General features: G+C 42.2%; 4 protein-coding genes across 12 annotated transcripts in view; 1 reads left to right on the plus strand and 3 right to left on the minus strand.

Annotated features, from left to right (window-relative positions):
• LOC118358522 (A disintegrin and metalloproteinase with thrombospondin motifs 12-like) overlaps positions 1-6814 on the minus strand; it is a 59334-nt gene extending 52520 nt beyond the window's left edge. For 2 of the 3 annotated variants that reach the window (XM_052479106.1, XM_052479107.1), the window contains exons 1-2: positions 6488-6814; positions 5899-6260 (exon numbers count right to left, since the gene is read on the minus strand). In XM_052479106.1, the coding sequence (XP_052335066.1) occupies positions 5899-6260; positions 6488-6605 (480 nt within the window). In that variant the 5' untranslated portion in view covers positions 6606-6814. The remainder of the gene's footprint in view (positions 1-5898; positions 6261-6487) is intronic. The other variant, XM_052479108.1, reaches the window with a different exon arrangement.
• Positions 6815-18769: 11955 nt separating this feature from the next.
• On the plus strand, positions 18770-32008 carry agpat9l (1-acylglycerol-3-phosphate O-acyltransferase 9, like). Of its 6 annotated transcripts, none has more exons than XM_035759348.1 (15): positions 18799-18910; positions 20388-20519; positions 20785-20957; positions 21651-21717; positions 25076-25224; positions 25542-25687; positions 26135-26209; positions 26328-26417; positions 26570-26663; positions 26911-27026; positions 27402-27457; positions 29839-29924; positions 30069-30197; positions 30596-30675; positions 31410-32008. In XM_035759348.1, the coding sequence occupies exons 3-15, from the start codon at positions 20814-20816 to the stop codon at positions 31522-31524; spliced, it is 1347 nt and encodes a 448-aa protein (XP_035615241.1). In that variant the 5' UTR covers positions 18799-18910; positions 20388-20519; positions 20785-20813; the 3' UTR covers positions 31525-32008. The 6 variants fall into 6 exon arrangements, with proteins under 6 accessions (XP_035615240.1, XP_035615241.1, XP_052335069.1 ...); XM_035759349.1 differs by lacking the exon at positions 18799-18910 and adding an exon at positions 19654-19671; XM_035759347.2 differs by lacking the exon at positions 20388-20519 and having other exon boundaries at positions 18770-18910.
• Positions 32009-37282: 5274 nt separating this feature from the next.
• LOC118373263 (myosin regulatory light chain 2, atrial isoform) lies at positions 37283-42374 on the minus strand. The gene is made up of 7 exons (XM_035759359.2): positions 42221-42374; positions 41609-41710; positions 38409-38484; positions 38222-38326; positions 37849-37927; positions 37687-37735; positions 37283-37474 (listed from the first exon to the last, which is right to left on the minus strand). Exons 1-7 carry the CDS (start codon positions 42221-42223, stop codon positions 37370-37372), a joined length of 519 nt encoding a protein of 172 aa, XP_035615252.1. The 5' UTR covers positions 42224-42374; the 3' UTR covers positions 37283-37369.
• An 832-nt stretch (positions 42375-43206) lies between these two features.
• LOC118373264 (hexokinase-4-like) lies at positions 43207-52246 on the minus strand. 2 transcript variants are annotated; one of them, XM_035759361.2, is made up of 11 exons: positions 52091-52246; positions 50648-50810; positions 48414-48568; positions 48160-48279; positions 47650-47745; positions 47400-47499; positions 47066-47249; positions 44713-44868; positions 44304-44537; positions 43981-44168; positions 43207-43498 (listed from the first exon to the last, which is right to left on the minus strand). In XM_035759361.2, the coding sequence occupies exons 1-10, from the start codon at positions 52169-52171 to the stop codon at positions 44021-44023; spliced, it is 1437 nt and encodes a 478-aa protein (XP_035615254.1). In that variant the 5' UTR covers positions 52172-52246; the 3' UTR covers positions 43207-43498; positions 43981-44020. The 2 variants fall into 2 exon arrangements, with proteins under 2 accessions (XP_035615254.1, XP_035615253.1); XM_035759360.2 differs by having other exon boundaries at positions 43207-44168.
• Positions 52247-60948: the final 8702 nt, after the last annotated feature.

Consider the following 60948-nt stretch of genomic DNA (forward strand, 5'->3'; position numbering starts at 1 on the left):
TTTCTCTCTGCTGTTCATCTGTTATCCTTCGTCTCTCTCTCTCTGCTGTCCAGCTGTTTTCCTTTGTCTCTCTCTGCTGTCCAGCTGTTTGCCTTTGTCTCTCTCTGCTGTCCAGCTGTTTTCCTTTGTCTCTCTCTCTCTGCTGTCCAGCTGTTTTCCTTTGTCTCTCTCTCTGCTGTTCAGCTGTTTTCCTTTGACTCTCTCTCTACTGTCCAGCTGTTTTCCTTTGTCTCTCTCTCTACTGTCCAGCTGTTTTCCTTTGTCTCTCTCTCTACTGTCCAGCTGTTTTCCTTTGTCTCTCTCTCTCTGCTGTCCAGCTGTTTTCCTTTGTCTCTCTCTCTCTGCTGTCCAGCTGTTATCCTTCGTCTCTCTCTCTCTGCTGTCCAGCTGTTTTCCTTTGTCTCTCTCTCTCTCTGCTGTCCAGCTGTTTTCCTTTGTCTCTCTCTCTGCTGTCCAGCTGTTTTCCTTTGTCTCTCTCTCTCTGCTGTCCAGCTGTTTTCCTTTGTTTCTCTCTGCTGTTCATCTGTTATCCTTCGTCTCTCTCTCTCTGCTGTCCAGCTGTTTTCCTTTGTCTCTCTCTGCTGTCCAGCTGTTTGCCTTTGTCTCTCTCTGCTGTCCAGCTGTTTTCCTTTGTCTCTCTCTCTCTGCTGTCCAGCTGTTTTCCTTTGTCTCTCTCTCTGCTGTTCAGCTGTTTTCCTTTGACTCTCTCTCGACTGTCCAGCTGTTTTCCTTTGTCTCTCTCTCTACTGTCCAGCTGTTTTCCTTTGTCTCTCTCTCTACTGTCCAGCTGTTTTCCTTTGTCTCTCTCTCTCTGCTGTCCAGCTGTTTTCCTTTGTCTCTCTCTCTCTGCTGTCCAGCTGTTATCCTTCGTCTCTCTCTCTCTGCTGTCCAGCTGTTTTCCTTTGTCTCTCTCTCTCTCTGCTGTCCAGCTGTTTTCCTTTGTCTCTCTCTCTCTCTGCTGTCCAGCTGTTTTCCTTTGTCTCTCTCTCTCTCTGCTGTCCATTTGTTATCCTTCGTCTCTCTCTCTCTACTGTCCAGCTGTTTTCCTTTGTCTCTCTCTCTGCTTTCCAGCTGTTTTCCTTTGTCTCTCTTTGCTGTCCAGCTGTTTTCCTTTGTCTCTCTCTCTGCCCTCCATCTGTTATCTTTCGTCTCTCTCTCTCTGCAGTTCAGCTGTTTTCCTTTTTCTCTCTCTGCTGTCCAGATATTTTTTATTTGTCTCTCTCTGCTGTCCAGCAGTTTTCTGGTCAGCAGACAGAGAGCAAAGCTCAAAATTATCATTGTGATGAAAGTCAAAGTATTAATTTCCTTTGTTCTTATAGGAAACATTCAAGAATTCTAAAAAGTACAGATGTGTCGTTTGTGTGTGTGACTCAAGTCTTATTTCAGTCTCTTTCTAAACAGTAGCCATAGAAGCCACATTCTCACTTACTGTCTGTGGTCAAACAAGGAGAAACATAACACTGTACAGAGAAACAGACAGAGAGACAGAGAGAGACAGAGAAAGAGAGGGAGAGAGAGAGAGAGAGAGAGAGAGAGGGAGAGAGAGAGAGAGAGAGAGAGAGAGAGAGAGAGAGAGAGAAAGAAAGAAAGAAAGAAAGAAAGAAAGAAAGAAAGAAAGAAAGAAAGAAAGAAAGAAAGAAAGAAAGAAAGAAAGAAAGAAAGAAAGAAAGAAAGAAAGAAAGAAAGAAAGAAAAAGAAAGAAAGAGAGAGAGAGAGAGAAAGAGAGAGACAGAGAAAGAAAGAAAAAGAAAGAGAGGGAGAGAGAGAGAGAGAAAGAGAGAGACAGGGAGAAAAAGAATGAGAGCTGAGAGAGGGAGACAGAGAGTGGTAGAAGTAGGGTGAGCGGGGAGAGAGAGGGAAAGATTGTGCAAGGGAGACAGAGTCTCCCAGTATAGGCTGAGAGGAGGCAGCCGCAGTCATTTGTGGGCCATGGAGCTAAAGTATTGCTGCTAACTGTCTCAGGAAATCTTTGAAGGCTGGACCAACAGACGGGGTACTGTCAGTCTAAAGGAGGGTTTGCTCAGCAGCCTGTGACCAGCCATACCATATATCAATTCCTCTTATGCTTCTCTTCTGTATATTTTAGTACTGGTATGATGCCTCTCTCCTGTACATTTCAACGAAAGTTCTCCTGACTTTGAGGATGGTGTGGCTTCTAGGTGAATTGGAAATAGGGCAAGACATTACACAAACTAAATGCCCTATCTCAGCTAAATCAATGAAGCTAAATCAATGGAGCTAAATAAATATTTAATTCCTATTTTAGTTATCTGTACCTGCTTCTCAATGTGGTGGATTTGCCTTATAGTGAAGTCTTATTGTGGAGCCTTATTGTGAAGCCTTATTGTGAAGCCTTATTGTGAAGCCTTATATTGAAGCCTTATTGTGAAGCCTTATAGTGAAGCCTTATTGTAAAGCCTTATTGTGAAGCCTTATATTGAAGCCTTATTGTGAAGCCTTATAGTGAAGCCTTATTGTAAAGCCTTATTGTGAAGCCTTATAGTGGAGCCTTATTGTGAAACCTTATTGTGAAGCCTTATATTGAAGCCTTATTGTGAAGCCTTATAGTGAAGCCTTATAGTAAAGCCTTATTGTGAAGCCTTATAGTAAAGCCTTATTGTGAAGCCTTATAGTGAAGCCTTATTGTGAAACCTTATTGTGAAACCTTATTGTGAAGCCTTATAGTGGAGCCTTATTGTGAAGCCTTATTGTGAAGCCTTATTATGAAGCCTTATAGCAAAGCCTTATTGTGAAGCCTTATAGTGAAGCCTTGTTATGAAGCCTTTTTGTGAAGCCTTATTGTGAAGCCTTATAGTGAAGCCTTATAGTGAAGCCTTATTGTGAAGCCTTATAGTGAAGCCTTGTTATGAAGCCTTATAGCAAAGCCTTATTGTGAAGCCTTATAGTGAAGCCTTGTTATGAAGCCTTATTGTGAAGCCTTATCGTGAAGCCTTATTGTGAAGCCTTATTGTGAAACCTTATTGTGAAGCCTTATAGTGGAGCCTTATTGTGAAGCCTTATTGTGAAGCCTTATTATGAAGCCTTATAGCAAAGCCTTATTCTGAAGCCTTATAGTGAAGTCTTGTTATGAAGCCTTATTGTGAAGCCTTATTGTGAAGCCTTATAGTGAAGCATTATAGTGAAGCCTTATTGTGAAGCCTTATAGTGAAGCCTTGTTATGAAGCCTTATTGTGAAGCCTTATAGTGAAGCCTTATAGTGAAGCCTTGTTTCAACTGTTCTGCCTTGTTATTATTCGACCATGCTGGTCATTTATGAACATTTGAACATTTTGGCCATGTTCTGTTATAATCTCCACCCGGCACAGCCAGAAGAGGACTGGCCACCCCACATAGCCTGGTTCCTCTCTAGGTTTCTTCCTACGTTTTGGCCTTTCTAGGGAGTTTTTCCTAGCCACCGTGCTTCTACACCTGCATTGCTTGCTGTTTGGGGTTTTAGGCTGGGTTTCTGTACAGCACTTTGAGATATCAGCTGATGTACGAAGGGCTATATAAATAAATTTGATTTGATTTGTTATGAAGCCTTATTGTGAAGCCTTATAGTGAAGCCTTATAGTGAAGCCTTATTGTGAAGCCTTATAGTGAAGCCTTATTGTGAAGCCTTATAGTGAAGCCTTATTGTGAAGCCTTATAGTGAAGCCTTATAGTGAAGCCTTATTGTGAAGCCTTATAGTGAAGCCTTATTGTGAAACCTTATTGTGAAGCCTTATAGTGGAGCCTTATTGTGAAGCCTTATAGTGAAGCCTTATAGTGAAGCCTTATTGTGAAGCCTTATAGTGAAGCCTTATTGTGAAGCCTTATAGTGAAGCCTTATTGTGAAGCCTTATAGTGAAGCCTTATTGTGAAACCTTATTGTGAAGCCTTATAGTGGAGCCTTATTGTGAAGCCTTATAGTGAAGCCTTATAGTGAAGCCTTATTGTGAAGCCTTATAGTGAAGCCTTGTTATGAAGCCTTATAGCAAAGCCTTATTGTGAAGCCTTATAGTGAAGCCTTGTTATGAAGCCTTATTGTGAAGCCTTATAGTAAAGCCTTATTGTGAAGCCTTATCGTGAAGCCTTATAGTGAAACCTTATTGTGAAGCCTTATTGTGAAACCTTATTGTGAAGCCTTATAGTGGAGCCTTATTGTGAAGCCTTATTGTGAAGCCTTATTGTGAAGCCTTATCGTGAAGCCTTATAGTGAAACCTTATAGTGAAGCCTTATTGTGAAACCTTATTGTGAAGCCTTATAGTGGAGCCTTATTGTGAAGCCTTATCGTGAAGCCTTATTGTGAAACCTTATTGTGAAGCCTTATAGTGGAGCCTTATTGTGAAGCCTTATTGTGAAGCCTTATTATGAAGGCTTATAGCAAAGCCTTATTCTGAAGCCTTATAGTGAAGCCTTGTTATGAAGCCTTATTGTGAAGCCTCATAGTGAAGCCTTATAGTGAAGCCTTGTTATGAAGCCTTATTGTGAAGCCTTATAGTGAAGCCTTATTGTGAAGCCTTATTGTGAAGCCTTATTATGAAGACTTATAGTGAAGCCTTATCGTGAAGCCTTATAGTGAAGCCTTATAGTGGAGCCTTATTGTGAAGCCTTATTGTGAAGCCTTATTATGAAGCCTTATAGCAAAGCCTTATTCTGAAGCCTTATAGTGAAGCCTTGTTATGAAGCCTTATTGTGAAGCCTTATAGTGAAGCCTTATTGTGAAGCCTTATAGTGAAGCCTTATAGTGAAGCCTTGTTATGAAGCCTTATTGTGAAGCCTTATAGTGAAGCCTTATAGTGAAGCCTTATTGTGAAGCCTTATGGTGAAGCCTTATAGTGGAGCCTTATTGTGAAACCTTATTGTGAAACCTTATTGTGAAACCTTATTGTGAAGCCTTATTGTGAAACCTTATTGTGAAACCTTATTGTGAAACCTTATTGTGAATCCTTATTGTGAAACCTTATTGTGAAACCTTATTGTGAAACCTTATTGTGAAACCTTATAGTGAAGCCTTATTGTGAAGCCTTATAGTGAAGCCTTATAGTGAAGCCTTGTTATGAAGCCTTATTGTGAAGCCTTATAGTGAAGCCTTATAGTGAAGCCTTATTGTGAAGCCTTATGGTGAAGCCTTATAGTGGAGCCTTATTGTGAAACCTTATTGTGAAACCTTATTGTGAAACCTTATTGTGAAGCCTTATTGTGAAACCTTATTGTGAAACCTTATTGTGAAACCTTATTGTGAATCCTTATTGTGAAACCTTATTGTGAAACCTTATTGTGAAACCTTATAGTGAATCCTTATTGTGAAACCTTATTGTGAAACCTTATTGTGAAACCTTATAGTGGAGCCTTATTGTGAAGCCTTATAGTGAAGCGTTATAGTGAAGCCTTATTGTGAAACCTTATTGTGAAGCCTTATAGTGGAGCCTTATTGTGAAACCTTATTGTGAAGCCTTATTGTGAAGCCTTATAGTGAAGCCTTATAGTGAAGCCTTATTGTGAAGCCTTATAGTGAAGCCTTGTTATGAAGCCTTATTGTGAAGCCTTATAGTGAAGCGTTATAGTGAAGCCTTGTTATGAAGCCTTATTGTGAAGCCTTATAGTGAAGCCTTATAGTGAAGCCTTATTGTGAAGCCTTATAGTGAAGCCTTATTATGAAGACTTATAGTGGAGCCTTATTGTGAAACCTTATTATGAAACATTATTGTGAAACCTTATTGTGAAACCTTATTGTGAAACCTTATTGTGAAGCCTTATATTGATCACTGACTCCAAAAAGCATAAAGATGGAGAAGGATTTCAGTGTCTACCTCACTTTGTGTTAAAATCAGAGTACATAATGAGCGATGACAGGGATTTCTGTCACATGCATGAATTACATTTTAAATAAGGTCAGCATCCTGATTTCTTACCAAGCCTTCACAGGTGCTGATGGCGGCCGTCCCGCGCGCATTAGTAGAATCCGTCACCGTGCCGATCAGGTGGCACGCGTTCTCACCTGTGGTACGGTGCTCAGTCCGGTTCACACTCCCATTTCGCCTCTCCAGAATATAATCGTTCGACACCAAATATTTGTTGACTGTTAAATTGAAAACCAAATCACGACCCTTGAAGTTCACCTTATAATAAACGCGTTCCTCCAGAAGCCCCAAGTCTCGTCTATGCCGCCCATGCTTAAAGCGGTGTACCAGAGAGTGGGAGAGAAACTGTCCATCTCTGAAAATTTTGACTGGATGGACCACGGACACATCTGACTGGGACTGGAGAAAGCGACCTGAGGATAAAATTGAAAAGGAAGTTCAGTGGAATTATCAATAGCCTACAAGATCATTTCAAGATAATTCAATTAATAAAGATAATTTATACAAAACTGACGACCAGCGCAAATTCATGCACTAAGCTTGCAATGGCTATAAAGAACTTTGTATGAAATTGCAACAATAAAATCGCAACATTGTTGCAGTTATTATAGCCAAATTGTAACAACTGAGACATACTGACCTGATTCTGCATCGGGAGAGAGGAGGCTGCCAGGCAGCGAGAACTCGGCATGGCTTGCTGCCAAAAACAAAACAGAATGTAGCAGAGAAAGAACCTGGCTCACCCGCGGACATTGCATATTTCATCTAACCAAAATCAAGAGATTTAAAAATATTCACAGGCATTGAAGTCCCAATTGTGCTTTATAGGTGGTCTAGCGACCTCTTCGTTCCATCAACGGCCAGCGTCATGGATGAGGAGGAAAACTTTAGTCTGGTTACAGAAAATATTAAAAGTGTGAGAAAGGGAGAAAGCTGCAACTTTGCATGGGAGGGGAGGAGTAATAGGCTAGCAGTGTCTCGTTTCTTGCCAGGGGCGAGAGGGGAGCGGTGTGGTGTGCAGCTGCAACGCAGTGGGAGATAACTCAAATGCTCGCTCGCTCACTCACCACCGTGTGCTTTTAGAGCAAACCAATGCAAACGCTATACTCTAAACCGTTTATTCAATATTCCAAACCAATTCGATGCCTAAGTAGGCCTAGAATTTGTAGGATAACCCTGTAAAATAGCTTCCTTTTTCATTTTCAGTATACCTTGCGGTCAAGTCTCTGCAGGGTTGAATTTGAGGGCTACTCCTACTACTTTTCAAGAGCCAAAGTGGTGTTTCATATGCACATTGAGTGGTGTGAGTAAAGAACGTGTCCCCTCAAGACCATTAAAAAAGATGGACTAGAAATTGAAGATATGACTTGATTTGCCTGGAAATGACTTTTTGTCTTGACTTTTTGGTGATATAAGATACATTGTGAATGAATTAAACCTATTTACCTATCCATCTATTGAAGTGATTGTTTTATGAATGAAAACCGCATGTCTCTCAGTCCTAACATGACCTACTGTTGGAGCCAGGGTCTGGTATTAAAAAAAAAAAAAACTTTTATTTAAATAGGCAAGTCAGTTAATTAATAAGAAATTAAATGGCATATATTATTATTATTATTATTATTATTATATTATTATATTATTATTATTATTATTATTATATTATTATTATTTACAATGACGACATACAGCGGCCAAACCTGGACAACTTGTTGGCCACTCTATGGGACTCCCAATCACAACCAGTTGTGATACAGCCTGGACTTGAACCAAGGTGTCTATAGTGACACCTCAAGCACTGAGATTCAGTGCCTTAGACCACTGCACCACTCTGGAGACCACACCACTCAGATCAGACCCAGGCACAGGCACAGATCAGACATAGATCAGACACAGATCAGACATAGATCAGACACAGATCAGACCCAGACACAGATCAGACCTAGGCCTATAGCCATACCCAGGCCTAGACCCAGACCTAGACCTAGACCTAGACCCAGACCCAGACCCAGACCCAGATCAGACCCAGACCCAGACCCAGACCCAGACCCAGACCCAGACCCAGGCACAGACCCAGACCCAGGCACAGACCCAGACCCAGGCACAGATCAGACCCAGACTCAGACCCAGACACAGACCCAGGCTCAGACCCAGACCCAAACCCAGGCACAGATCAGACCCAGGCACAGATCAGACCCAGACCCAGGCCTAGACCCAGACCCGGACCCAGACCCAGGCACAGATCAGACCCAGACCCAGACCCAGACCCAGGCCTAGACCCAGACTCAGACCCAGCATACTCATCTGTCTGGGGGGCCACATACAGAGATGAGAGTGAGGAGCCTTGTTTCATGTTAAATAACTGAGGTCTGGAGGACCTACACACACAGACACACACACAGATGCACACACAGACGCACACACAGACGCGCGCACACACACAAACACACACACACACACAATAAAAATTCTCAGTGAACCAGCAGGGTTTTGGGAGGCAGTGGGGGACAGAGTGAATGATGGGATGAGGGAGGGAGAGAGAGAGGGGGAGAGAGGTAGAGGGAGGATAGGGAGGTATGGACTGAATGATTGATTGAATAAATTAGGAATGATTGATTTAATATTTGAGAGGGTGAGAGAGAGAGAGACAAACAGAAAGAGAGAGAGAGTGAGAGAGTGGGGGGGGAGAGGGAGTTGATAGACGGATTAATTAGATAAAAGATGAATGGAGTTTTACATAGATTTTCTATAGAACGTGGATCATGTTATAGCCCTCTGGACACACACACACTTCTCAGTAAACCTGTGTGACAGCATAACAGCATAGTAAACCAATTTTATTGAGACATTTATGTCATAAGAGCAACCCCTAGCTATTTCAAAGCTGAGCAATAGAGATGGCTTTATCTGATATGACTGGTTATAAACTGAGATGGGGCAGGGGGCAGGGGGCCGAGTTTGTGAATTTGTTGGTTCGATATGTTGCTTAAACTTCAAACGAAATAGCCTATGACAAATGACTTGTCTAAACACAATATTCTCATGTGTTTAGCTACTCTTAATGAAAACCGTTCATTTTTTGTATGTCCAATACAAGATACATGGCAGCCATTCTGTTGGAACATGATCCTCTGCCAAGGCACCAGATTCTGTTTTTTCCCAGAGACAGATATCTAAATATCCCAAAAGGCTTTTCAACTCAGAATCATGTTCACAGTATTTTTTTAAAATCAGTTCTTATCCCAAAGCAATAAATCTAAATACAGTGTATTCAGAAAGTGTTCAGACCCCTTGACTTTTTACACATTTTGTTACGTTACAGCCTTATTCTAAGATGGATTAAATATTTTTTTCCCCTCATCAATCTACACACAATACCCCATAATGACAAAGAAAAAATAGGTTTAATAATTTAGCAAATTTATAAAAAAATATAAAACAGAAATATCACTGTTACATAAGTATTCAGACCCTTTACTCAGTACTTTGTTGAAGCACCTTTGGCAGTGATTACAGTCTCAAGTCTTCTTAGGTATGAATCTACAAGCTTGACACACTTGTATTTGGGGAGTTTCTCCCATTCTTCTCTGCAGATCCTCTCAAGCTCTGTCAGGTTGGATGGGGAGTGTCGCTGCACAGCTATTTTCAGGTCTCTCCAGAGATGTTTGATTGGGTTCAAGGCCAGGCCACTCAAGGACATTCAGAGATTTGTCTTGAAAACACGCCTGTCTTGGCTGAGTGCTTAGGGCCATCAAACTTTTGACCCATTCTGAGGTCCTGAGCGCTCCGGAGCAGGTTTTCATCAAGGATCTCTCTGTACTTTGCTCTGTTCATCTTTCCCTCGATTCTGACTGGTCTCCCAGTCCCTGAAGCTGAGAAAAGTCCCCACAGCATGATGCTGCCACCACCATGCTTCACCGTAGGGATGGTGCCAGGTTTCCTCCAGACGTGATGCTTGGCATTCAGGCCAAAGAGTTCAATCTTGGTTTCATCAGACCAGAGAATCTTGTTTCTCATGGTTTGAGTCCTTTAGGTGCCTTTCGGCGAACTCCAAGCGGGCTGTCATGTGCCTTTAACCAAGGAGTGGCTTCCGTCTGGCTACTCTACCATAAAGGCCTGATTGGTGGAGTACTGCAGAGATGGTTGTCCTTCTGGAAGATTATTCCATCTCCACAGAGGAACTCTGGAGCTCTGTCAGAGTGACAGGCCCTTCTCCCCCGATTGCTCAGGCGGCCAACACTAGGAAGAGTCTTGGTGGTTCCAAACTTCTTCCATTTAAGAATGATGGAAGCCACTGTGTTCTTGTAGACCTTCAATGCTGCAGAAAAGTTTTGGTACCCTTCCCCAGATGTGTACCTCTACAAAATCCTGTCTTGGAGCTCTACGGACAATTCCTTTGACCTCAAGGCTTGTTTTTTTCTCTGACATGCACTGTCAACTGTGGGACCTTATATAGACAGGTGTGTACCTTTCCAAATCATGTCCAATCAATTGAATTTACTACAGGTGGACTCCAATCAAGTTGTAGAAACAGGATGCACATGAACTCAATATCGAGTCTCAATGCAAAGGGTCTGAATACTTATGTAAATAAGGTTTATGTTCTTTATCTTTAATACATTTGGAAACATTTGTTTAAACTGTTTTTGGTTTGTCATTGTGTGGTACTGTGTGTAGATTGATGAGGGGGAAAAAACAATTTAATCAATTTTAAAATAAGGATATAATGTAAAATGTTTGGGAAAAAGTCAAGGGGTCTGAGTACTTTCTGAATGCACTGTATATTGCTCTGGCTTATCCCAAAAGGCTTTCCAAGTCAGAATCAACAGTGTTTTTTTAATCAGTCCCAGAGATGACCTAAATAAATCGAGTGTGTGTGTGCGCACATGTCTGTGTGTGTGTTATTGTGTGTTTGTTTGCTTGTGTGTGTGTGTGTGTGTGTGTGTGTGTGTGTGTGTGTGTGTGTGTGTGTGTGTGTGTGTGTGTGTGTGTGTGTGTGTGTGTGTGTGTGTGTGTGTGTGTGTGTGTGTGTGTGTACTATGGTCCTGGACCACCAGCTATGTGTTTAGATCTTGGTTTAATATCAGACTCACAATAGGGACTTACTCACCTGAGTCTGCAGGTTAAGGAAAATTCACACACTACCAAGAAGGAAGGTACGGAGCGTAATGTAGTGTTGTCTATGTCGTTTTATAGGTTATTCATAATTTTGCATTGATAGGTGTATGTACACCTGTCTGACTTTCTTTCTCTGTCCATTGGATGGCGCTGTTCTACCTGACATGGTGAACTTTGGTCCAGACTCTTTTAGTACAGTGGTGGCTTGCCCTCTCAACCGCTCACAGATAGTAACTGTGTAAAGAAAGCCACACTAAGGACTAGCCACACTAGTGGAATTTGCTGTTTGCCTTCAAAATAAAAGTTCCCCATTGAAACATCCAAACGGATACAAATAGTGGAATATTGCCCTTTTTGGACTAGATAATGGTAAACAAGATTGGAATGTTGTTACATAACTTGAAAATGAATACAATAATGAATTAATTTGACAATAAACATTTTAAAAAACACTGTGGACTTATTAGACTGCATTATTGCCCTTTAGGGTATGCTACAGTGCATTCCATTCGGAAAGCATTCAGGCCCCTTCACTTTCCACATTTTGTTACATTACAGCCTTATTCTAGAATGGATTAAATAAAATTGTTCCTCGTCAATCTACAAACAATACCCCATAATGACAAAGCAAAAACAGGCTTTCAGACTTTTTTGGCAAATTTATAAAAAATAAAAAAACACTTAAATATTTTTATTTTATTTTTTATTTTTACCTTTATTTAACCAGGCAAGTCAGTTAAGAACATATTCTTATTTTCAATGACGGCCTGGGAACAGTGGGTTAACTGCCTGTTCAGGGGCAGAACGACAGATTTGTACTTTGTCAGCTCTTACACTTAAATAAGTATTCAGACCCTTTACTCAGTACTTTGTTGAAGCACATTTGACAGCGATTACAGCCTTGATTCTTCTTGGGTATGATGCTACAAGCTTGGCACAACTGTATTTGGGTAGTTTCTCTCATTCTTCTCTGCAGATCCTCTCAAGCTCTGTCAGGTTGGATGGGGAGCGTCGCTGCAATGCTATTTTCAGGTCTCTCAAGAGATGTTCGATCGGGTTCAAGTCCAGGCTCTGGCTGGGCCACTCAAGAACAGGTCTTTCCTTGCTCATCTCTCCCTCCAGCTCAAACTGTTAGTGTCCCACAAACATTTAAAGAATGACCCCCTAAAAAAACAAGCAATGTTTTATAAAATGGCCTATATGGCATTGATATGAGTCAGAAACATTTATTCTTGTCAATATTGATTACAAAGTGTAAATAGGATAATTGTGTCATAAAGTCTCATGTCAAACTGAGTTTGGAACCTGAGTGAGTCACCAGTAAATGAAGGTTGGGTTTTCATTACAATTATGTCAACAATTCATGCCCCCTTTGCCAAGCTCCACTTGCAAATCGTCCCTCCGCCCACTTCGCTTCCCTTTGTGGGTCTTTATTGTTTCATTGCCCCCATCACGTTCAAAAGATTATGGCCATTTGAGACTGAAAAGCCCTATGCGCAGTGGTGGAAAAAGTACCCAATTGTCATACTTGAGTAAAAGTAAAGATACCTTAATGGAAAATAACTCAAATAAAAGTAGAATTCAGTCAAATTCTACTTGAGTAAAAGTCTAAAAAGTATTTGGTTTAAAATATACTTAAGTATCAAAAGTATAAATCATTAAGCAAACCAGATGGCACCATTTTCTTGTTTTTTTAATTTATGGAAAGCCAGGGGCACACTCCAACACTTTTGGGTGTCAAGGAAAATGTATGGAGTAAAAAGTACAATATTTTCTTAAGGAATGTAGTGAAGTAAAAGTAGTCAAAAATATAAATAGTAAAGTAAAGTACAGATACCCCAAAAACTACTTAAGTAGTACTTTCTTATTTTAATGCATTACAACCTGTCACTAAAATGGATTTTTATTTGGATTTCATGTAATGGACATACACAAAATAGTCCAAAAATAAAAAACTGAAAAGTGGGGCGTGCATATGTATTCACCCCCTTTGCTATGAAGCCCCTTAATAAGATGTGGTGCAACCAATTACCTTCAGAAGTCACATAATTAGTTAAATAAAGTCCACCTGCGTGCAATCTAAGTGTCACATGATCTCAGTATATATATATACACCTGTTCTGAAAGGTCCCAGAGTCTGCAACATCACTATGCAAGTGGCACCATGACCAAGGTGCTTGCCAAACAGGTCAGGGACAAAGTTGTGGAGAAGTAGAGATCAGGGTTGAGTTATAAAAATGAAAAAATCTGAAACGTTGAACATCCCACAGAGCACCATTAAATCCATTATTAAAAAATGGAAAGAATATGGCACCACAACAAACCTGCCAGGAGAGGGCCGCCCACCAAAACTCAGACCAGGCAAGGAGGGCATTAATCAGAGAGGCAACAAAGAGACCAAAGATAACCCTGAAGGAGCTGCAAAGCTCCACAGCGGAGATTGAAGTATCTAGGACCACTTTAAGCCTCACACGCCACAGAGCTGGGCTTTACAGAAGAGTGGCCAGAAAAAAGCCATTGCTTAAAGAAAAAAACAAGTAAACACGTTTGGTGTTTGCCAAAATGCATGTGGGAGACTCCCCAAACATATGGAAGAAGATACTCTGGTCAGATTAGACTAAAATTGAGCAAAGATCCCAGTGGCTAGATGTGCCAAGCTTGTAGACATACCCCAAGAGACTTGCAGCTGTAAGTGCTGGAAAAGGTGGGTCTTTAAAGTTTTGACTTTGGGTGGATGAATAGTTATGCACACTCAAGCATTTTTGTGTTTTTTCTTGTTTGTTTCACAAAATAAAATATTTTGCATCTTCAAAGTGGTAGACGTTGTGTAAATCAAATGATACAACCCCCCCCAAAAAAAAAATTATATTTAATTCCAGGTTGTAAGGCAACACAATAGGAAAAATGCCAAGGGGGGTGAATACTTTCTCAAGCCAATGTACATAAGATCGATCTGGTCGGTCACATATAAATTTGGTCATTTGTTTATCAAGTATAGTTAGATACATGCAGCTTCTCTTCTATCATAAATTGTTGCCCTACAAGACTAAATAAAGTAGTGCTCACCAGAATAATGTCTAACGTCGATATAATGAACACATTAGTAATCTAGGTAACACCAGTAAAGGTGTTAAGCCCCTATTTCAAAGCGATACGGAGCACAATTAAAAAGTGAACGCGCGGATTATATAATGGACTATTCGAGAAAATGTAAGCAGTAGGCTACTTTTCAATGCGTGAAATAAGGTGTGGCGTGAGAAGAGGGTCAATTTGTTGTGTCTCACGGACAATGCGTGAGAGTTCACAGCTCTGGACTAATCTTTTGAATACATTTAGTAAAAAATACATTACAGCAACAATATATAACATTAGATAGATAAGGTTAGCTAGCTAGATAATGTTAACAGCATGCTAGCTAGCTACACTGACAACTATCAGTGCCCTATTTGTTGATGTTAATTAAACCCACATGGAAATTCCCACACCCAATTCGTGCCGAGTCAAAACAACTCGGAACTCTTATTTTCCCCTCCAGTTGTTTTGAACGCGGAATCAAATGCACCAAGTAGCCTTCGTCATTCTTCAGAGGTGGAGCCTAAAAGTGCATTTCCTCATGTTGAAATAACTTGACGCTAATAAGACTTATGACGCTCATATTTGTGTAAATTCTTTTAGATTGTAAACTGTGGTTGTCACTGAGTAGGCTACCCATTTCATGGGTGCACACTCCATATTAATGTTCAATACGCACAATTTTTTCAATACGCACAATAGATGAGCTAATGTGGCTCATTTCACATTGTTTGCAGTCCTTCAATAAGAGTTATAAGAGGTATGACGCTCATATTGGTGCAAACTACGTAGTTCTGTTCTGTGGGTGTACTGATAGGTAAACTGATAGCCCACTCCATGGGTGCACACTCCATAGATAAGGCTTTACAGTCCGATATGAATGTTCAATGAATGTTCAATAGGCACAATAGCAAAAGTTGCCAGTCACATTCTGTTAAAGGTCCCCAAAGCACATACATCCCTGGGTCACTCCTCTTTTCAGTTCACTGCGGCTAGCAACTGGAATGACCTGCAACAAACACAAAAACTGGACAGTTTTATCTCAATCTCTTCATTCAAAGACTCAGTCATGGACACTCTTACTGACACTTGTGGCTGCTTTGTGTGATGTATTGTTGTGTCTCTACCTTCTTGCCCTTTGCGCGGTGCCCAATTATGTTTGTACCATGTTTTTTGCTGCTACCATGTTGTGTTGCTACCATGTTGTTATTGTGATGCTACCATGCTGTGCTGTCATGTGTTGCTGCCTTGCTATGTTGTTGTCTTAGGTCTCTCTTTATGTAGTGTTGAGTTATCTCTCTTGTCGTGATGTTTTGTCCTATATTTATATATTTAAACATTTTACATGTTTAATCCCAGCCCCCGTCCCCGCAGAAGGCCTTTTGGTAGGCTGTCATTGTAAATAAGAATTTGTTCTTAAAGTGACTTGCCTAGTTAAATAAAGGTTAAATACAAAATGTAATTAAAATAAAATAGCTTAATAACTGGTGAGCTATGGCTCATTTCACAGTGGTTTCAGAGTCGTGCAATAAGAGCTATGATGATAATATTTGCGTAAACTCTACATAGTTGTGTGCTGTGGGTGTCACTGAGTAGGCAAGGTACCCCATTTCATGGGTGCACACTCTATAGCAGTGAAGGCTGGTGGGAGGAGCTATAGGAGGAAATAAGCAAACAGGAAACCACTCACCCAGAGGTGGCGCTCCTAGTGGCCGGAGACTTTAATGCAGGGAAACTTAAATTGGTTCTACCAAATCTCTATCAATATGTTAAATGTGCAACCAGAGGGAAAAAAATTCTAGATCACCTGTACTCCACACACAGAGATGCGTACAGAGCTCTCCCTCGCCCTCCATTTGGTAAATCTGAGCACAACTCTATCCTCCCGATTCCTGCTTATAAGCGAAAATGAAAGCAGGACGCACCAGTGACTCAGTCTATAAGAAAATGGTCAGATGAAGCAGATGCTTAACTACAGGACTGTTTTGCTAGCACAGACTGGAACATGTTCCAGGATTCTTCCGATGGCATTGAGGAGTGCACCACACCAGTCACTGGCTTTATCAATAAGTGCATTGAGGAAGTCGTCCCCACAGTGACTGTACGTACATACCCCAACCAGAAGCCATGGATTACAGGCAACATTCGCACTGAGCTAAAGGGTAGAGCTGCCCCTTACAAGAAATCCTGCTATGCCCTGTGACGAACCATCAAACAAGCAAAGCATAAATACAGGGCTAAGATTGAATCCTACTACACCGGCTCTGACGCTCTTTGGATGTGGCAGGGCTTGAAAACTATTACAGACTACAAAGGGAAGCACAGCCGTGAGCTGCCCAGTGACACGAGCCTACCAGATGAGCTAAATCACTTCTATGCTTGCTTCGAGGCAAGCAACACTGAGGCATGCACGAGAGCATCAGCTGTTCCGGACGACTGTGTGATCACACTCTCCGTAGCCGACATTCACATGGCTGCGGGGCCAGATGGATTACATTTACATTTACATTTAAGTCATTTAGCAGACTACCAGGACGTGTGCTCCGGGCATGTGCTGACCAACTGGCAGGTGTCTTCACTGACATTTTTAACATGTCCCTGATTGAGTCTGTAAGACCAACATGCTTCAAGCAGACCACCATAGTCCCTGTGCCCAATAACACAAAGGCAACCTGCCTAAATGACTACAGACCTGTGGCACCCAAGTCCATAGCCATGAAGTGCTTTGAAAGGCTGGTAATGGCTCACATCAACACCATTATCCCAGAAACCCTAGACCCACTCCAATTTGCATATCGCCCAAACACATCCACAGATGATGCAATCCCTATTGCACTCCACACTGCCCTTTCCCACCTGGACAAAAGGAACACTTATGTGAGAATGCTATTCATTGACTACAGCTCAGCATTCAACACCATAGTATCCTCAAAGCTCATCACTAAGCTAAGGGACCTGGGACTAAACACCTCCCTCTGCAACTGGATCCTGGACTTCCTGACGGGCCGCCCCCAGGTGGTGAGGGTAGGTAGCAACACATCTGCCACGCTGATCCTCAACACTGGAGCTCCCCAGGGGTGTGTGCTCATTCCCTCCTCTACTCCCTGTTCACCCACGACTGCATGGCCAGGCACGACTCCAACACCATCATTAAATTTGCTGACGACACAACAGTGGTAGGCCCAATCACCCACAACGACAAGACAGCCTATAGGGAGGAGGTCAGAGACCTGGCCGGGTGGTGTCATAATAACAACCTATCCCTCAACGTAACCAAGACTAAGGAGATGATTGTGGACTACAGGAAAAGGACCACCGAGCACGTCCTCATTCTCATTGACGGGGCTGTAGTGGAGCAGGTTGAGAGCTTCAAATTCCTTGGTGTCCACATCAACAACAAACTAGAACGGGTCAAACACACCAAGACAGTCGTGAAGAGAACACGACAAAGCCTCTTCCCCCTCAGGAAACTAAATATATTTGGCATGGGTCCTGAGATCCTCAAAAGGTTCTACAGCTGCAACATCGAGAGCATCCTGACCGGTTGCCTGGTACGGAAATTGCTCATTCTCCGACCGCAAGGCAATTCAGAGGGTAGTGCGTTCGGCCCAGTACATCACTGGCGCTAAGCTGCCTGCCATCCAGGGCCTCTACACCAGGCGATGTCAGAGGAAGGCCCTGAAAATTGTCAAAGACCCCAGCCACCCCAGTCATAGACTGTTCTCTCTACTACCGCATGGCAAACGGTACTGGAGTGCCAAGTCTAGGACAAAAAGGCTTCTCAACAGTTTTTACCCCCAAGCCATAAGACTCCTGAACAGGTAACCAAATGGTTACCCGGACAATTTGCATTGTGTTGCTCCCCCTATCCCTCTTCTACGCTGCTACTCTGTTTATCATATATGCATAGCCACTTTAACTATACATTCATGTACATACTACCTCAATTGGCCCGACCAACCAGTGCTCCCGCACATTGGCTAACCGGGCTATCTGCATTGTGTCCCTCCCACCACCCGCCAACCCCTCTTTTTACGCTACTGCTACTCTGTTGATCATGTATGCATAGTCACTTTAACCAACCCACATGTACATAGTACCTCAATAAGCCTGACTAACAGGTATATAGCCTTGCTACTCTTATTTTCAAATGTCTTTTTACTGTTTTATTTCTTGACTTACCCACACACACACACACACACACACACACACACACACACACACACACACACACACACACACACACACACACACACACACACTTTCTCTCCGCACTATTGGTTAGAGCAGTAAGTAAGCGTTTCACTGTTCACTGTCGGCAAGCATTTCACTGTCGGCATACATGACAAATAAACTTTGATTTGATGATGGGCTCGTTGTTATGGCTGGAATGGAATTAATGAGTTGAGTAAAATGTGATGTCCATGTGTTTGATGTGTTTGATACCATTCCATTAATTTCACTGCAGCCATTACAATGAGCCCGTCCTCCTATAGCTCCTCCCACCAACCACCACTGCTCTCTATAGTTAAGGCTGTACAATGTATATGCCCCAATGCAAGTATGCAGTCTATTCCAGCCACAGTGGGATCTGAACAGTTTGTTTACTGTTTATTGTCAAATAAATACATTATTGTATTTATTATTAAGTTATGTAACAACATTTCAACCTTGCTTAGCATTATCTAACCCAAATGTGGAATTATTCCCCTATTTGTTGCCGTTTGGATCAGTTTCAATTATGGACTTTTATTTTGAAAGCGATCCGCAAATTCCACTATTGTGGATAATCCCTATTGTGGTTAGCTTCACACATAGTCGTATGAGTTCTACAATAGGGAAGGGCATGGTAACATGGACTGGAGTTTGACAGGTAAGATCCACCACGCCGGGCTGAATATCGGGAACCAAACTTTGTAATTGTGCGGCCAAGTCTGGACAATTTGCTGACAGTTTTTTGTCAAGCGATTTGGTTTAGCTGTATAGCTAAACCAATAGCCTACTCTGTTTATAATTGGCTATTGACGTTGAAATGAATTGAGCGTCTCCGGTTGAGGATTTTCGTGACGAGCGTATATGTTGCGCAATCTAAAGTTGGTGAAGTTTATTTTAAATTTAGTTTCCAATCGTCAACCTAGATAGATTTGTATTAGCCTATAATCAAATGCTGGGCTTCTTTCTGTCGCGTTTGAACTTGTCATTTCAGGCATGCGCCTGGGATTTGTTGATATTAGGCCTACGTTAGCCCATTATTATACTGATAAAAATATAAACGCAACATGTAACAATTAACGATTTTACTGTTACAGGTCATATAAGGAAATCAGTCAATTTAAATAAATGTATTAGGCCCTAATCTATAGATTTCACATGACTGGGCAGGTGCGCAGCCATGGATGGGCCAAGGAGGGCATAGGACCACCCACTGGGGAACCAGGTCCAGCCAATCAGAATTAGCTTTTCCCCACAAAAGGGCTTTATTACAGACAGAAATACTTCTGTTTCATCAGCTGTCCGGGTGGCTGGTCTCCGGCGATCCCGCAGGTGAAGAAGCCGGATGTGGAGTTCCTGGGCTGGCATGGTTACACGTGGTTGTGAGCCGGTTGGATGTGCTGCCAAATTCTTTTAAATGAGGTTGGCGGTAGTTTATGGTAGAGAAATTAACATTTAATTAACTGGCAACGGCTCTGGGGGACATTCCTGCAGTCAGCATGCCAATTGCACACTCCATCAAAACTTGAGACATCTGTTGCATTGTTGTGACAACTGCACATTTTAGAGTGTCCTTTTATTGTCCCCATCACAAGGTGCACCCGTGTAATGATCATGCTATTTAATCTGCTTCTTGATATGCCACACCTGTCAAATGGATGGATTATCTTGGCAAAGGAGAAATGCTCACTGTGCGCAACGTTTGTGAGAAGTTTTTTGTGCGTTTGGAACATTCTTGGAATCTTTGATTTCACTTCAAGAAACATGGGACCAACACTTTACATGTCACGTTTATATTTTAGTAAAGTATAGTAGGCCTATTTCAGCTCCCCTTGTGTTTTTTGATCTAATAGATTGCACATTCTATGTTATTCATGTACATTTGTTTCATTCTGCTTTACATAGTCACACACATACCTGATGTGTAGCCATGTTCAGTGTTTGTCCTGAAATCTGAGTGGTATCATTTCCCACCCTCTCTAGCCTATAGTTAAAGGGATAGTTCACCCAAAGAACAAAATTATCAAAATGTTTTCCTTACCTTGTAAGCAGTCTATGAAAATGGTATGACAGAGATCTATGTTTTGGTTTTGTTTACCTGGCCACTGTCTCCAAAACCTACATTTTTTTTCTTTAAGGAATTTGTGGAACAAATCCAATGCAAGTCAATATCACCGATATTAGCATATTTCACATGAGAGTTCTGGGGTGAAAGCATCAAAGCATGGATTTAATTTGCTGTCTCACCTTGTCCATAGACTGCTTACAAGGTAAGGAAACCAATATGTCATTTGGGTGAATTATATCTTGAACTGTAGCAATTGAGGTAGTACTGTTGGATAAGAGCGTCTGCTAAATGACTTAAATGTAAATGTAATATTCAACCAACAACACCCTGCGCTTACACACAGAGAGGTTATTCTGACACCCTTCAATGTTGGTTCAATGTGTGTGTTTATGTCCCTATCTCCCATAGCCTACACATAAGCTTTCTATGCTATTACTGCTATCAATCACCTGTTGTTGTTTCTGCAGGGTGACATACTGAAGAGAGGTCTGTAGCGATGGAGGATTTCTGGGTGGTGGTCCTGGCAGGGCTGAAGGTGTGGGTCTACCTCATTGTGGCTCTTCTCATGGTGCCTGCCATGTTTGGCTTCTCCCTGGGCATCTCTGAGACATACATGAAGATCCTGGTCAAAACCCTTGAGGTAAACTGCCTCTGTTCAGAAGTAGTGGGGGTACAACAAAATGGGAAAGAGGAAATGTAATACTTACACACTCTGTCAAATCTGGTAAACTGCATCACTCAGACAACGTCAGGGGCACAGCTTCATGTGTCTATAATTGTCTTAAATGTTATGTATTCATCATGTCCTAAATATAAGATATATTGTGGCCTTAATGTATGTATTTATACCACAGCATTAGTGAGGGAGAAACAAATCGATACAGTTTCATATCGCAATATTACTTTGAGCAGGTGGGCTGTACCTGCATCAAAACTCCAGTCATTTCCCTTCATAGCATGTTCTCATCTTCTTAAATATGGAGCCAATTTGTTTTCAGCACTTTTATTTCCATGACTGATCAAAACTCGTTTTCTCATGGCTCTTGTCCCTCTGCAGCAGACATATGGTGAGCAATATGTTTGGAACTTTGAATCGCAATAAATGTATAGAACTGACATGATTTCTGACAGAAAAGCACATGTTCTCTGCACTTTTCCATCTGAACATCCTGTAACCTTGTGGCCTCCTGGGGAAAAAAAACTTTCAAACCCTGTCCAGGGGCTTATCTGGGGTGAGAGTTCAGGGGTGAATATGTGTATGTCCTTTCTCCTGTCCTGCTGTGGGTCATGGGGTGAGATGTCAAAGGCTAAAGATGTTTCTCATATTCTCCAGTGGGCCACGTTGAGGATCCAGACAGTCAACAAAGAGCAGCATATAATCGAATCCTCCTCATCCAACGGTGAGCCAATGAGCAGAGCTCGATATATAGGATGGATGAATGGATAGAGATTTATTTACTCATTGGTCTCTGATAAGGAAATGATTGTGGGCATTGCATGGTTGATCATTTAGGCGTACAAGTCTGGCCAATGTGGAAAGAGAAACCTCAATGTTTTCAGTCACTCCCTTTACTCACACTCCCATTGCCATTGAGAAACTCATAAAGAAACATATACAGTATGTTTCTATTCAGTCTGTTTCTCCTCTCTCTCAACAACACTGGTTCCCAAAGACACTGTTTATCTGCTGTGTTCAGAAGCTAATTTACATGTAAAGTGCCTTAGAACAAATCCTGGTTGTTAGTGTACCATAGTAGTTAAACAGGTTTTCCTCTGTGGAGTGCATTGAAAATACAGTGCATTGCGAAAGTATTTGGCCCCCTTGAACTTTGCGAACTTTTGCCACATTTCAGGTTTCAAACAAAGATATAAAACTGTATTTTTTTGTGAAGAATCAACAACAAGTGGGACACAATCATGAAGTGCAAAATTATTCAGCCCCCTTAAGTTAATAATTTGTAGCGCCACCTTTTGCTGCGATTACAGCTGTAAGTCGCTTGGGGTATGTCTCTATCAGTTTTGCACATCGAGAGACTGAAATTTTTTCCCATTCCTCCTTGCAAAACAGCTCGAGCTCAGTGAGGTTGGATGGAGAGCATTTGTGAACAGCAGTTTTCAGTTCTTTCCACAGATTTTCGATTGGATTCAGGTCTGGACTTTGACTTGGCCATTCTAACACCTGGATATGTTTATTTTTTAACCATTCCATTGTAGATTTTGCTTTATGTTTTGGATCATTGTCTTGTTGGAAGACAAATCTCCGTCCCAGTCTCAGGTCTTTTGCAGACTCCATCAGGTTTTCTTCCAGAATGGTTCTGTATTTGGCTCCATCCATCTTCCCATCAATTTTAACCATCTTCCCTGTCCCTGATGAAGAAAAGCAGGCCCAAACCATGATGCTGCCACCACCATGTTTGACAGTGGGGATGGTGTATTCAGGGTGAGGAGCTGTGTTGCTTTTACGCCAAACATAACGTTTTGCATTGTTGCCAAAAAGTTCAATTTTGGTTTCATCTGACCAGAGCACCTTCTTCCACATGTTTGGTGTGTCTCCCAGGTGGCTTGTGGCAAACTTTAAACGACACTTTTTATGGATATTTTTAAAAACTGGCTTTCTTCTTGCCACTCTTCCATAAAGGCCAGATTTGTGCAATATACGACTGATTGTTGTCCTATCGACAGAGTCTCCCACCTCAGCTGTAGATCTCTGCAGTTCATCCAAAGTGATCATGGGCCTCTTGGCTGCATCTCTGATCAGTCTTCTCCTTGTATGAGCTGAAAGTTTAGAGGGACAGCCAGGTCTTGGTAGATTTGCAGTGGTCTGATACTCCTTCCTTTTCAATATTATCGCTTGCACAGTGCTCCTTGGGATGTTTAAAGCTTGGGAAATCTTGTTTTATCCAAATCCGGCTTTAAACTTCTTCACAACAGTATCTCGGACCTGCCTGGTGTGTTCCTTGTTCTTCATGATGCTCTCTGCGCTTTTAACGGACCTCTGAGACTATCACAGTGCAGGTGCATTTATACAGAGACTTGATTACACACAGGTGGATTGTATTTATCATCATTAGTCATTTAGGTCAACATTGGATCATTCAGAGATCCTCACTGAACTTCTGGAGAGAGTTTGCTGCACTGAAAGTAAGGGGGCTGAATAATTTTGCACGCCCAATTTTTCAGTTTTTGATTTGTTAAAAAAGTTTGAAATATCCAATAAATGTCGTTCCACTTCATGATTGTGTCCCACTTGTTGTTGATTTTCTTCACAAAAAAATACAGTTTTATATCTTTATGTTTGAAGCCTGAAATGTGGCAAAAGGTCGCAAAGTTCAAGGGGGCCGAATACTTTCGCAAGGCACTGTATCATGTCAGGATTGATTTCAGTCAGCTGTCAATGGTTGAAATAGGTTGCATTTATAATATATATATTTTCAATGTGCTCAAGGCACGTTAGGTGGGATGGGGTAACCTATATGAAATTATAAACTGGATGGTTCAAGCCCTGAATGATGATTGGCTGACAGTATGACAATACTTACATTTTTACTGCATAATTACATTGGTAAGCACTTTATAAAAGCAATAAGGCACCTCTGGGGTTTATGGTATATGACCAATATATCACGACTAAGGGCTGTATCCAGGCACTCCGCATTGCATCACGCATAAGAACAGCCCTTAGTCGTGGTATATTGCCAGGACCGCCACCCCCTTGGGCCTTATTGCTTAATTATACCACTGAGAACCTAGAGACGGTGTAAACCTGATTTTATTTATTTATTTTTACAGTGCTTGCAGTGGAAGGCTTGGAACAGTCTCTGTTAATTAGCAGGCTGTGATCGTGAGAATTTACAATGTTCTGTGCTGAATGATGTGGCTCTGTGCTGGCTGCCTATCTATCCACTGACGCAATCACTTCACAATTAGTAGTCTTATAGGTTTGTCAGGGGGCAATTCAAGCAAACTCACAGCTCTGTGTTCACTAGCTAGCACAGCACATCAAGATAATCTTTTAATTTGTTATATATAAACTCACAGGATGGTTTCTGTATTGTTTCTCACTGTAGATGCTGGTTGTAGTTTTCAAAGAAAACAAATGGGTCCAGCATAAACATTGCTTTAGCAGGATTGATTGAATTCAGCATAAAGTCAGTCACTGTCTCTCTCTCCTGAACTTTGCCTTGTGCGTCTTCAGATTGAGTCTCCTCAGCTGATTTCACTGCCTTCAGACCTCTAGGAGGAAGGGATACACTGTGGTGGGGTAATCTGATCCTAGACCTGTGATTACCTCGAGATGACAGACACACAAAGGGTCGTTTACTATGTTTGACGTCCTGCCATTTCTTATGGATTCTGTAGGAACATGATATTGGTGATTTAACCTGTTTAGGATCAGGACTAGGGTTGTGGTTAGTGATTCTTCCACTCAGCTATCAGCCCAAGATTTCTCAATATGGAGCAACAGTGTGAGTTAGTTGGTGACACTCTCTTAAATGTGTTGCAGTTCTGTGACTCATTTCCTTCCTCGACAGCTCCTCACATGCCCATGGTCGTTTGACATATTTGTCATTCAAAATAAATAAACTTATTGGACTTTGAAGCTCTTTGTTTGTGACTCTGTGAATGTTGTCTGTATTGATGGTAAAATATAAAACTAATTAATCTTTATCAACTACAGATAGCAATATGATACAATATGATCACATCTGAAAATGATATAGAGTTGACTAGGTGATATCTTTGTGTGTGGATTTCCAGGCCTCATCCAGAGGGATGATGGTTCTATGGAGGAGGCGCTTGGGGAGTTGAGGCGCAGTCGCCCTAAACCACCAGTAGGAGGGGACTTCACACTCAGCGACTGTTTCTACTTCTACAGACGAGGCATCGAGGACATCGTAGAGGATGAGGTGAGATCACAACTAGAATAAGATTGATGCCTAATTCCAAATGTACCCCTAATGCTAGATATTCCATGATGGCCCCTGATAGATCTGAGCTATACAGTAATGCTTAACTCTCTGGTAGGCTAAGATGAGTTTCCTAGTTATTGCCTTTACTGCACACGTCCAGTCCTTTCATATCAACGAAGGGGCATCAGGAAGTGTTTAGGGCCAGGGGTTGATTCAGGATTGGGAAAAACGGTACAACGTCTATTCAAAGTCCAGACTTTCTTTCTGTACAGGTAGGCCTACATTATTTGTAATGCTGTTCTTCTGATTTCAAGGTGACCCAGCGGTTTTCGTCAGAGGAGCTGGTGTCGTGGAACCTGCTAACTCGCACCAACATCGACTTCCAGTACATCAGCCTCAAACTGACTATGGTCTGGGGCCTGGGCGTGTTCATACGCTACTGCATCCTGGCTCCACTCAGGTAACACCTGGGAGTGTGAAATCATTCAGAATCACTGTTCCCCTATAGCAAGGTCTCAGTTCTCCTACAGTTCACATCCCTGAACCAAACATGCATGCCATGCACCAGTAATATTAAATGCAGTGCTTACCACAAATAATCCAGCTTGTGGCTGAAAAGACAGGATGCACAACCACAGGTCTCAATAAAGTGTGGAGCACAGGTGGGTGCTGAGGGGAGAACGGCTCATAATAATGCCTGGAACGGCGCGAATGGCATCAAACACCTGGAGGCCATGTGTTTGGTGTATTAGTTACCATTCCACTGATTCCACTCCAGTCATTACTATGAGCCTGTCCTCCCCAATTAAGGTGCCACCAACCTCCTATGGTGTGGAGTGTTGGCTCATGACCAGCATAATGTGTTGTCGTGTAATGTATGTTCCTGAGTGAGAATGTTTTCTTTCAGGATCACGCTGGCATCTATAGGCCTGACCTGGCTGGTGATAGGAACCACTGCTGTAGGATTCCTCCCTAACTGGAGGTACACTTACACAGCTTTCAATCTACAAGTTCACACAGGATTGTTTTTTAAAGACTGAGACATTCCTCTCGTCATTGTATTTTAGTCATCTTTAAGGTAGCGTCTGTGTGTTCTGTAGGCTGAAGTCCTGGCTGAGCGATTGGGTCCATGTGATGTGCTACAGGATCTGTGCCCGAGGCCTCTCCTGCACCATCCACTACTATAACAAGTCAGTTAAGTGACCTCTCCTCTCGCACATCTCTACTCAGCAAGCTATTACACACCATCCTGTCCCCAAGTGACCCTACTGTTGGTACTGTGTGCAGAGATTTTTTTTAGTTTACTTTAGAGTGTGTGTGTGGTCTCCATCTTGTTTTACAGAGAAAACAGACCCAGAAAAGGAGGAATCTGTGTGGCCAATCACACCTCCCCGATTGATATCGTAATTCTCTGCAACGATGGGTGTTACGCCATGGTACGTGAAATAAAGCTGACATTAAGCCTCGCTTGAAATGGTGTGTGAAATTTGTTGATTGATGCTCAATTGACTGCTTTCTCTCTGTGTAGCCTATTTTTATTGTGTACACCATTTTATACATGTTTGTGTACCTTACATTTATCTGGCAATTTACTACTTTATACTTCTTTAATCCTAATCGGATGAATTGTCTGTGAAAGGAATTCTGAGGGCTTTATTTGGGATTTGATCTGATGTGTTTTAGGTGGGCCAGTCACATGGTGGTCTGATGGGAGTGCTGCAGAGGGCCATGGCCAGGTCCTGTCCTCACATCTGGTTTGAGAGAGCTGATATGAAAGATCGCCACCTGGTGGCCAAGAGGTGAGCTTACCTGTTTACTGTTATTCCCATCTCTACCTACAATGTTCAGACAAGCAATGACATGCCCATTGAAAATGGCTACAGACAAATAATCAGTCATATCTAATCATATTTCCTCATCCTGATAATGTACTCCTGCCAGACAGCTTACTTTACAGTATGTTCTCTGCTTTATAGGTGCTTGTCAGTAAAACCAAACTCTAGCACATTCATGCACAAATGTATTAGTCACAAGTCATTGCCATTGACAATTAGGGATATAATTTAACACTGACATTTTCTGATATGGACATGCATCATAGTTCCAGTTGGAGCTATGTTCATACTCCTCCCAGATATAAAGGTAGGTTGTCTAACTGTTATTAATGTTTATAGGTTGACGGATCATGTGAATGACAACACAAAGCTTCCTATATTGATCTTTCCAGAAGGTGGGTTCTATTGAATTTGGATAGTCAGTCCATCTGTAGATGCTCTACAATCTACTAAGCCTAACTCTAACCTTAACCCCAAGCTTAACCCTCACCCTTATTCTACTCCTAACCCTAGCAAGCAGTTGCTTATCAACAGAGTTTGTTGTTAGCATGACCATCTGTAGAGCATCTACAGATGGAAAATCCGGACTATCCGAATCGGTAAGTGCTACATTGGCCAAATGGATTAGCATGAAGTTGCCCTTAGACACTGATTTAAGCCAGTGCCTTGGTTAGTTAGGGTAAGCTGATCCTACACCTACAAATATACATATGCTTTATACCAGGTATTCCCAAACTGAAATAATTTTCTTCACATTTTCAAACAGTACATTTTGTATTTTCCAACGGGGCTATACATTTGGGTGAGTTTTTTTCTTTCTTGCCTGAGGAGCCTAGTTTGACTGCCAAAAGTTAATTTAAACCATCTAGTGGTCAGCGAAATAACAACACAATGTCAAATACAGGTAGTCTTGTCAAATAATTAACATCCAATCACGTTCGCCGTTACTCTCACGGGAAACATTCTCTCTTGCGCAGACATTTAGAAACGAAACATGACCATTTGAAAAATAAGCCACAGGATTTTTTAAATAAAAAAGAAAGACGTTTGAGTAGTAAGACATGTATAAAAGAAACAGATACCATTAGTAAGACGGGGCTAGAAGCGTCTTATATGGTGAGCTACCTAGTGGCTAGGACAGGCAAGACCCATGCTATTGTGGAGGACTTCATTCTTCCTGCTGCCTTCGATATGGCAGAGACAATGTTGGGAGAAAAGGCCAAAAAAACTATACAGACAATGTCTCAATGAAACAACACTGTTTCACGATGCATCAGTGACATGGCAGGAGATGTTTTGAAACAATTACTATGCGTTTCAGCTGGATGAGTCAACAGACGTGGTGGGCCTGGCACATCTCCTGGTATATGTCAGTTACGTTTATGGGGGGTCAATTAAGGAAGACATCCTCTTCTGGAAACCAGGAAAACATGAGGATATTTTTAAAGTACTGGACAGCTTTTTGACATCAAATTGAATTTGGTGGTCAAGATGTTGGTATCTGTACTGATGGTGCAACATCCATGACAGGAAGACATAGTGGAGTGGTAACGCACATTTCTTTTTAAATTGAGAGATGAGTTTAAAGTTTTCTTTACTGACCATAATTTTCACTTGTCTGACCTCTTGCATGATGACGAATTTCTCATACGACTGGTCTATCTGGGTGATGTCTTTTCTCGCCTGAATGATCTGAATCTAGGATTACATGGACTCTCTGCAACTATATTCAATGTGCGGGACAACATTGAGGCTATGATTAAGAAGTTGGAGCTCTTCTCTGTCTGCATTAACAAGGACAACACGCAGGTCTTTCCATCATTGTATGATTATTTTGAGTGCAAATGAATTCAAGCTTACGGACAATGTCAAATGTGATATATCGAAGCACCTGATTAAGCTGGGTACGCAGATACTTTCCTGAAACAGACGAAACATGCCACTGGATTCCTCTATACCTTTCATGCCCTGCCTCTAGTCCACTTACCGATATCTGAAAAAAAGAGCCTGTGAAAATTAAATTTAATCAGAAGCCACTGCCAGATTTCTGGATACTACGCTCAGAGTTTCTTGCCTTGGCAAATTGCGCTGTTAAGACATGTACATATGTGAGAGTGGATTCTCAGATCTCACTAGCATGAAAACTAAATACAGGCACAGACTGTGTAGAAAATGATTTAAGACTGAGACTCCAATACAACTCAACATTGCAGAGTTATGAGCATCTTTTCAAGCACACCCTTCTCATTAACCTGTGGTGAGTTATTCACAATTTTTGGATGAACAAATACAGTTTTATGTGTAAGATGGCTAAATAAAGAGCAAAATGATTGATTATTGTTATTATTTGTGCCCTGGTCCTATAAGAGCTCTTTGAAACTTCCCACAAGCTGGGTTACGACGACAACTCGCACTCATGCTTATGTTTAATAAATGTATAGTGTGTGTGGCAGGCTTATAATGATGGCAAAAAACAACATTTGAGAGTGCGCTGACCCTGGTGCGAGAGGGGGTACGCAGCTGGAGGTTGAATATTTTGAAGGAGTACGGGACTTTAACAAGTTTGGGAACCACTGCTGTATACAGTATATGCAAGTCACGTGTGTTGTGTGTAATATATATATATATTACACACATCTCTATCTCACATGCAGGGCCTTGCAGTTTTCACCCTTTTCTGTCATTTTGGAGAGCATTGTTATCATCTTAGGATCTGTATACTGTATGTTTGTGGTGGTTGTGGCTTATCTACAGTGCATATTTCTGGTGTCCTCAGGGACCTGTATCAACAACACATCTGTCATGATGTTCAAAAAGGGAAGTTTTGAGATTGGAGGAACAATATACCCAGTAGCCATAAAGGTGAGGCATCAATGTCACTGCTTCTGTTCAGTAGTTGACTTCTCCCTAAATCACGCAAAGATGGCATTGGGAAAGTTGCAAGAAAATGTCAGCACGTCTTTGAAGAGGTGTTCTGTCAACTGTGGGACCATCTCCCTCCCGCAGTATGACCCTCAGTTTGGGGATGCGTTCTGGAACAGTACCAAGTACAACATGGTGAGCTACCTGCTGAGGATGATGACCAGCTGGGCTATAGTCTGCAATGTCTGGTACCTGCCAGCCATGAACCAACAGGTGTGTGTATACAACACACACACACACAACCTGCCAGCCATGACCCCACAGGTGTGTGTATACAACACACAGACACACACGACCTGCCAGCCATGACACAACAGGTGTGTGTATACAACACACAGACACACACAACCTGCCAGCCATGACACAACAGGTGTGTGTATACAACACACAGACACACACAACCTGCCAGCCATGACACAACAGGTGTGTGTATACAACACACAGACACACACAACCTGCCAGCCATGACCCAACAGGTGTGTGTGTATACAACACACAGACACACACAACCTGCCAGCCATGACCCAACAGGTGTGTGTATACAACACACAGACACACACAACCTGCCAGCCATGACCCAAGTGCCACTGATCTATTTCCTCTTTTCACAGGCAGGGGAGGATGCTGTCCAGTTTGCCAACAGAGTCAAGTCTGCCATCGCACATCGGGGTGGACTAGTGGACTTGTCCTGGTAAGAATATCCTTCCGTCCTTCTATAAGGATTTTCTGATAATTCACTTGCACTAGAGCCTAGGCATAAACATTTGACAGCCTAACTGCCTCGTACTGGACTGTCTTTGACCTAGGCAGTGAAGGCATTGGGGACCTCTTTGCTGAGGAATGGGATTGTTTCACTTGAGTTTGATTTGTCATCTTGTAAATGTGTATTATGTTTTATTTGTAAATTGTGTATAGTCTCCTGAGTGGCGCAGCGGTCTAAGCCACTGCATCTCAGTGCTTGAGGCGTCACTACAGATTGGTTCGAATCCAGGCCGCGATTGGGAATCTCATAGGGCAGAGCACAATTGGCCCAGCATCGTCCTGGTTTGGCCAATGTAGGCCGTCATTGTAAATAAGAATTTATTCTTAACTGACTTGCCTAGTTAAATAAATATGCAGGGCTCCCCAGTAAAAGAGACATTGGTCTCAATGGGTCTCCTTGTTCAAATAAAGGGGAAACAAAAAAAAGGCACATAGAATTGCTGTAGTTTCGCTTGAGCACAGATACGTTTGTTTCTTAAAAAACATACATTCGTAAAGAACATTGGTCCCATGGGGCTCCGTTGGTAGAGTATGGCGCTTGCAACGCCAGAGTTGTGGGTTCAATTCCCACAGGGAACCAGTTTGGGAAAAGTACAAAATGTATAAGTGTGTCTGCTAAATTACAAACGTAAATGTTTCTTACGCGTGTTTGTTCCTGTGTAGGGATGGGGGCCTGAAGAGAGCCAAGGTGAAGGATGTGTTTAAAGAGGAGCAGCAGAAGATGTACAGCAGCATGGTGGTTGGGAGTGAGGAGGACAACAGCAGTCACAGCGACTGACACCCTCCACTACCACATCCCTGCCTGATGACTGACTAATACCGATGACCACAGACTAGACTGCCATCGTGTGGATGGACCATTCAGTGACGTAACATTGACCGTGTCTTGCAGACTGTATGATAACTGATAAGCCAATTCACATTACATTGGAAAGACTGTGTCAACACTAGTGCAATGGAACTGTAAAGGAGATGGGGTGGCAGGTCCGATTGGAATAGCTCTTTATTGTGCTGCTGTAAAAAATGGTTCTGCTAGGAAATGACTATGAAATCCTGTTTGGCCTTCGAATGAATGAATAACCTTGTGACTGTATAACTTTTTGTTGTTTTATCCCAGAGTTCTGAATGTCAGAGTTTTGTTATGCATATACGATGACTGTTTATTTTTTTGTGAATGTTTCCCCTCCCCCCCTGTATGTTGAGCCCAGTAGATCAATCAATGCTGCTAATTGTTTGAAAATAAACATTAGTCTTCAGCTGTTCCCTCTTTTAGGGGTGTGTTTATTAACAAGCTCAGCTACTAGAACAAGGTAGTCAGAATCAGTAAAACTGATTGTGAATTGATGATTTTAAATGTTTTATAAACAGTGCTGTGACTAGTTTTGCATGGTGTGCCGGTACCACGATTTGATATCACGGCAGTGGCGATTTTTAGCATGTAAATCTTGGTGGGGCAAAAAATATGAACGGAATGCAAAGCCACTACACGAAACAATACATTAATTGCACTCAAACGGTGCCCACAAACCTACATAAAGCTGTCCCGACATCTTACCACTGCCTACAACTGGCTATCAGCGGAGCCTTTTCTGGAAGTGAAACAGTTCATTCAGTCTCTTTTACTGCCTTTTAAAAAAACATAGCTGACTTGCTTAAACAAATGTGGTTTCTAATGACAATTGAGATGTACAAACTGGCATAAGGGAACGCCAAGCGGATAGGAGGCAATCCGTCATTTCAATAAAGACAATGCGCGAGCTAGGACAGATGTAACGTTAGTCAATACAACTATTTGTTTAGCACTTAACATACAGCGACAGAATTCAGAACATGGGCTGTTCTTACAGTGCTCTCTCTGTACACCCAGTTAGAACCGTCGGCTAAATAATACAATATTCAATGATTCATTTCTCTAAAACAGGTTATAGGCTACAGTAGAACAGTCAAGTAGGCAAAGTTAAGAGAGGTGTGTATATAGTCCAAGTTATTAGGGTGAGGCACATGGCTACAAACATCTTACTACACAACATGCTTAGTATTACTTTCTTAGTGTTAGGGGTGTGTATTGGAGTCGAAGTCAGGTGCAGGAGAGCAGAGTGTAGTGAACAGGCTCACTTTTTATTCCGGTCAAAATGACAGCACAAAATAACATAAAATGTGCCCAAAACACAGAACATAGACAAAAAATAATGAGCGTAACAATATCCACAATATCAAAATACACTTAACACAAACAATCCTACATGATGGGGAACAGAGGAATAAATACATATGAATTGATTGGGGAATGAAAACCAGGTGTGCAGGGAACAAGACAAAACAAATGGATACATGAAAAATGCCGGTAACGAAAGCCGGTAACGCCGAACGCCGCCCGAACAAGGAAAGGAGACGACTTCGGCGGAAGTCGTGACACTTAGCTACAGTACATATCTCCCTGGCATATTACATAATTTATGAAGCAGCATACAAAACATTTTTGGACTCACATTGTTGTGCTCGGCTCACTTGAACAGGAAGGTGGCGCGGAGGTCCTCCAAGTTAAGTTGTTTTGAGCGCTGCACAAATCTTGCTTCATTGACAGCATGGCCAATGTTGAATTTTATAATTTGAAACGTAGAAAAGTGCCCCTTAATCCTAGATTTGGGACCACACAGCCACTGTCACTGATTCCTTCCAAACCACTCGTTGAATTTGCAATTTACAACTTGTGTTGGATGGCCAATGAGCACCGATACGTTTTATCTATAATATATTTTCATTATTTCTCTTCCTATGACAAGGATTAAAAATTATTTGCCAGTAGATTGTCCACTTGATTCATGATGATGACTGCTAGCTAAGATTGTGAAAGTATGATGTTGACATGATCATTCCAATCAAAGCTACTGTACATATAACGTGATTTGAAGTAATTTTATCTGTGGCCAATGACCTTGAGCCTTCTTGGATGGGCACTTCTAATGTAACTCTATGGCAGCACCCCAAGGGCCTAGAATTTTCGAAGTCTACGCTTAGACTTGGCGGTGACGTAGTACCCCATGAGTGACGGAACACTGAGCCAATCACGGTGCAATATTTTCTGTTGGCTTGCCCCACCACAGAAAGCACTGAGCTAGGCTGAAACACCTACATTTTGGAGCTGCCTTACTCAAGAAAACAAAAAAGAGACCACGTTTATATGCGGCCTTGTTAACTCAACGATATATATTATTTTTACATAATTTTCAAACTGATATGTGACACGTATTAATACCAAAATAAAATGCAAAACAGGCAAGCTCCCCCAAAAAGTATTTTTAATATATTATTTTTTTTGCAAAAAATGTGGGGCTCAAAACCCCACCTGCCCTGAATGACGGGTCGCACTGTATCGTGCTACCAAAACATACATTTATACCAACATTTTAGAATACCTGAGTACCTTCACATGATACTACCGAGTTGTTCATCCCTACCGTTCTAAAGAACCTGGTAGAGCCTGTTATAAAATGTTTATAACGTCTGTTTTTATCAATTAAATTTAATTTAAGCAACAGCCACTAGTCTCTTGCATGAGCATGTCATATCACGTGTGGCAGCTGTCATCAACCAGCTCTTCGAGTCTATTCCTCCGTCAGTATAGATATAAAAAAAATATTTAGCGGGGATGCAGACCCAGACTCTAATGAGTCTTCTGTTAGATTTGTACATTTGTTACAATGGAGCAGCTCGCTGCTAAGCGAGCAATCGCCTGTTATAACCAAGACCACAGATCAGTCTGAGTAGACTGCCAGTAAACTGGCAGTTCACTGTCATGCAGCCTCTGAGTGTCAGAGAGGGAAAATGGCAGTTTTACAGCACATAAAGCGTATCGTCTCTAGCCTAAACGGTTAAAACAATATGACCCATGTTACCGGATGTGCCTTTTTTTAAATTTCTATCGCGATTCGCATTTTATATAATTTCACAAACCATGTCGCGGGCCGTTTTATACCTATCCCAGATCGCTAATTATTGGTTTGATAACAAACAACGATGCACTTCAAAATGTATGATTTATATAGGGGTAATGTCAGCCAAAACTATGTCAAACGTCTTATTTCTGGTGCCTAACGTTTTAAAAGTTGTGTATGAGGGAGACTGAGAGAATGTGTGTGTTAAGGTTTCACGCAGTGTTTTCCCTTTACTGCCATAACGACATGCAGATATCACAGGAGGTTGTTGGCACCTTAACTGGGGAGTACGGGTTCGTGGTAATGTCTGGAGCGGAGTCAGTGGGATGGAATCAAACATGGTTTCTATGTGCCATTCCAGCCATTATTATGAGCCTTCCTCCCTTCAGCAGCCTCCACTGATGTACAGGTTATTCCTTCCTCCCACTCCTCCAGCCAAATCACAGGTAGTCCAGATGAAAACAGTTGTTTGTTTTGTACAAGTAACGTTTTGCTTGACACATCAACAAAAACATGCTTTTGATGGAAAACATCCATAGATGCTGTTAGAATGAAATAGCCTAAAATGGTGTGAGGCATGGTTTTATTAAATAGTTGTAATATTGTTAAATGTTAATTGACCATTTTAGCAGAGAGAACTTGATGCATTGCAAAAATCGCCACACATGGACATGAATCCAAAAATATGTTTTGCTTCATCAGGATGCAACATTTGTTTTAAACAAGATGTCTCCTTTAATTCAACAGAGAGTAAAGATAATTTCACCCACCTTCTCAGATAGGAATCATAGTTCTTGACAGGTTTTACCTCTTTCTTCACACCATCTGGTGCCCATGCTATGGATGTATCTAACCCCACATCTACTCTGCCTGCAGCTCCAGAACATATAGGCATCTCTGCTTCTTCTACAACGACTACATCTCACACTGCAAAAACTAAAACATCGTACAAACACCTAAGTCTAGGGACTTAGAAGAGTATAGCTGGTATCCTAAGCCTTGTGTACAAATTTGTCGGTCCAGTTCTGCATCTTTTTTGACCAGGAGAATGTGGTGGCTGTCTGGCAGTGGAGTTTACAAAAGGGTTTGTTGTTGTATCCACGACAACCAAAGTCTAAATGACTGGAACCAGATTCACATATAAATATATGGCTCTGACTGGAACTACACAGCCTCATAGAAGTGTGGCTCTTTCTCCTGAATGTGCCTAAAAACAGTCCCATTTGGGGTATTAACCTAAATCTGGCACGCTTTGAGGTGGATATGGATGTGGGAGGGGACTAAGGGGACTAAATATGTTGAATTGAGAAGGTTTTGCTTTATTTTATAGTGTTCAGGTGTATTTTGTGAGTTTTGTTTCCGGTTCCGTGTCAGTCAGCTGTCAGAAACAAGAGTTTGTACAACTATAAAGATGACAACGCTTTCATTGAACTGCAACATATAAATGTGACCTGGACAGTCGTGAAGAGGGCATGACAAAACCTTTTCCCTCTCAGGAGACTGAAAAATTCGACATGGGTCCCTCAAAAAGATCTACAGCTGCACCATCGAGAGCATCCTGACCTGTTGCATCACCACCTGGTATGGCAACTGCTCAGCATCTGTCACACCCTGACCATAGTTTGCTTTGTATGTTTCTATGTTTTGTTTGGTCAGGGTGTGAGCTGGGTGTCTGTTTCTGTGTTTGGGCCTGATATGGTTCTCAATCAGAGGCAGGTGTTAGTCATTGTCTCTGATTGGGAGCCATATTTAGGTAGCCTGCTTTGTGTTGGGTTTTGTGGGTGGTTGTCTCCTGTGTCAGTATTTGTACCACACGGGACTGTTTCGGGTTTTCACGTTTCTTGTTTTGTAGTTTATTCATGTATAGTTTCATTATTAAAGAACCATGAATTATAACCACGCTGCAGTTTGGTCCGCCTCTCCTTCCCAGGAAGAATCCCGTAACAGCATCTGCTCAGTAAGGTGCTACATAGGGTAGTGCGTATAGCCCAGTACATCACTGGGGCCAAGCTTTCTGCCATCCAGGACCTCTATACCATGCAGTGTCTGAGGAAAGCCCATAAAATTGTCAGAGACTCTAGTTACCCAAGTCATTGACTGTTTTCTCTGCTACCGCACAGCAAGCTGTACCGGAGCGCCAAGTCTAGGACCAATAGGATCCTTAACAGCTTCTAACCCCAAGCCATAAGACCGCTGAACAATTCATCAAATGGCCACCGGACTATTTACATTGCCCCCCCCCCGCCCATTTGTTTTGTACACTGCTGCTACTCGCTGTTCATTATCTGTGTATAGTCACTTCACCCCCACCTACATGTACAAATTACCTCAACTAAATGGTACCCCCGCACACTGACTCGGTACCGGTACCCCTGTATATAGGCTCGTTATTGTTATTTTATTGTGTTACTTTTTATAACTTTTTATAATTTTTTACTTTAGTTCATTTGGTAAATATTTTCTTAACTCTTCTTGAACTGCACTGTTGGTTTAGGGCGTGTAAGTAAGCATTTCACGGTAATACACTTGTTGTATTCGGCCAATGTGACAAATAAAGTTTGATTTAATTTGAAACAAGCCTAAACATTTCACAGACAGGTGTTGATTTTTTACATTTTCTTTAATGTATTGGCAAAAGACGAGCACAGAGGAGATTCCAGGACTGCCCTATCAGGTGTCAGAAGGTCTTTAGGACTCCTCCTTCTCGTCTCCGTGCGTGATGATGTAACACAGTGACTTGTAGTCGATGTTGCCGGCCACGTCAATTGGAGCCACAGAGAAGGCCTGGTCCACCTGAGGATTTCATCAGGAGAGGACAGTGGGGTTAGGCAACTCATTGGGAACGGATCCAAATAAATGTGAACAGATTTTGATTCTACTGTCCATGTAGGACTGTACTACTGATTGAATGATTGATCCCTCTCTCTCTCTAGTAATTTGTCAACTGTGTGATTTAAAAAAAAATGTATTCTTGTTAAGGAGGTAAGGAGTTATACATTACCAACCTCATCTGCTGTGAATTTATCAGCCTGGTTCATCAGTAATCGTCTAAACCTAAAAAAAAAGAAAACATTTTTGAAAAGACAGAACAAATCGAATAAACTAACATTATACTCTACGTCATTGTACAGTTTGGCAAACTAGGAAGAGATTCAAATGATACTGACTCATCCTTGTTGACGAAGCCTGTGCCGTTTGGGTCAAAGAGCTTGAAGGCAGCGAGGATGGTGTCCTCGGGGTCTGTGCCTGTAGGGGGAGAGTCACGGTATATTCCATAGTTCAGCTAGCACGGACACACACACACACACACACACACACACACACACACACACACACACACACACACACACACACACACACACACAATCCATCCTAATAACCAACAGTGTAACCCACATTATATGACATAACATCATAACATTGATATCAGGACATTCATACAGAGGAAACACTGATGAATGACTGTCCCTATGGCAAGATTAAAAGAGACTCAGCCTTCTAATTGTGAAGTAGATTGTGTGAGATGCCGAGGGATCTCACCATTGAGTTTCTCCCCAAACAAAGAGAGGAAAACGGTGAAGTTGATGGGACCCTTCCCCTCGTTCAACATTTCATCCAGCTCCTCATCCTTTACGTTCAACTTTCCTGGGAAACAAAAAAACTAATGAATATACCAACATATGCACATGAACGCATGCACACAGACATTTGTAAAGAGACTGAATACCTAGCTGTCCATAGGTTTCCCTCAGATCCTGTTTTTTGATGACACCATCTCTGTCTTGGTCAATACAGCCGAAAGCCTGGAGACAGACACAGTACAACCATAAGTTAGTAACAGTGGTGTAAGGTAACTAGTACAAACACTTTGAAGTGCTACTTAAGTACTTTACTAGTAATATTTTTGAGAACTTTTACTTTTACTTCTATACATGATCCCTGACATCCAAAAGTACTTGTTACATTTCGATAGCAATATAATCCAATTCACGCACCTATCAATATAACAAGTTATGTTGCACAATATTGAATCATTCCAATATGGTATCCTTCCACACAGCCGCATACATTCCATGTAAGGAATGCAGATTATTCCTGTGTACCTGGTAGTGCTGAGGCTGACCCTCTTAAATAGCTGTCGCCGCACTACTTCCTCCTCTTCCTATTTTTCGGCTCATTCCAGAGTGGATTCGCTTGGTAAGAGCTCTATGTTAGAGTATATGGGGGCAGAAGTATACCCACAGCTATTCAATAGCTTGGAGCAGCTAGCTAGCTAGCTAGCCTCTCCATCTGGGTGCTCTGCTGTGTATGTTTTGCACCAGCGGACTTGCAGTTCTCACATGATAGTGAGCTAGGTGTCGTGAGGCACCACGTTTTCATCTCTCTCAAGGCGCAGCTAAACACCTTCTTCACTCACTTTGAGGATAACACAGTGCCGCTGACACTGGCCGCTCCAGAGGACTGTTAGCCCTCGTTCTCCGTGGCCGACGTGAGTAAGACATTTAAGAGTGTTAAGCCAGCCCTGACGGCATCCCTAGCCGCGTCCTTAGAGCATGCACAGACCAGCTGGCTGAAGTGTTTGTGGACATATTCGATCTCTCCCTATCCCAGTCTGCTGTCCCCACTTGCTTTAAGATGTCCACCATTGTTCCTCTACCCAAGAAAGCTAAGGTAACTGAACTAAATGACTATCGCTCCGTAGCACTCACTTCTGTCATCATGAAGTGCTTTGAGAGGTTAGTTATGGGTCATATCACCTCCACCTTACCCGACACCCTAGACCCACTGCAATTTGCATACTGCCCCAATAGATTCATGGATGATGCAATTGCCATCGTACTGCACACTGCCCTGTCCCGTCTGCACAGGAGGTATATCTATGTAAGAAAGCTGTTCATGAACTACAGCTGAGCCTTCAACACCATAGTACCACCCAAGTTCATCATTAAGCTTGGGGCCCTGGGTCTGAACCCCACCCTGTGCAACTGGGTCCTTTACATCCTGATGGACCGCCACAAGGCGGTGAAGGTAGGCAACAACACCTTCACTATGCTGGTCCTCAAAACTGGGGCCTCACAAGGGTGCATGCTCGGCACCCTCCTGTACTCCCTGTTCGCCCATGACTCCGTGGCCACGCACACCTCCAACTCAATCATAAAATTTGCAGAGGACACAAAAGTGATAGGCCTGATTACCAACAATGATGAGACAGCCTGCAGGGAGGAGGTGAGGGCCCTGGCAGAGTGGTGGCAGGAAAATAACCTCCCCCTCAACAAAAAAATGAGCTAATCATGGACTTCAGGAGACCGCAGAGGGAGCACGCCCCCATCCACATTGACTAGCCCGCTACCACCCAGTTACCCAGTTACTCAACCATACATCTTAGAGGCTGCTACCCTATGTACAGACATGAAACACTGGTCACTTTAATAATGTTTACATACTGTTTAACCCATTTAAAATGTATATACTGTATTCTAGTCAAGTCCGTCCTTATCAACTATTGCTGTACATATACTATCCTATCCATGTATTATTCATATATACTATATAGTCTATCCACATACTATCCATCATTTCTATACATCCCAACCGCTCATGGTAAGGCTCCCCAAATACAGGTGTGCCAAGCTTGTAGCGTCATGTCCAAGAAGTCTCAAGGCTGTAAATGCTGACAAGGGTGCTTCAACAAAGTACTGAGCAAAGGGTCTGAGTACTTTTGTAAATGTGTTATTTCAGGTTTTTTTTTATTTTTATATAAATTTGCAAAAAAATATTGAATCAATTTTAGAATAAGGCTGTGATGTAATAAAATGTGGGAAAAGTCAAGGGGTCTGAAGATTTTCTGAATGCTCTGTATGTATAGAGACGTGCTTGTGTTCCTAGCTCCAACAGTGCAGTAATAGATAACAATACGCACAAATCTAAAAGTGAAAGAATGGAATTCAGAAATAGAGAAATATTAGGACGAGCAATGTCGGTGTCCAGAGTATGTATATATTTAGATGCACCTGTACAGGTGGACCTGTTTTCAACTCAGGAAAACACTCATTTCCCCAGCTGGTTCTCGATGTCGGACCCTACAGGACCTCTGGGTCTGGACACCCTCGCTCACGATTGGCTTTACGTGTTCCCACCATTTCCCCTGATCCCAGCTATGCTAGACAGGGTCATTTTGATGGGCCACCAGCTGCACTTGATAGCTCCATGCTGGCCGAGACCACCATGGTTCAGCCTCCTGTTGTCCCTCTTGTCGGGGACTCCATGGCAGCTGCCCCTGAGGCCCAACCTGCTCTTTCAGACACTGTGGCATCCGGACCCACACCGCCTCCAGCTTTGGGCTCGGCCTCTGAAAGGCGTTAGTGGACCAGTCTATCCGTGCTCACATACGTAACCTTTGTTGTCATCCCTAGCGCCTCTTAACTGGCGTACTCAATAAACACAAATAGAGCATTTGTAAATTATGTTTTGAGTTTTGAAGTGTGTCCCTGACTGTCCCGAAAATAAATCTTGTCTTTTCATTTGCTTCATATAAGGAATTTGATGTGTAGAATGTACTTGTACTTTTACTCAAGAATGACAATTAAATATTTTTTCCACCACTGTACTTAAGTCCATTTAAAACAGATACTTTTAGACTTTTACTCAAGTAGAATTTTACTGTGTGACTTTCACTTTTACCTGAGTAATTTTCTATGAAGGTATCTTTGCTTTTACTCAAGTTTGATAATTGAGTACTTTTTTCACCAGTGGTTATTTTGCTTTTGTTTGGTTTTTACCTTCATCATAAAATAAATAATTATTATCCAAATGTATTTATCACTTATATTTAAAGCAGTTTCCTCTGATGTCTAATGTCTATGAACCAGCAATCCAAACTACCAATATAGCACTTTTATGAATTAGACAGTGAAAGTGTAACTATACCTCCTTAAACTCCTGTATCTGGGACTGTTCGAACATGGAGAAGACATTGGAGCAGCTCTTCTGGGCTCCTCTCTGTCTCTTATTAGCAGCCTTCTTACTGGCCTGAGAAACCAGGACAAATAGACAGACACATGATCTTTGCTGTCTCTCAGTCTGACCAGAGTGAGAGGAGAGAGGGAGTCAAACAAAAGCACTTCCATCAACATGTAATAATTGAACCATGTATTCTACGTGAAAGAGTATTGAGTGGTGAATTCAAACATGTCACATACATTTTAGCCTCTTATTCTTACACTAAAACATCCTAGTTTTACTTGACCAAGGTCATCCAAAGTCGGTATGATTTAAATTCAATTCAGCATGATTTACTTTCTAAGGACTTATATTTGTAATCAAAACAGTAGGGTATTATAAAAGGGCTTTGAACACTGTAAAAGGAGTTCCAATAGAAAGCTAACACCAGATGTACTCTCTACATAGTCAAAAACGCTTCTAATATTGTATCACAACAATTAACTCCATTCCAGATCAATATTACAGAGATATATTGCTCAAAAGAAAAGTTAGATGGCAAACGATGAATAATATGGAGAATGTGATTTTTCTACTCACCATGTCAGTGTGTGGTGCGATGTCTCTCTTGGTCCAGGACTATGCGTGATTAGTGGGGAGGGTTTATATGTATGGCCCATGTTATCTTCTGCCCTCCTATAATAAGCCTGCAGTGGGTGCCATAGTCCCTTACATGGCCATCTCTAACCTCTCTCTGTGGGAACACGATAAGGACCCAAGGACCAGGATTCCACTGGGGTGGTAGAAGGAGATAGGGAGAGACATAGTGCAGGGGGGAGGGGTGATACAATGAGAGAAGAGAAGGGAGAGGGAGAGAGAGGGGAGGTGGATGTGCAGAGATACGGTGAGAGAGCGGGGATGGCGGGATATGGCAAACGAGGAGGTGAGATTTAGAGGATTGTGGGTATTATGTGATGCAATGTGAGTAGTCAGTAAAATCTCTACCGATGAAGAGTTGAGATGTTACCCATTGGTATGGCTGTTGTTTATACTCTTATTTCAGTTGTGTTGGGTGTTTGCCTGATTTTGTGTTACTCACCTACTCTTAGACTTTGCTGAACAGAAACTTTACAGTTCTTTATGACACCAAAATATGTGGTCATGTACAGCAAAAGCCTAAATGTTTTATGATGATAGACACAAAATAAATAGATTTTTTTTTATAGCAACTTTATTTACAATAAACAAAGCACATTGTCATTCTTAGATATACATATTAGCAATTAAGACCTAAACTCATCATACATACCTTTTATAAAGAGGCATTTAATTTCCCACTAACAGTAAGTGAAAGACTAAACTGCAATACATTTGAAACGTATAAATCCTTTACTTTTGAGTTACTGTATCTAAGGTAACATCTCTGGATTGTACAGACATCAGCAAACTGAAAACATACAGATATTATAAATCAATGTCAATGCTTTTCACATGAACGTTATATTACAATACTAATCAGGCTTCAAACACCTGCAATCGGTGGTAGCTTGAGAACATGTTATAACAAGGGTTCAGTACTTGCTGTGACACACCACCTGTGCATTGTGGGTACTCCAGGAAATTTACAGAGACTGTATAGGACTGTACACTAGGAAAAATACTGATTTAACCTGCCTCTTTGTTTTCCATATTGTGTGTGCTGTGTGGTAGAGTTATATGTCAGTACAATGAGTTCTCCACACATATATTCCCTCTCTCACCAGTGAGGAGGGATGCTTTTTAAAAAAAAGAGTTGGGTGACCTTAGATGGGAGGGGGTTCTTAATTGGACAACAGTCCATCCTCTCCTCGACTCTTCTGTCCTCCTCTCCTGTGTGACCTGGAAAGCGATAAGTGGTCAAGGAGAGATTTAATTTGTTTGTAGGTGAACAGAGGAGTGTCCTCCTCACTTCTATAGCTTCCTCTCGCGAAGGATACTGAAGTGCATCCTCCGCGGCAGAGTTTTGAAATCTGCCCCTTTTGATTCAGCTGTTGTTCACTTGGAGGAGAAAGCATGCACATATTTCAAAACAATACTTGTAGTTTTATCTATAAAATGTCTAGCACAACTCGCTACATTAGTTTTTACTACTTTACGCCTCTGTAAACGTCATTTGTATGATGACCCGCTAGTGAAGAAGGAGGGACTAATTTCATACAAATGCATTTGTTTCCATGTTTCCTCCCTTCCTCTCCTCGATTACCGTTGACCTTTTTCAAAAGGAGGCGAGGTGAGGATGGAGGAGAGGATGCGAGTTGAGCAAAACCAATTGAGATTCTCCAGAGTCATTTACTGCAGGGGTTCAGTTCAGCCTGGTTCACCTGTATCACCCCCTATAGGTGGGAGGGAGTTACGACCCTCTCACTGTGTCAGCATGCACGCTGCCATCTTACAGGCTACTGCGGAGATAAGTGCTGCGCCTCGGCCACTCCCTTCCTCTGATTGGATGAAGGTGATGTCACAGTGAGGCGTCAGCTCACGCACAACTTTGTGGAACCTGTCTTGGAAACTGTGGAGGGAGATCAACATCAGGGTTAGAATAACATCCATGACATTTTCACTAGATATGACTAGCATCATTTGTATGTTACAGACTTAGTGACCCTCTGTCTCTCTCCCTCTGCCTCTCCCTCCCCCTCCTCACCAGGGGTGGAGTTTGTAGACGGAGCCGTCAACACCCACGGTGATCTTCAGCACCTCCTGGCTGCGGCGTTCTCTCATGCGATTGATTACGGCGGCTAACCCCGCTCCACACATGTGTGCTGCCCGCGTGGACACGCTCTCACACGCCAGACGCACTATGTCACAGTCCATCTCCGAGGGCAACACGCCCAGCGTGGACAGGATGTTGTAGATCTGCTTCCTGTCACCAGAGTCACTGAGAAACACACAGGGTGAGAATACACAGAACATTTACTAAGGAACCAAGACTTACTGAGCGTAGCTTTACTGTCTCACACAGAAGACAGTCACTGACACAAACTGTGTTGCTGTAATTCTAATAGTGTTGACAGATGTTATTGTCATTTCACGGTTTTGTCTTGACCCCTCACCTCTCTATCTGGGAGACGTAGCGCGTCTCAAAGCTGCCGCGAGTCTTCAGCAGGTCAGAGGCTTCCCCGTTAAACAGCAGCTCTTCATTCACCAGCTTCAACAATACCACCCTCACCAGCTCTCCCATGTACTTCCCACTGATCAACTTCTCGTAGCTACAGACAGATGGAGGGGGGGAGACAGTAGAGGGAAGCCGCAGGGCAGAGGAGATGGATGCAGAGAGAGTCGTGCGTCACATAACACGTCAACCTATATATATATCCCTGTTATCATCATTTCCCAGCTAGGCTGAAGAATAAGAAGGATTGCAAAGCAGGAGAGCGATCTCTCCATCTCTCTGTCGTTGTGAGTGGAGAGAGAGATAAAGTGCTAGGGTGAGTGAGGCTCAGCTCCTCGGTTGCCTGTGTGAAGAGACTGTCAGAGCAAACGGTAAACAGCCATTAGCCTGGTTGAGCACTGGACAGGAGCTCATTAATCTGACCCTGACGTATATGGGCCTGCCACTGGCCACAGCCAGGAAAACAACCTGGTTACCTAGCGACCACACAGGCTGTAGGTCAGTCAGGTGAGCGTCATAGACAGGTGTAGGAGAGAACAAGAGAGAGAGAGAGAGAGGCACGTTTCCACCAGGCTGCATGTGCAGTGTGTCACAGAAACATGTGCAGTGTCACAGAAACATGTGCAGTGTCACAGAAACATGTGCAGTGTCACAGAAACATGTGCAGTTTCACAGAAACATGTGCAGTGTGTCACAGAAACATGTGCAGTGTCACAGAAACATGTGCAGTTTCACAGAAACATGTGCAGTGTGTCACAGAAACATGTGCAGTGTGTCACAGAAACATGTGCAGTGTGTCACAGAAACATGTGCAGTGTGTCACAGAAACATGTGCAGTGTGTCACAGAAACATGTGCAGTGTGTCACAGAAACATGTGCAGTGTCACAGAAACATGTGCAGTGTCACAGAAACATGTGCAGTGTGTCACAGAAACATGTGCAGTGTCACAGAAACATGTGCAGTGTGTCACAGAAACATGTGCAGTGTCACAGAAACATGTGCAGTGTGTCACAGAAACATGTGCAGTGTGTCACAGAAACATGTGCAGTGTGTCACAGAAACATGTGCAGTGTGTCACAGAAACATGTGCAGTGTGTCACAGAAACATGTGCAGTGTCACAGAAACATGTGCAGTGTGTCACAGAAACATGTGCAGTGTGTCACAGAAACATGTGCAGTGTGTCACAGAAACATGTGCAGTGTGTCACAGAAACATGTGCAGTGTGTCACAGAAACATGTGGTGTGTCACAGAAACATGTGCAGTGTGTCACAGAAACATGTGCAGTGTGTCACAGAAACATGTGGTGTGTCACAGAAACATGTGCAGTGTCACAGAAACATGTGCAGTGTGTCACAGAAACATGTGCAGTGTGTCACAGAAACATGTGCAGTGTATCACAGAAACATGTGCAGTGTGTCAAAGAAACATGTGCAGTGTCACAGAAACATGTGCAGTGTGTCACAGAAACATGTGCAGTGTGTCACAGAAACATGTGCAGCTCTCAGAAACACACTGGACTCTTACTTACTTTGACCTTCTAAGAATGTCTGGATACACGTGCAGTATATCCAGACACACACAGGTGTTTCCTTAATTAATTAAGCAATTAAAACACCCCATCATGCTTAGGGTCATGTATAAAAATGCTCAGTTATCCATTATTTTGTCTACCATGGCTAGAAGAGAGATCTCAGTGACTTTGAAAGAGGGGTCTCAAAGGAACACAGGGGGTTTGAAGGGTGTGTGTGTGTGTGTGTGTGTGTGTGTGTGTGTGTGTGTGTGTGTGTGTGTGTGTGTGTGTGTGTGTGTGTGTGTGTGTGTGTGTGTGTGTGTGTGTGTGTGTGTGTGTGTGTGTGTGTGTGTGTGTGTGTGTGTGTGTGTGTGTGTGCATGTGTCTCAGTCACCAGATCTCAACCCAATTAAACACTTATGAGAGATTCTGGAGCGGCGCCTGAGACAGTGTTTTCCACCACCATCAACAAAACACCAAAAGATGGAATTTCTCGTGGAAGAATGGTGTCACATCCCTCCAATAGAGTTCCAGACACTTATGCCAAGGTGCATAGAAGCTGTTCTGGTGGCTTGTGGTGGACCAATGCCCTATGAAAACACTTTATGTTGGTGTTTCCTTTATTTTGGCAGTTACCTCTAGGTACTACTTTCAAGAATCGATTCATTTAGCCACTTTTATGTCTATGAAATGTTGAATCACCAGTGGAGATTGGAACACCCCCTAAACTTAGAAGGGCCTGGTTGATTCTTTGTGAAGCAGACAGCTCTCCAGTACTCACAGTTGTTGTCCAGGGTTGAGTGATGTCTCATCCACCACCCTGTCGTACTCCAGTCTGAATTCCTCCAGCTCTCCGTTGGCACCGAAGGCCCCCCACTCTGTGTTCACACACATCCTCCCCTCTTCTCCCTCCACCAGCTCCACTGTCCTCATCTCCTCCATGTAGCATGCGTTACACCCAGTACCTGGGGACAGGACAATGCTCATATTACACTTGATTTGTGTGTTGTATTACAGACAAACACCAACATAGTTGGCTTTAAAGAGGGGTAGAGTAGGTGGTAGGTAACAGATTAGTGGATGAGCAATCAATGTGTGTGTGTGTGTGTCCTCACCCACAATCATTCCCACTTCGCAGCTGCGGTCCTCATAGTAGCAAGATATCATGGTAGCAACTGTATCGTTCACCATGGCAACTACGTCCATCTCAAAGTCCTGAAGAGTAAAGGAACATTTCAGTATGGATCTATTTACATGAATCTACTGCGCATGTTTTACAAATGTCTCATAGCATGTCCATCATAACATATTTATAATTGTGTGTATCGTAAACATAGAATCCTTATCCTGTAGTAAAAACCCTACCCCTCTCCTCTTGATGGCATCTCTCAGTAGTCCCACCACGTTGTTACCCTCGGCTCCAGAAGCCTTGAACCCTTTGGTCCAGTTCAGTAGGATGCCCTGGGAGGAACACACAGGTTAGAGTTAGGGGCAGGGTTGGTAGCAGGGCTTAGAGGAGGCCGGTAGGCTGCCCCTGAACAGGCAGTTAACCCACTGTTCCTATGCCATCATTGAAAATAAGAATTTGTTCTTAACTGACTTGCCTAGTTAAAATTAAAAATAAATAAATCAAATAGGATGACAGGCTTATTGTAATGTCTGGAACAGAGTCAACCTTGTGGTGTCCATATGTTTGATGTGTTTGATACCATTCCATTCATTGCATTCCAACCATTACAATGAGCCCGTCCACTTATAGTTCCTCCCACCAGCCTCCTCTGACAGACACTAACTCAGACAATCAGTCACTGAGGTCAACTCTCTAATCTGAAGTCTCTAAACTTGTGTGGATCTTGTACTTAGTCCATGTCGTACCTTGTCTATGTTCTCATGTCGTACGGGGAAGGAGAAGGTGAAACCCAGAGGAAGCTTCCTGTGTTTGATGTGGTGTCTGTCTAGGAAGTCCGATATACACTCTGCAATGTAGTCAAAGAGCTGAGAAGAGAGAGGGAGGGAAGAGGGAAAGACGGAGAAATGGAAAGACAGGATTTATGGGACACTAATTACGCTGGTCAGCACAGTGCACTTCTGAGTGAACACTTCTAAGTACACTAGTGCTGCACGCTCACCATCTCAGCTGTGCCTGTCATTGCGTCTTCAGGGATGGAGTACATCTGGTGTTTGGTCTCCACCTTCCATCCCCTCTCCTCATCCTCCCCCACCTTCACCAACATCACACGGAAGTTAGTCCCCCCCAGGTCCAGGGCCAGGAAATCCCCCACCTCTGACACAGCGCAGCATAGAGAAGGTTGTCATAAAGGATCAAACACACACTCACACAACCAGGGTTTTTTGGAATACAGTTTTATTGTGGAATATTGTATTTCAAAAAGCCCTAGACACTGAATGTAAACCAGATCTAATAAGAAATGTAATGTTCTTTAATGTTCTTTCATGTACCATTCGGTACAAATAGACTAACTATCATGAATTTACATTGTTATTTCACAAGAAGGCATTGAATAAATGGGTTGTTGAACCAAATCGGTGGCTTATGCGAAGTGTAACTTGGTCAAAAAAAACTTCATAACTTCACAAACTTCATAAAAAACATGTTTTCCAATCTCAAGAGGTAAAAAAAACAATCAAGTTGACTATAGCAATTGCCTATAAAGAGCCAAATAAAGTAAGTGTTTAATGTAACAGGTTTGACTGTAACAGGGTTGGTGATTTCATCTTAAATCAGCCATAAATATGCTTGTGACAGGGAGAATGGAAGCTGTGTCCAACACTGAGGGGCAATTGAATACAAGCTTATTTTTTTAGGGGAAATAGTTCAAACGTTTCCAGCCTGTATGGGTAACAGGGTTGACGTGTTATTCCCGACCCGCTCAGTTTTCCACCACAAGACACCAGAAAATTGCCAACATTTTTAAAACCAGCTCACCTTTTTTTTACAACATGATTTTAAATGTTTCTATAAAATACATGTTTTTAAAGGAATAATTTTACCACATTAAAACCAGAGTTCAGTTCACGTAACAGGGTTGACCTTAAAATGAGGGACCAATGTGAATTAATCAGTAATCACATTAAATAATTAATAATCTTCAGGAATGACTGTCAAAGCAACAAAATAACTAGAGTTTTACATTGTTGGTGAAGACTTTGAGAAATGTTGTGGGTAAGTGGGTTAAAACCTTCCTAGAAGTCAGAGGGTGTGACTTCTATTTCATATTGAAATTCAGATAAGTTGAATTCTCTTAGTTGTCTATATTAAAGGGCACTTCATTTAAAAACCTCTACGGGATCGGTGTCCCTATACCGGGACGGTTGCACTAATGTGTGCTAATGTGATTAACATGACAGTTGTAAGTAACAGCAAACTTTCCAGGACATAGACATGTTTTATATGGGCAGAAAGCTTACATTCTTGTTGATCTAACTGCACCGTACAATTTACAGTAGTTATTACAGTGAAAAAATACCATGTTATTGTTTGAGGAGAGTCCACAACAACAACAAAAAATGTATCATGGCAACTGGTTTGATACATTCACCTCTGAAGGTAAATAATGCACTTACATTCTGTAATCTTGCTCTGATTTCCCAGAGATAAAATGTAGCGTAGTTTTGTTTCATAAAATACATTTTTATATTCAAATGTAGGAACTGGGTTCTACAGTCTCTGGCTCCACACCCATCCCGCATGGCCATCTAGATGTGTGAAAGTTAGTGTATAAGCTAATCATCCATCATGTAGGACTTTCCTTGGAGTGTGTAAACTTACACTTTGTATTACCATATCATTTTTGTATGTTCTCTATAGTTACGTACTTGAAAATGTATCAATTGACCAATTCGGCACGTTTGGGCAGACTTGATACAAAATATTGTTCAGTATTGCAATGCTTCACTGGATCAATCTGAAAATTTGCACACACACTGCTCCCATCTCGTGGCCAAAATGTAAGTTGCGCCTAAACTGCAATATTATATTATGGCCTTTCGCTTGCATTTCAAAGATGATTAATTTTTAGTTTTATAGAAAAAGTTTTTTGTTTGTATTATCTTTAACCAGATCTAATGTGTTACATTCTCCTACATTCATTTCACATTTCCACAAACTTCAAGGTGTTTCCTTTCAAATGGTATCAAGAATATGAATATCCTTGCCTCAGGTCCTGAGCAGTTAGATTTGGGTATGTCATTTTAGGCGAAAATTGAAAAAAAGGGTCTGATCCTTTTATTATAACAGGCAAGTAAAAATGCAATATTGGTGCACAATTTCTACTTAAAATATGAAAGATACGCAAAAGGCACTCATTTCGTTGAGCGACCCAAATGAGGTAAATGCTTCTACCTGATCCCTCAGGAGTGGAGTAGACATAAGTGGGCAGCATTTTGACGCTGGACTCCTGGTGCGTCTCTACACGCAGTCCCCGGTCCATCTCCCTCATCATCCTCTTCATCACCTCCTTCAACTGCTCCTTCTTCAACCTGAACTCCGACAGAATCTGCTCCACCTGGGGAGGGAGGGACGAACAGGGTCAGAGCAGGTCTCATTCATAAAATACCTTTAGAATAGAATCACATTATTTCCCCCCAAGGAAACGCCAGGTGTGGCATTTCTCAAGCCCAAGGACACTTTACATACGTCACAGATAAAGTACAGCAGGGGTTCCCAAACTGTTGTAATCAACGGTCAATGTTTACTCTTTAAGTTGAGTCTATGACAGTCTATTACAAATCAGTCTGATAGTACTTGTGATGGTGTTTCAATCTGAAGGAAGTATGGTTTGAATTGACTGAAATGCATCAGAAAGGGATTGGGAAGTTCAGAAGATCACCAGGCTATAATGTTCTGGAAACTTCTGTGTAGAAAAGAACGTTATCATTGATGTTATTTTCCCCCCAGTCTGATTTAGTGCCTGGTCTTATCCACTCTGTTTTAATGTGTCCCTTGCAGCTTGTGGGATTGTAGAGGGAAACAGAAGACACATACGTGTTCCTTATCTTTCAGTGATGGGGTCATAATATTTTGTAACTTAAAAGAGTGTGCCACATTTGTAGGAAGAAAACAGAAACCGCTCTGTTATTACAACCGCATCTAGCGGCTACCGGAGGTTACTGACGTAACCCCGGTTCTATGAACCAAGCACCATTTTTTACATTTGATTTCAGAGTTTTTCTCGCGCACCCATTTTAAATCAGGTGACCCCACATGGGTCGTGAACCCTAGTTTGGGAAACGATGGAGTACATCATTTATAGCACAATAAAGCAAATATTGAAAAAAAAGTTGTGTAGGAGAGTAAGGGATAATGAAGATTTAATATTTCACTTTAGCCCTTGCTCTCCATTTTTGTTCATCTAAAATGTGACCTGCTGGAACACAAACATTGAAAACAAATAACATAAAATGTAATAAGTTGAAAGTCAAAGAAGTTGCTATTTGCAGTATGCCCTGTTTGATGGTTGCCACCAAGACACACAGAATTTCATCCAGCTATTTCACAAAGAGGACAAAGTAGTGAACTGAACATCTGACAAAGCTTCTCACCCATAATTTCTTCTCAAACACGGGGCAGTCTGTGTGTGAAGACGAGTTAATTCAGACAACATTCATGCAGAACAGTATGAGTAATAATAGTAGTCAAATTATAACATAATTAATGCAATAATGTACAAATTATTTGAAAATCAATTCAAGTAACTCAATCCTAAGTAAACTATTCTGACGTTAAAACCTAGACTGGATACCAAAATTAGTTCTCATCTAAACTCTTCAGAAATGTGTGTCTTACCATGAGGGCTGTCTCTAGCACAGAGCTGAGGTTACAAGGCATCTTCCCCATCTGGCCCGTGTAGGAGCTGACACACGGCATCTTTTCTAGCCTTACAAATGACTCTCCGTGTGTATCTAGGTGTATGGAGAGTGTGAGTCTGCAGAGCCAGTGGACTGTAAATACAGTTGAATGAGGACCTCAGCTGTTTTTATGCTCTGGTAAAAGGGGCTGGCCGGAGAAGATGGTGGCCTCTGTACACACACAAACACCCACACCCTAATGCCTCATCCCATCTGGCCAAGGTGATATGGTCAGATGAAATATCTATGACCTGATTTCAGGAGAGCTATAGACTGAGTGTACAAGACTGACCAGGTGAATCCAGGTGAACGCTATGATCCCTTATTGATGTCACATGTTAAATCCACTTCAATCAGTTTAGATGAAGGGAAGGAGACAGGTTAAATAATTATTTTTAAGCCTTGAGATAATTGAGACATGGATTCAGAGGGTGAATGGGCAAGACAACATATTGAAGTGCCTTTGAACAGGGTATGGTAGTAGGTGTGAGTTTGAGTGTGTCAAGAACTGCAACGCTGCTGGATTTTTCACGCTCAACAGTTTCCTTGTGTATCAAGAATGGCCCGTGTGTATCAAAAATCTAGCCAACTTGACACAACTGTGGGAAGCATTGGAGTCAACATGGTCCAGCATCCCTGTGGAACGCTTTTGACACCTTGTAGAGTCCAGGGCCCGACGAAATGAGGCTGTTCTGAGGGCAAAAGGGCTGTAACTCAAGGAAGGTGTTCTTAATGTTTTGTACACTATATTATATGTATATATTATACCTTTCTATTATCATAACAGGTCAATTTGACTTTGCTGTGACTGAATCTGTCACATGTGCAATGGCCAACAAGATCTCAATGTTTTAAAAATTTGAATAAAGATTCTGGCTGGTAATGACAAACCCCAAAAGCAGACTAACTAAATAAACGCCTCAGACAGAGGTAAATGTTGATCTAAACTAAAAACCACTGAAAATACATACAGCTAAACTATTTTTATTGCTTTTCCAACAGAACTTTTAATTCCATTAAGTTAATTTCCGATCTGTATCTATGCGATGACCTGACTTTAATTTAGTAGAACAGATAACGTAATTTGACCTAGAAATAGTTGAAATGCAGATTATTGTCTTTGCTTTGAAAGCGTGGCAGAGATGTGACCTAAATCAGTGGGTTTAAGAGTAGCCTATGTCGTTGGGTTCAACATGTACATGATTTGTGCCTGTATACGTGTACCTAGGCAGATCAGATACTGGTAGATGCAGGTTAATTTTGCGTTACTCAAAGTCTATCATTATTTAGCTAGATAAATATACAGCTAAATTTAGCACACTGCAAAGTTGAATGGCCCATAAAATCAATAATGGAGCTTTGTAGGCAAAGGGTTCCTGTGCTTATCACTCAAAGGTTATCAAAAACTGCTCCAAAAATAGCCGTGGTGACCCTTTCCTCGGTGCCAGGACCTCCTGGTTTCAGAGTAAATGCATCAATAATCCAGACATACAAGTTGACACACACTGGGTCCACTACAATTCTTCTTATCAGTAGACTGTTAAGAGATTTGGCCAAACCTTGAACTGCAAATTAAGAACGTCCAAACATCCAAACATTCTTTATTCTCTAACAGTATAAACTTGTGTAATAATTCAGAAATCATTCAAGTTTGATTGAACATACACACACATACTCACACACACACACACAGATACAGACACACACACACACACACAGGCATATGCATGCTGCTGTTTGAGAAATCCAGCCATGTTTGATTTGTGTCAGGTCCTTTTATGGATGGAACTTGAACGTGTGCCAAGTGCTTCTCCACAGCTGATTATGCCAGCTAATTGAACCCAGTTAGAGCTCTCCAGCTAGGCTGTTTGCTGAGATGGCCTGCTGGGTGAGGCTTCCATCCACCTGCCTCACTCATCAGATAAGAACCCTGACTTAGATAATAATAATAATATGTTCTATATTGAGAATATGGTGAAAGTAATCATTTAGAAGTAAAGCAAATATAGAACCAATTGTATAATGAGGCATTTAGAATGCTGAAGACAAGTAAAATATCCAGAACATATATCCAAATACCTGCTAATTCATTCATGTCCTCATGATCTGTTACACTGTTTAATGCTTTCATGGACTTTTGCAGTGATTTATTCTTAAACTTCTGGAAATTCAGTTTGCTAGATAAGTAAAGTTTCCATTGCCCTGGGAGGAGGTGAGATTTCTGAGACTTTCTTAGGACAATTTAAAAGGGCACTTTAGGTAAATTTCCATTAACGGATTAGATTATCACAATGACAATTTGTAACATTAAAAACACATGGTAATAGTTTTCTGTTTTTACCTTGTCCATCGTATGAGGGTCCATGTAATACAAGTCCTGCCGGTCATGGGTGCTGTCTGCTGTGGAATAGTACAGTGTTGTCCAGGTGGGCGACAGGAGCAGGTTAAAGAGTAGCGGTTTGTTTTAAAGGTGCTACATGAAGAACGCAGAAAACGTAAAGATAAATAACAAACTTAGAAATGATTGGTCTTCATCTGTAAATACATAAATGTTTTTATTATTATTATTCAACTATTTATTTAACATGTGTTGAACAAAGGTCCAGTCATTTATGTCCAACCAATTCCTCCCTGCTGAACATTTTGTCTGCTGTTAGGCTAGTTATTTTGTAAAATAATCATTTACAACAATAGCTAATTCAGTTAAAACTGTTCACTCAAAGGCCTGGAAACTATTTTTCTTAATTCGTGTGCTTTTGCAGTTAATGATGCATCCACTGCGGCCGTCAATATAAGTGTACTGGCCAAAAGCAAACTACTCAACATCAGGTTAAATCAAGTCCTTCTCACCTTGGTCCTCAGATCGTAATTTTCAACCAAATATGTGTATCCAAAAAATACATGTTTTATTGCTTTTCCATTTGAGAAAACAATTGCGTACGGTTACGGTATACAGCTCCAAAGCCACGTCTCATTGACTAGGCAGGGCTATTTTTTTCTGAATATCTATGGCAACCAAAACTATCCTATTCAAGGGGGGGAAAACTCCCCTCATCCTGCCACAACCACCCCATCAACAGATGCTTCCAAGAACTCTCTTTCACAGTCTCCATGCTCAATGTTTTTAATCCGTTGCCCTGGAAATCAATTTATCTGGACACTTCTGGTATGGAAAACACTTAGCACTGAGGAAAGTGGCCAAGTGGGAATTGTTAAATGGAGCAAAATTACTTAGGGAAACAAAGACTGGGGTGCTGAGAAATGAGAGTAGCCTAGGTGAGGCTTAGGTCATCATGGCCTGTCCTGTTGTTGACATTTTACCAGTGTTGGGAAAGCTACTCTGAAAATATAGTTTACCAAACTACTACCCCCTGGGCACACCACGTCATATCAACGTGGATAGTATTTGATTGAGACATTGACCAATGAGATTACAACCTACACTGAGTGTACAAAACATTACGAACAGCCTTAATTCGCATGGATTCTACAAGGTGTCAAAAGCGTTCCATGGGGATGCTGGCCCATGTTGACTTCAATGCTTCCCACGGTTGTGCCAAGTTGTGTCTAGATGACCTTTGGGTGGTGGACCATTTTTCTTACACACGGAAAACTGTTGAGCATGAAAAACCCAGCAGTGCTGAAGTTCTTGACACACTCAAACCGGTGCACCTGGCACCTACTACCATGCCCCGTTCAAAGGCACTTCAATCTTTTGTCTTGCCCATTTACCCTCTGAATTGCACACATACACAATCCATGTCCCAATTGTCTCAAGGCTTAAAAATAATTCTTTAACCTGCTCCTCCTCTTCATCCTCACTGATTGAAGTGGATTTAACAAGTGGGATCATAGCTTTCACCTGAATTCACCTGGTCAGTCTATGTCATGGAAAGAGCATGAGTTCCTAATATTTTGTCCACTCTGTTTATATTCACCCTTTCAAAAAGACAGCCAAACATATGCTGAATTCCCGAATGTGTTGTCAGTACGCTGTCAACCATCTAAAAACACAACCAAATTCCAATAAAAAACAATGTCAGATTTTGGGTTAGTTGTCACCTAAATGTGCTATCATTGCAATTTCAAGCATTTAAAAGCACAACCAAGTTCAAATAGGAATACAAAGTCAGATAATGTGTTTATTTATACAACAACTTAATGTGTTATCACTGTTCTTCATCTAATAGCACCACCAAATGTCCTGGATTGCAGTTCAGATTACATAAAAAGTACATCAATGCTGTTCGAGATTCTATGCAGATTATTATAGCAATTGTGAAGATCTCCACAGATCTGTGACTTGCATGCTATCTTGAACATACAGTGCCTTGCGAAAGTATTCGGCCCCCTTGAACTTTGCGACCTTTTGCCACATTTCAGGCTTCAAACATAAAGATATAAAACTGTATTTTTTTGTGAAGAATCAACAAGTGGGACACAATCATGAAGTGGAATGACATTTATTGGATATTTTAAACTTTTTTAACAAATCAATAACTGAAAAATTGGGCGTGCAAAATTATTCAGCCCCCTTAAGTTAATACTTTGTAGCGCCACATTTTGCTGCGATTACAGCTGTAAGTCGCTTGGGGTATGTCTCTATCAGTTTTGCACATTGAGAGACTGACATTTTTTCCTATTCCTCCTTGCAAAACAGCTCGAGCTCAGTGAGGTTGGATGGAGAGCATTTGTGAACAGCAGTTTTCAGTTCTTTCCACAGATTCTCAATTGGATTCAGGTCTGGACTTTGACTTGGCCATTCTAACACCTGGATATGTTTATTTTTGAACCATTCCATTGTAGATTTTGCTTTATGTTTTGGATCAATGTCTTGTTGGAAGACAAATCTCCGTCCCAGTCTCAGGTCTTTTGCAGATTCCATCAGGTTTTCTTCCAGAATGGTCTTGTATTTGGCTCCATCCATCTTCCCATCAAATTTAACCATCTTCCCTGTCCCTGCTGAAGAAAAGCAGGCCCAAACCATGATGCTACCACCACCATGTTTGACAGTGGGGATGGTGTGTTCAGGGTGTTGCTTTTACGCCAAACATAACGTTTTGCATTGTTGCCAAAAAGTTCAATTTTGGTTTCATCTGACCAGAGCACCTTCTTCCACATGTTTGGTGTGTCTCCCAGGTGGCTTGTGGCAAACTTTAAACATCACTTTTTATGGATATCTTTAAGAAATGGCTTTCTTCTTGCCACTCTTCCATAAAGGCCAGATTTGTGCAATATATGACTGATTGTTGTCCTATGGACAGAGTCTCCCACCTCAGCTGTAGATCTCTGCAGTTCATCCAGAGTGATCATGGGCCTCTTGGCTGCATCTCTGATCAGTCTTCTCCTTGTATGAGCTGAAAGTTTAGAGGGACGGCCAGGTCTTGGTAGATTTGCAGTGGTCTGATAGTCCTTCCATTTCAATATTATCGCTTGCACAGTGCTCCTTGGGATGTTTAAAGCTTGGGAAATCTTGTTTTATCCAAATCCGGCTTTAAACTTCTTCACAACAGTATCTCGGACCTGCCTGGTGTGTTCCTTGTTCTTCATGATGCTCTCTGCGCTTTTAACGGACCTCTGAGACTATTACAGTGCAGGTGCATTTATACGGAGACTTGATTACACACAGGTGGATTGTATTTATCATCATTAGTCATTTAGGTCAACATTGGATCATTCAGAGATCCTCACTGAACTTCTGGAGAGAGTTTGCTGCACTGAAAGTAAAGGGGCTGAATAATTTTGCACGCCCAATTATTCAGTTTTTGATTTGTTAAACATTTTTGAAATATCCAATAAATGTCGTTCCACTTCATGATTGTGTCCCACTTGTTGTTGATTCTTCACAAAAAAATACAGTTTTATATCTTTATGTTTGAAGCCTGAAATGTGGCAAAAGGTCGCAAAGTTCAAGGGGGCCGAATACTTTCGCAAGGCACTGTACATGCATTTTGAATTGTGTTTGGTTGTCAACACATCCAAATATCAACATTTGAAGAACATGTATCTTCTGCTTGGATAGTTACATCTGTGCCACTGATTTAGTTGCTTTAATTTCAAATTGTCCACAAATAAAAATTGATATGTTGGATTCACGTCTCCATCTCAACCGAAAATAAAAATGTAAGAATAGGACAAAATCATGATTTGATTTAGAATAGGACAAAATCATGATTTGATTTAGAATAGGACAAAATCATGATTTGATTTAGAATAGGACAAAATCATGATTTGATTTAGAATAGGACAAAATCATGATTTGATTTAGAATAGGACAAAATCATGATTTGATTTAGAATAGGACAAAATCATGATTTGATTTAGTCCTATTCTTTAAATTAGATGTTTAGTTGAAATGGAGACGTGAATCCAACATATCAGTTATTAACTTGTAGATTAATTTGGAAGTTAACCAAAGCTCTAAACCCTAGGGTTATATGTACTGTCTATTTCTGGTTGAATACTGAGTTGAAACCATAGCTGTTGATGACTTTCACAAATGCTATATAGGCTTAAATGGCATAATTGATGATATTGATAAAGTATGGTGCTTACATTTCATTGGCTCTTTGACCTACCCTTTGAAATGACTGACATTGACAGTGAATCTATTTTATGTGGCGATTTCACAACAGGCATTCACACAATTGTAAAGGGTGCGTAACTGGTGGCAGTGAAGTCAAACGCAGGAGACCTCGATATGGGCGCAGACCTCTCTCCTTCTTCTTCACAAAAAATAAACTTGAGGAGACGGGTGAAGTGGAGGGCCGAATGTACACCTGACGCAGGGATTCAGAGACATTTATCTCCATAGCCACCGTCTCCGCTTGAGACAGGGGATACAGGTGACTCCGGGGAAGTGCAGCGTCTACCAGGAGATTTATCACACAATCCCCCCGTCGATGGGGTGGTAATTATTTTTTACAGAAGGCGAGAGCCAAATCGGCATATTCGGGAGGGATGCGCACATTGGAGACCTGGTCTGGACTTTCCAACATAGTAGCACCAACGGAAACCCCTACACACCTCCCCGAGTACTCTCGCGACCACCCAGTGAGAGACCTCTATTGCCATGAAATAGTGGGGTTATGATGAGCTAACCAGGGAAGGCCCAGTACCACGGGAAACGCAGGAGTCAATGAGAAAGAGACTTATTCTCTCCTTGTGACTCCCCTGCGTCACCATGACCAGGGAGATGGTGGCTTCCCCGATTAGCCCGGACCCTAATGGTCGACTATCCAGAGCGTGCACTGGGACAGGTCTAGCCACAGGGATAATGGGGATCATAAGACTAAGAGTGAGCGCTCTGTCAGTAAAATTCCCAGGAAAACATACAGGTACAAACAGTTGGACAACAGAGGACTCTGGATGAGAGTGGTGTAGACTCACCTGGGGTGACGCCAGAGTGCCCTGCCTGCTGCCTAGACTCCCAGACAGGGCAGTATGTCCTCTGCGGCCACAGATGGTGCACGAACTGGAACCCCGGTCTTCCTACGCACTGCACCTCCCAGCTCCATAGGTTCAGGAGAGGGGGTGCGAGGGGATGGAACCACCAGACCCCGGTCTGAACGTCCGCGGGTATCCAACAGGTTATCCAGCCGGATGGACAGGTCCACCAGCTGATCCAAGATGAGGGTGGTGTCTCTGCAGGCCAACTCCCGACGGACGTCCTCCCGCAGACTGCAATGGTAGTGGTCGATCGGGGCCCTGTTGTTACATCCCACGCCGGCAGCCAGGGTCCTAAACTCTATGGCAAACACCTTGTCGCTCCTCGTCTCTTGCCTCAGCTGGAAGAGGCGCTCTGTGAAGTCAAACGCCGCATCTCCTTCTCCCCACACGACGTTGGCCCACTCCAGAGCTCTCCCTGAGAGGCACAAGATGAGGGCGGACACCCTCTCCCTTCCCGAGGGAGCTGGGTAAACGGTGACCAGGTACAGATCCAGCTGTAACAGGAAACTCAGGCACCGTGCCGCTGTCCCATCATACTCCCCGGGAAGGGCGAGATCCCACTGGGACCAGTTGCAGGAGGAGTGAGTAGTGGAGGTTCGGGTTGCGTTGTTGAAGGCGCTGGTGGACCTCCCCGTCTCTCCCAACGGTCCAGGGTCTGGATAACTTGATCCATGATGGCGCCGAGATGGTGGATTATTTTCACTTGCTCCTGCATGCGCTCCTCGACCCCTATACCAGGGCCACCTGCTCCTGCATGCGCTCCTCGACCCCTATACCAGGGCCACCTGCTCCTGCATGCGCTCCTCGACCCCTATACCAGGGCCACCTGCTCCTGCATGCGCTCCTCGACCCCTATACCAGGGCCACCTGCTCCTGCATGCGCTCCTCGACCCCTATACCAGGGCCACCTGCTCCTGCATGCGCTCCTCGACCCCTATACCAGGGCCACCTGCTCCTGCTGACTCCATAGTCGGTCAGGAATTCTGTAAGGGGTGCGTAACTGGTGGCAGTGAAGTCAAACGCAGGAGAGCACAACTTGGTAAATAGCTGGAGCCGTTTAATAAACATAACTACCGGCATACGAACAACAACAAACATATGGGCACAGAACCCATATCGCACCAGTCACACAATGCACACGTACTTACAAATAAACAATTGCCGACAAGGACATGGGGAAAACAGAGGGAACATATACAACATGTAATTAGGGAATTGAAACCAGGTGAGTGTGAAAACAAGACAAAACAAAAAGACCATGAACAATGGTCGGCGATGGCTAGAAGACCGGTGACGTCGACCGCCGATCACCACCCAAGGAGAGGAACCGACTTTGGCATAAGTCGT

The sequence above is a fragment of the Oncorhynchus keta genome, chromosome 25 (assembly GCF_023373465.1).
Source record: "Oncorhynchus keta strain PuntledgeMale-10-30-2019 chromosome 25, Oket_V2, whole genome shotgun sequence".
Classification (NCBI taxonomy): domain Eukaryota; kingdom Metazoa; phylum Chordata; class Actinopteri; order Salmoniformes; family Salmonidae; genus Oncorhynchus; species Oncorhynchus keta.

Coding starts and splice junctions, on each gene's coding strand:
- agpat9l (XM_035759347.2), top strand. CDS start 20,814: ATGGAGGATTTCTGGGTGGTGGTCCTGGCAGGGCTGAAGGTGTGGGTC. Junction 20,958..21,650: donor TCCTGGTCAAAACCCTTGAG/GTAAACTGCCTC, acceptor CATATTCTCCAG/TGGGCCACGTTGAGGATCCA. Junction 30,198..30,595: donor TGCCAGCCATGAACCAACAG/GTGTGTGTATAC, acceptor CTCTTTTCACAG/GCAGGGGAGGATGCTGTCCA.
- LOC118373263 (XM_035759359.2), bottom strand. Junction 38,485..41,608: donor AGATACAGGAGTTTAAGGAG/GTATAGTTACAC, acceptor GTCTGTCTCCAG/GCTTTCGGCTGTATTGACCA. Junction 37,928..38,221: donor GTTTGGGGAGAAACTCAATG/GTGAGATCCCTC, acceptor CTCCCCCTACAG/GCACAGACCCCGAGGACACC.
- LOC118373264 (XM_035759361.2), bottom strand. CDS start 52,171: ATGCCGTGTGTCAGCTCCTACACGGGCCAGATGGGGAAGATGCCTTGT. Junction 50,811..52,090: donor TGCTAGAGACAGCCCTCATG/GTAAGACACACA, acceptor CTCCCTCCCCAG/GTGGAGCAGATTCTGTCGGA. Junction 44,538..44,712: donor TACGTCTCCCAGATAGAGAG/GTGAGGGGTCAA, acceptor TGTGTTTCTCAG/TGACTCTGGTGACAGGAAGC.